Genomic DNA, 72,089 nt, shown 5'->3' with positions numbered 1-72,089 from the left:
CATGTTTGGAACAATTCATGTCAAAATTTTCATTTTCAGGTCAACTACACTATACGAAATTATTTAGAAAAAAAAGTTACCTGGTTGCCTTAAATTTTTGAGTTCATTGAAATTAAAATTTTGAGTTAATACAATGAACATTTTTTGAGATTCGACAACCTTTATTAAAATATTATTAAAACATTTTGTAAGCATATTGGGTAATTGTGTGTTTTATTTCTGATGACGCAGTGAAACATGCCAAATAGTGCTATTTTCATGATTTATCAAATTTTATATGTGGTTCGGATACAATAATATTTTGAGCTTCTATTTATTAACCAAATTTCCTTCATTGTATCAACTCAAATTTTTAATTTCAATAAACTCAAAATTTTAAGGCAACCAGGTTACTTACTTTTTTAAGTTAAACCACCAAAAAAACAAAAACAATTTTTACAGTGTATTAGCAGAAAGCTTGATGTATTCCTATATTAAAAAACATAAGACCTTGAGATGTTGCTTCACCATCGTAATCCTCTTTATTTCCTTTCTACGCAGCCAACTTTTCCCTTTGTTGCCAGACTAATCTAGTGCTAATAGTCTAGTTAGTCTGTTTCACTTCCACATTTTTAATCCCCGAACAGCAAGTCTGCTTCTATTGTTGAGGGCAGCAGAAATTGCATTGATCCTTTAACCCCGCTAACCCTGCAGATGACCCCCGGAAGGGATAGCATGACTCTCAGGTGATGAGTGGAGCGGTAGGAAGAAAAGGAGCCTTACAGTCATGGGGGAATCTCGTCCCCGAGAGGTCAAAGTCATGAGGGACCACTATTATCCAGATGAACTTTGTTGTTTGTGACTTCAAAAGCATTTAAATACAACAGTAGACTTTCTCAGAGAACCTTTTGTGACCCGGGCCCTTTGTGCCGAGGTCTGGAGGGTGACTGGTTTCACTCAGAGCCGTGACAGGTCTGGTGCTCAGAGACGTTTAAGCGTCTAATGTTACCCGAGCAGCTCCGGTATTAGGGCCTGATGACGAGCGAGAAAAACAGCGAGGCCGCTTCATTTACCTCTAACAAAAACACAAATAAGAATGAGCGGAGGGACACAACGGTTAAACAGTCTTCAATCTGGACTCCTGTTATTGGAAAATAATAGCTTTGTGAAAAGGAAGTAATCTAGAGGGCCTTTAATCAATTTCTGCTAGATGAGCGATCGGGATGAAAGCTCTGGGATGGGGTCGCCTACTCCAGACATTGTGGGTTGGTTGGTGTATAGGAAGGATGGGCTTTAATTTGTCTTTTCAGGGTGTCCAGGCATCTTTAAAGGCTTAATTGTTACCATAGACAGCCTTGATGCCATGTGTTTGCGGAAATGGTTTCAGGGCCGGCTGTGGTAAAATCCCTGACCACTGACTAAACGGTGAGCGATGTATAGGTTAAAAGCCCATTCCAGTAACATTAAGCAAATATTTTGCCAGGTTCCGGTTTCTGTGTAACATTTCCCATGTGGCAGAAGAATAAAGCATCAGTGAAATTGTGGATCGACGTGTTTAATTGCTAACTTAAACTTGAAACATTAACTTTGCCGCTTGGTGGTGCAGTGAAAAGGATTGTAATCGGTTTTGCTTTCTTCATTTGGTAATGCAACAATAAATGGCGCTACAAAAACGCATCTGATTCCTTATCCCCCGAGGATGATCATCCAATCGCTCAGTCCTCTCTTGTTGCATCCACAACTAATGAAAGTCTAAGAAGTCACTTTGTGCATGATCCCGCAAGGTCCAGGGTCAGATAAACACGCATTGTCTCGCATTGTTTGGTGAGACATCATTTCTTTCTTGTGGTTATGATGTAAACTCCCATTGTGGGATTTGGACTGAGAGGGGAAACTTGGCCTGGGTTTTGTTCAGAACACAGAAGAGCGGTAATCCCTGCACCTGAGGCCTTTTTCAGGGAGGTTCCTGTAAGCCGAGAGCGATCCCAGAACATCTCAGATGAGCTGCTACAATACAGACCTGCCATCCTGAGATCCATTACCAGAGCCGGCTCTGACAGGAATGTCAAGAATTCAGATGCTCTTTCACTTGAAGAAAAAAGGAAAAGCTGATAAGTCCATTGTTGCTTAAGTTTTATTTGCAATTCCAGTGGCGGGAACTGCTTATGTCTGCAGGCGTTTCTGATGACCTCCCTAAAATGACCTGATATTTCAGGTCAAAGCAGTGCTTTAGTGAATATTTCAACACATTTAAAATAAAAAGCTGATAATTATATTATAATTATTAGTGTTTAAAAAAATTAATAATTTTTTTTTTGCTGGTTTAACTGGTACGCAATATGATTTCAATGAGGAAAAAATTATTTGTGGTGTTTTTCCTGCTTAAAATAGGACACTTTAACAATAGCAATAAAAAAAAAATCATATTATTTTTTTATTTTTATTTTTTTAAGTTTGTTGCCTCAAGGCAACATTGTACCACAGCGGACAAATTTAAACATTTTACGTTTTCATGTAGAAAAAATAAATATATTTATTGAAAAAATCAATTTCTTTAACCAGAGAGCTGAACAAACACATTTATCCAGTTTATAATTTACTACAAATTTCATATTTAATAAAAAGTAACATTTCAAATTCAGCTGTTGCTCTCAGGCAACATAGTACCATCGTGGAACACAAGTACTACCAAACCATTACATAAAGCCATCACATCATGTTATTACTTCAAGTTATCACATCAAGTTATCATATCATATCATAACCATCTTCATCCTCATCTCTATCTTCGATCTCACCCTCACTCTCTCCCTGCCGGATTGTCACTATGGCCTCATCTTCCTCATCACACGACACCTCATCCTCACCCTCATCAGTTGTGTTTTATACCTTTTTTGAGTGCTATAGAAAATGTGCAGATCATAATATATGCAGTTATAATATGTGTATTACTATTTTTATACATGCATTACAATATTGTGCAAAAATGCATATATATTTAGATAATTCTAACTCTTTTCCTTACAAATATGCTGTATTTGTATCCAACCTAGTGTGTCTGCTAGGGCCTTATGCGATTCCATTATAGTACAATGTTGCCTTGAGGCAACACACATTTATTTTATTTTTTTTAATTCTAAAACATTTGATGATATATGATGTAAAGTTCTTGAAAATACTTCTTTACTAACCAGTGAAGGTGACTCATATTTTTGTGGGTGATTATCTGGACAGGAAATTAGTGAAAAATGTTTTCATTGGAGAAAATATGGAGCCATGTGACCTGTGCACATGACTGAAACAGGACACAAAATGGACCCCTGTGGGTCATGTGACCCATTTCTTTACACTTTCATTGATTTGTATTTGAGTTCTTCTTCCCGGGGATAGGTTTGAACAATAAATTGGGGTTTCATTTTATTAAAAATAATCTAAAATAGATTATGTTGCTTGGAGGCAACACCGTACCATAGAGGGTTAAAAAGGTAATTTTGAGGTTGCCTTACAATTTTGAGTGAATTTAAATAAAAAAAATTCAATACAATGAAGAAGGTTTAATCAACAGAAACTCAAAATATATGTTATCTGAATTACATTAATTAAGTTGATTTTGACAAAAGATATATATATATAATCCAGTGGCTGTAACTGAGATTGTCTACAAATGTTTCTGACAAACTTCATACTGCTGGGCACGTGTGTGTGTGTGTGTGTGTGTGTGTGTGTGTGTGTGTGTGTGTGTGTGTGTGTGTGTGTGTGTGTGTGTGTGTGTGTGCGTGTGCGTGTGCGTGTGTGTGTGCACGTTTTCCACTGTCAGGACCTACAAACATCTACAAATTCTATGATGTAATGTGGTAAATCACCATAATGGAGAAGCAAATATTATGTACTTTGTTTTATATTACAGTGGCAACATTTACATACGTTTCTGACAAACTGTATAACGTGATGCTGGAATTTAGGATTATTGAGATGCTTTTCAATAAGTAATTCAACATATATTTTTCATATTATTAATAATATTTCATATTATATTATTCATCATTTCTGCTATTCCAGTTGCGGAAACTGCAAATATCTGCAAACTCCAGGCAACTCAAAAGCGATGTGATAATTCATTGCGATTCAGAAGAAATAATTACTGTATGATTTGTAGTGAATATTTCAAGTAAAAACCTGATGATGTCATAATTTCTTATGTTTTGTTTTTTGTGTCCGCTGTCCGGAACTCATGTACAAATGGTAATGACGAAGATTGAGATGCAACACAGTAAGTACCCACATCTTATATTTCAGTTTTGGTAATTGCAGATTTTACATAAGTGCAAAAGACTTAGGGTTACTAAAAAGAAATTGCTAGCAATTTGTTTTTTGATGAGTAATATTTGAATTAAAATGCAGATGCTTCCAATTTTTTTTTAAATCTGCAACACCAAAATGCAACATAACTGTGTAATTGATAGGAAATCATTAGTAAATGATTTGTAGGGATTATTTCAACATATTTTAAGTGAAAAGCTGATAAATCCTGCATTACTAACATTTTTATTCCAGTGGCAGTAACTGCAAGTCTCTATAAATGTTTCTGACAAACTGCATTGAAAATGTAATTGAGAAGCAATCACTAGCAAATGCTTTGTAGTGAATATTTCAGCATATAACGAAGGGGGAAGATAAAATCATTTCCTCTCCGCCTGCCAAAGATAACATCACATCAACGGAATAAACCGTATCCATATTTCTTCTTAAAAGGACAGTGGAAGGGTTCGTGAATAATGAAGTGAAATTGCGCCAAGAGGTGCTAAATCGTTTGCGATAGGTTCAACTAGAGGACACCTGTGAGTTTTGTTCCTCGCGAGCGCACTTCAAAGTTCTCCAGGCGGGCTTTAGGCAGGCTGAATGTGTCTACCTGATGGACGTGCATTCAAGGAACAGATGAAAACAGTAGCTTCTCTGTGTATTTGAGCAGCATGTCATGATGATCCCTAATGCGACAGTAATTGCTCCTTGATGCCTGGCTTGCCAGCACAGAGCAGGACCTTTCTCCCATGAGTCAGAGAGAAAAGACTCCGAAATTGGAATGTCAACGGGATAATCCTCATGTTGCTGGTGATGGATCCTCTTGACCTTTGACTGCCAAATATAAGGTAGAGTGAATATTTTACAAACAGCTTATGTTAATGATGCTTGCCTTAAATGAGAAATGAAACCTTTTAACATGTTTCAGGGAGCGCATAAACACATAGGAGGTGTTGCCTGAGGCGTTCGGCTCTTTTGAAGATGACCGCAGATGAGTTCAGCATGCCATCCAACAGAAATATGTGAGGAGCCTTGCTACAGGGCGGCCTGAAGTATGTGGAGAACATTTATTTATTTATTTTATATATATATATATATATATATATATATATATATATATATATATATATATATATATATATATATATATATATATATATATATATATCTCAAAGTATTTAATCTCAAAACAGTGTGTGACGTGGATCTTTAAATGGTCTGAATTCCTTCTCCATGTGTGATAAATCTGCCCTCCACAACCTGCAGTTCAATACTAACAAATGTCTGTGGATTAGGCTGCAGCCATGGCTATAGGAACAGGAAGGAACTAACTCCAAAAGCACTAGGAACGTCTAAACTTACACGGGCACTGCAGACATTCAACCGACACTCGATAAAGTGTGCGAAACATTCAAATATTTACTTTTATTCCTAGCTCGGAAACAAATTCACCATAGAAGCGTAAATTACAATCCATAAATCTTATTTGCTGTCACTTCTTGCCTCAAGCATTGCATCAAACTTAAACAGTTTACTGTTGTTTTTCGAAATGTCAAAACCCTAGCACCAAGAAAAAATGGACAGTAAGCTATTAACTGGAAATCTTGGCCTCCAAATAAAATGACCATAAACATAATTAGTGGCGTTGCTAAGGCAAAGTGACTGAAAGTTGTGCATGTGCAAGTAAAGCCAATACAATTTTCTTCAAAATGTGTAGTTTTTAAAATAACTTATATACTAAGCAATGTGAACAAAAATGACGTGGAGCAGGATGTTAAGGTGGCGTCTAATAGCTATTATGAAAATCGTTTTTTATTAATTATTAATCAGACCAAATAACTTATTAAAATAAATACATTTACTTGAAATATTTTATAAAAATGTTATGTTTTATTTATGTTTATTAAATGTTATATTTTATTAGGTTTTTGGTAACACATTACAATAAGGTCCCATATGTTAGCATTAGTTAATGCATTAGCCAACATAAACTATCATGTTAGTAATATATTTTTTACAGCCTTTGATAATTTTATATAAAATGGTCACTGTGCATTAACTAATGCTAATCAATAGAACTTTTGAAATGTTGAAATAAACATAAAATAATAAATGCTCATTGTTAGTTCATGCTAACTAGTGTAGTTAACTAATGTTAATACAAATGAAACCTTATAAAGTGTTGATGTTGCAGCCCTAGGATTTAAAAAAAAAAAAAAAAAAACACTATTTACCACATTTCTTGAGTATCTCTGTGCTGAGAGGAGCCCTCCAAAGTGATCTATATTTCAGCATGCATGGAGGGCTCTGGAAAGGCATGCCAAAAAATGTCAGGAGCTTGTCAGCAATTCTTCTGATTTGTCATCAGCCTTATCAGATTTTGCAGTGCATCTCCTTCCTGAGTGTGAATGGAAAAATGGAATTCATTCATTCAGCATTGGAAACTGTATGGCCGCTTCGCTTCTGTGTGTCTTTGACTCTAGATAAACAAAAATGGATTTTGAAAAATGCCAGATCTCTTCCAGATGGTTTCACACAACACCTCGCTTTGCCGCTTCAACCCTGAGTCTAAGATCGCGACTCAATGTGGCACTCTGTGCGTGGCGTCCCTTGAGACATGTACAATAACAAATCATTTTTCACAGCGATCTTTTATTTAGCACTTACTTGCTACTGAGATATATGTGAGCTACTACAAACAATTACAAACCATCTGAACATTAACTCATTTGTCATGGTGTTTAAACAAGTCTGGTGGCTTATTTACTGTGCTACTATGAGTAGTTATCCAGAAGATTTGCATAATGTAATTTTTGGTTTGTTTGTTTGTTTGTGTCCTTAACTTTGTTCCATGAAATGTACTGTTTGCTTTTTTTCTACGAAATTGGTCTGAAAACTTCAAAAAGAATACAAAAGTGCCACAAAAACAAAACAAAAAAGATCCCTAAAAGTAGTTTAAGACTTTCTGACCATCTTCGGTGAATCAGTTGATGATTAAATGATTCATTCACAAATGAATCTGTTTCTCCAGTTCACTTCACTGATTAATGGATCCATTCGCAATGGTTCTCAAGTTAACAAACCACTGGAGGGAAAGATGATCAAATTCAGTCTCTCTTCCGTATTAATTAAAGGGATAGTTCACTCAAAAATGAAAATTATGATTTACTCACCTTCAAGCCATCCTAGGTGTGCAGGACTTTCTTCTTTCAGCTAAACACAATCTGAGTTATATATAAAAATATCATTGTTCTTCCAAGCTTTATAATGGTGGTGAATGGCGGTCCTGATTTTGAAGCACAAAAATCATCCATCATAAAATATACCTATACGGCTCTGGTGGGGTTAATTAAGGCCTTCTGACGGAAAGCAATGGGTTTTTGTAAGAAAAATATCCATATTTAAAACTTTGTTTCTGGCAAACGGCCTACACAGTTCGACTTAAGCCAAAAGAGTAACCCCTGACGCGAGAGTATAGCGTAATCTTTGATTGCCTATCGCAGTTTAACAAATAGGGCTGGGCAACAAACTCAAGCTCCTATTCTCTTATATTGAAATCCTCAGACATTTCTCTTTAAAAATTCTCATTTTAGACTTCTAATTTGTGACCAGTGTTTTGTTTTGCTCGCATCAGTCAGGCGTCAGGTCAGGGGTTACTCTTTCGCTGTAAATCGATGCATATACGACTGTCTGTTGGAAGTTAGTTATTTTTGTTTATAAAGTTTTAAATATGGATATTTTCCTTACACAAATGCATTGCTTAGTTTCAGAAGCCCTACTTAAGGGATTCAAGAAAAGACATTAAACAGCTCTTTTAATGAATTCAAATACAAAATATAAAGCTACATCAATTATTCTTATTAACTGACCAAAGTATAACAAATATGAGAAGGATAGATAATAATATATTTATTTTAAAGTTGGCATGTTAATTCCTAGTGTGTTATATATAATTGTGCTACAGTCTATACACACACTGTAAAAAATTATTTAGAAAAAAAGTTACCTGGTTGCCTTAAAATGTTGAGTTCATTGAAATTAAAATTTTGAGTTAATACAATGAACATTTTTTCAGATTCGACAACCTTTATTAAAATATTATTAAAAGATTTTGTAAGCATATTGGGTAATTATGTGTGTTTTATTTGTGATAACGCAGTGAAAAATGCCAAATAGTGCTATTTTCATGATTTATCACATTTATTATGTGGTTCAGATACAATAATATTTTGAGTTTCTATTTATAAAACAAATTTCCTTCATTGTATCAACCCAAATTTTTAATTTCAATAAACTCAAAATTTTAAGGCAACCAGGTTACTTACTTTTTTAAGTTAAACCAACAAAAACCAACACATTTTTTTACAGTGCAGTGTTTATTTCAATTATATGTGAACTAAATGTAATTAAATTACAAAATAAATAAATAAGAGTAATCCCTTACTTTACTTTTTCAAAGGAACAGTTATTTAATCTCTGTTATTAAATTACTTAGTAACTAGCTACACTTTACACTGACGGCTTGAGGGTGAGTAAATCATGAGGTAATTAAAAAATGTTGGTGAACTGGCCCTTTAAGAATATATATCGTATTTACATTCATGCATTTGGCAGAGGTTTTTTTATCCAAAGCATTGAAACTATACGTTTTATCAGTTCATGTATTTCCTGAGAATCAGATCCATGACCTTTGCATTGCTTTACTATTTGAGCTTTAGGAATGCTTGCATGTGGAATGGACTAGCCTAGAAATCTAGACGCACCCTAGCGGCAGCAAATTTAATTTGCCCGCAAGTGTGGTCTAGCAACTCTCAATTCCTATCTGAGCTGTATTCCTCAGAATCTGGACGGCCCAATCACATCGTGTAGGCTATAGAGTCGGCGGGCGGGGCCATAATGACGACGGCCGAGTTGCGTTTGCGTGCTTCTAGTAACACAGTCTTCTAGTAAACACAGAAACTGGCGAACGGCGGTCTTTCGAATCAGCTCTGCCCGCGCCTCCGGAAGACTTGGAGTTAAGCTTTCCTCTGAGAAAAGAACAAAGAACGGCACTGAAGTCATTCTTAAAAAGGGAAGATGTGTTCGGAGTTTAGCCGACCGGATACGGCGAATGTTTAATCAGTCAGCGAGCTCTGCTTCACCTTCGTTGCTCTGGTTGGTGTAGCGCTATCCTATCACGTGCAGAGGGAGTTTGAAAGACAACCGTTTATCCCGCCCCTCAGATTGAGCTGTCAATGGTGAGTTTCCAGACCAAACATCTTGATGTGGGTCTGGCTTGTCAGGCTAGGAATGGACCGCTTTTGTGGTGCTTTGAAGCTCTTTAGTTCTCATCCATTGCATTGTGATTGCATGATCATTCTTCAAAACATCTCCTTTTGTGTTCTACAGACTAACATCATATGGGTTTGGAAAGGCATGAGGGTGAGTAAATGATGACAGAATTCTCTTTAAACCGTCACCTTTTGTTTTGCGCTTTTTTTTTTATCTGTGCCAATAAATAATTTTTGCAAGTTGCTCTTGTACTTTTTGTCTCTGTATAAAGTCTGAAAGGTTTGCTGCGGTCACCACAGAGCTCTGCTAAAGCTGCGGTTTGAGCCAGACTGCTCTGGGACAGGAAATGTCTGAGCATCACTGGATGAGGGTTCGAACCTGCTGGTCTAAGCAGTCCAGAATTATGAACTGTCTTCACTGCCTTTCCTCACTTTAGGAGCAAGTTAAAAAGGCTCTGGATTTATGATTTAGCAGCGTAAGAATGTGAACATGTGTAAAAACAGGAATATTTATGTTCGCGTATAGCCGTGAAGTGATGTGTGACTGAAATATAAAGGCTTTGTTCGTGCACAACTGTAGCCGTGTCAAGATAACATCACTAGCCTGGTCTTTTTTTCAACACAGTTTCACTGCTGCACCAAGGTTTTAGTGTAAACCATGCAACTGGCAACAGAACAGAAACACTGCAGCACGTTTAAATCAATGCAAGCGGTAAAGTCTTGTTTGCATGTATCCCACATGTAGTGCAACATGGGATATGGGAAACGTGTGCCACCAGAGTTGCGCTCACATGCACAGACGGCATTACACAAATTCCTTCCTAATTGTACATTTGACATCTTTCAAAGCCGACGAAGTGGCAGTCCAGCAACAAGGAATCTGGGGATAAGGCGATATACGGACCACATCCGTCCCGCTTCTCCCGTGGGCTATTTAAAAGTACAGTAGGCTGTATTTTCCGCTGCAAAGCCAAGCACCCACCCTTCCGTCCTTGCACCATATTGGAAACAGATGCCGTTGGATGCAAGGCCCGGCTAATTTAAGTGGACAGGCCAGATGGAGGAGAATGATTGCACACTACCCCCTGTTGGCTTTCATTTCGTAAGGTTTCAGAAACATGGCAGAGGTCTGCAGAGAGGCAGTGAAGAATTGTTTTACTATTGAACGTTTAAGGCCCGTGTAGCTCTGGATCCAGCGTGGGTAGACCATTTCCTAAATTAGACTGTCACACATACAGGAGGCTTTTATTGCCTTAAGCATTTAGAGACTAGTATGTAGATATGGAGAGAAAAGTTCCTGTTTTTCTATTGGAAATAGATCTAAGTATAACCCACTGGCTAGTGTGTATGCTATCACAGTTGTCGCTGCCAAATTTTTAGTTTGTAGGAATGTAAAAAAAGAAAAAAAATAGATTTAGTTACTAAAACTTTCAACAACAATTAGGATGACAAAATTCTACAAAGCTGTGTACTTATGGTTTTACAGACTTGGGCTTACATTAAGTGAGGTTTATGCCTTTCAATTAGGATGCTTTTATAAACATGCCTTAGAAAAAAAATGACTGGTGTGCATCTTGAGACAAAAATGGGGAAAAAACTGAAGATATGTCAGTGCAAGTTGCTTTCAGTTAAAACAGCTCAAATATGCATTTTAGTCTGGGACTAACTTAAGCATTGTCTGTGAAACCAGGGGTAAATGTTCTTATGTGACTTTGTTTCGCATATGAAGCCATATTGAAATAATCTGTCATCCAACTGTCCTTTCTCTTGCAGATGTGGTGTTGGCAATTCCATGTAGTGAAATTACTTATTTCAAAGAATAGGTACACTGTAAAAAAGTATTTAAAAAATAAGTTACCTGGTTACCTGAGTTCATTGAAATTAAAAATTTGAGTTAATACAATGAACATTTTTGAGAATGTACCTTTATTCAAATATTATTAAAATATGTTGTAGGCAAATTGGGTAATTGTGTATGTTTTATTTGTGATGATGCAGTGAATCGTCAAATTGTGCTTTTTCATGATTTATTACATTTTTTATGTGGTTCAGATATAGCTTCTATTTATTAAACCAATTTCCTTCATTGTATCAACTCAAATTTTTAATTTCAATAAACTCAACATTTTATAGCAACCAGGTTACTCACTTTTTTAAGTTAAACCAAAAAAGATTTTACAGTGTAAGAAAACATTCACTGATGCAACATTTGATGCTATTCTTTTACATAAATTAGCATGTGTTTCATTAGGTGTATTTATATACATTTATCAATTCTAGCTTCACCAGCACCTGTCTAAAAAACATCTTCAAAAGTGACACTAAGAGATTGTCTTGAGACTTGTTTATGAGACAACGGCTGCAATTAAATAAGCTGTGTGTATATATACTGCCATTCAAAAGTTTTTTTGTTTTTTTGATAATTTTATTCTGCATGGAAGCATTAAACTGATTAAAAGTGTTAGTAAAGACATTTATAATGTTACAAAATATTTCTATTTTTCAACTTGCTATTTATCAAAAACTTGCAAAAATGTATAATTTTCCATTAGCAGCACAACTGATTTCAACATTGATAATAATCAGAAATATTTCTTGAGCTGCAAATCAGCATGTCAGATCATTTCTGAAGGATCATGTGACACTGAATACAAGAGAGATGATGCTGAAAATTCAGCTTTGATCACAGGAATAAATTATATTTTAAAATCTATTAAAATAAAACAATTGCTATTTTAAATTGTAAAAAATTCACAATATTAAAGCATGTTTGATCAAATAAATGCCACCTTGGTGAACAGAAGAGAATTCAATCTTAGACATATCTAGACAGAATGTACAGAAATATAGTGGTATCGACTACTTTAATAGTACTTCCCCCCCCCTTTTTTGAGCTTGACAGCCTTAATCCCCATTTGCTTTTATGATATAAAAAAATAAAATATTTGTTTATATTCCACAGACAAAGTTTTCCTTTTGGGTTGAAAGATTGCTTCATGGGTTTTGTAATCTAAATATTAAACTCATCTAGCTGAAATTAAGTCCAATGACCGAGCATGTATCATCATACGCGTGGTTGTACTATGTAATTTGTGCTTGTGTGTGCGAGTCAGTTAGCTCACTCGGTGAGGTCTGTGAAATAATTGTACGGTGTACGCACATGCCAACGTCACTACAGCAAACATTTGCTCGTTTAATTCTATCGTAACCTGAGCAGGGCTTTATTTTCACTACAGGCCAGTAACATTTACTTAGCCAAGCTTGATCCATGCACACAAGTGATCTCAACTGTTTCCTAAGCCATGTTGACATGTTTGACTTGAATTAAATCTGTGGCTGTAAATAAGAAATCTAGAGGGGTTCGTTGCTAATCGAGAGCAGAGGCACATTGTAAAACTGAAGTTAGACACAAATAATGAGTGTGGGAACGTTGAGACGGCATAAATCAGTTTTAACTAGAAAGGACTGCACTGCTTAGAGCCGGTAACCAGTAATTCTCAGCGTCAGCCCTCCGTGCACTACATTTGCACAATGCCTTCTTTACACACTAAATATGTTTTAGCTTAAAGTCATTAATTAGGCTCATCTAAACTGCTAAATAAGAATTCCGGGTCACAAAACCAACTGGTTCAGTGCACTTTTTGTCCTGTCAATTTGCTCTCTCTGTCAATTTGTCCTGTCATTTTACTCTCTGTGGCTCTGTTCCTACTAGTGTTCTCACATTTTGACTCTTTTTCAAATAAAATATTTAATGTATCATAAATCGATGCAAAAAATCACCCCAGATAAAAAATTGGAACAACCAAAGGACAACTGTTATTGCTAAGTGGCAGTTCCTAGACCTGTTCAGGAGTTTCCAGAACTCTCTAGGTCTGTTGCAAACTTTCTAGAACTGTTTAGAACTTTTTGGAACATTTTAGGACTGTTAAGAGCTTTCTGGAACTTTCTAGGACTGTTTAGAACTTTCTGGAACATTTTAGGACTGTTGAGAATTTTCTGGAACTCTTTTTCTAGAACGATCCAAGTCTTGGTATCATGCTAGTGATGGAGTAAAACCAACCTTAATTTATTACAATAAGCATAATGAACATTAATGAACAGTACGCAGTATTAGACCATCTGTGAGCTCTTTTTTATCATAATGCATGCAATATGCATATTAAATATATAGTTCCAAATGCCTTTTTTTTCCGGAGTGACCTTTTTTAAAAAGATATTGAAATGACATGACATGTAGACGTTACCACGTGTACTTACTATAGTAATAGCAATAATGAATTATTACAAATAACTAACCCTAAATCAAACCCTAACCGCAACTCTGATGTAGAAAGTACATTATTACTTATCATAGTACTTACTTGAGTAAGTACAAGGTAACTACGTCACTTTTAAATAAAGTGTAACCGAAAGTTCATTTCTTAGTTCATTAAAGTACAGGAACATGAAGTTGTAAAAAAGTTATAACCGTAGTGCTCATGCTTCATCCTGCTGTGGAAACTTATTTAGGCATCAAAACTCAGGTTCATACGGAATGACCTCGCAGAGAGGCCCTCCCGGCGTTCGTAATTATTAAAATAACATTTTCAAAGAGTCATCCGCCGGGTTCGCAGGAAGAGCGTCTTTAAAGGCGAGAAGAGAAAATGAAAAGGCTGATGCGCAGATGGAGTGGCATCCATCACCCCTCTGAACTCTCAGGTTAAGAAGTTGTTTTGTTATCTCCCGCTCGCCCTTTGGGTGTGATTAAGCCTTGTTTTCCCTGCCCGCCTCGTGTACTTGCGCTTAAATGTCAAAACTATGGCAGGAATGCTGGAGCAGAAAGGTCAAATGAGGTCATACGGAGGATGTAAACAACAATGTTTTCTTTTCTTTTTTCTTAATGGACTGATCCACTTAGGGAAAGAGCGCACCGCGAGCGTAGCTTGATCCCACCGGCCTCCGTGTGTGGATTCCGAGCAGGGATTTAGGCTTTAGATCGCAATCGGACCCGACCTGAGTTTTAACACTGGCTAGGGAAGGATCTAATCGTCTGCACAATAGATTCTCTATTTGACACGCAGATGCCGCTGAGTGCCTGATCAAACTATAATAAACAGAGTAGGCTAATTGGTTGAGTTCAGAGAAACAGTTCAGGTCATCTGCGTGATATACTGCCCTTTTCTTCATGATGAAATAGTGTTCCTGTAGGAATTTGAACACAAGTGTTAACGTTGTGCTTTTCAAACAGAAAACAAAAGTTCATAAGCGTTGGACATGGTTTGAATTAGCATAAATGTAAGAGGACACTTCTCCCACGGGAGTCTGCTTTAACGGCGCATATTTAGGGTCTTTAGGCTGAGCCTTGACATTTGATATTTTGGTCAAGTCCACATTCCCTGTAAGGTTTACCAAACCATAAAATAATGTCCATAGGGAGACAGAAACTATGTGAGTGTTTAGTCGAAATTGTGGCTAAACTCTGGCAGAACACCAGCTGTACAGCAACACCTACTGTTGTGCTGGAGAAACACAGCTTGGAAACATTTTAGGGTATTTCTGTATCGATTAAAGGGACAGTTCAACCCAAAATGAAAAACAGCCCATGTTTCACTCACCCTCAAGCCATCCTAGGTGTATATGACATTCTTCTTTCATGAATTCAATCTGAGTTATATTAAAAAACGTCCTCTTCTAAGCTGGAGATTTTGAAGACCAAAAAAGTGCATCCATCTATCCATCACAAAAGTACTCCACACGGTCCCAGGGGGTCACTTTCTGAAGTGAATCAGTGCGTTTCTGTAAGAAAAATATCCATATTTAAAACTATAAACTTAAATAAATAGCTTCTGTATATGTAGGAGTAGTGTAAGCTTTAACGCCTCTTGCAGTTCAACAAATAGGGCTGGGCAACATACTAAAGCTCCTCTTCTCTTATATTGAAATCCTCAGATTCATTATTCATGCAGTTTCTCTCTAATTTATTACTGGCAGTTTGTTTTGCTCTAAAGGGGTTACTCTTTCACCGTAAATCGATGCATCCGGCCGTCTGTCGGAAGTTAGCTATTTTAGTTTATAAAGTTTTAAGTATGGATATTTTTCTTACACAAGCGCATTGCTTCGCTTCAGAAGGCCTTTATTAACCCCCGGAGTCATGTGGAGCACTTTTTTGGCCTTCAAAATATTGTCCCCCATACACTGCCACTATAAAGTTTGGAAGACCCAGGTCATTTTTTTATTCTCGTTTGTATTCGTCTGAAAGAATAATGTCCTATAGGATGGCTTGCAGATGAGTAAATCATAATTTAGATTTTTTTTTTGAACTATCCCTTTAAAATGTTGCATCATTAAGTTTGTTTAGGAAAAAAAGATTTATATATGAATCTTGTTAAACAGTCTGCACAAAATGTGTCAGTGTATGTCTCATCAATGTATGGTATTCTATTAATACCATTCATATACCATGGTATTTGCCTGGGACAAGATACTTCAAAGAATGCCATTGCAACAAAAAAAAAAACAAAGCAAAAAAAAAACAAATCATGGCAAGTCCATGATAGCATATTAGTATACCAAGTCTGACCTCTGCTGGACATATCAACTCCAAATAAGAGAGCAAAGAATGATTAGGATATATATATATATATATATATATATATATATATATATATATATATATATATATATATATATATATATATATATATATATTATATATTAGTTTTATGGTATTTATATTTATTATATAACATTTCTGTATCGAAATATCACAAATTATTTTTTTAAATTAAGCTCAATGTTCATTTAATTTGTCAAATACAATAATTGGGACCAAATAAACTGGCTTGTGCTAAACTTATTATGTAGGCTATATTTAAAACTATGTTTAACAAAGCAAACAAAACCATTCATATATCGCATTAAATAACAAAATATTAGAAGTGTAGCCTAAATTTACCAAACAAACATTTTACAAAACAGAGGTGTGGTATCCAAGTTAGGCTGTAATATATTCTATTCTATATATTCTATATAATTCTGTTCAAATTTAAATGAAAAAGTGCGACTAATTGTAACCATATAGCTAAACTTTGGTTGTTTAATCCGGTTTAAAGCTTTAGCTTTGTTGGCTGGAACTGTTGCAAAAATCTCTAAGATTAGTCATATGTGGTCATGGCTTGGGGAACAATACAATAGGCTAGTTAATGTTCAGGTATTTGGGTTGGGGCTTGTTTAGTCACTTCCGTTACGGGCCCTTCCTGTACACACGCGCTATTCTGCTACTATGATGAAGACTGTGTTGCTAATCTTTATAAACCAATATCAATATGCATCATAAAACAAGCCTTGGCTGTTGAAATCAAACACCGTAACGTCACCGACACGCAACAACGTACACGAGTTAAGCCTTCACCATTGGAGAGTTTGCGAGATGTGCTGCACGAGCTAATTAATATTCATGATCCCGGCCTTTGTCGTAGTAGAATACTGGGCGGGGTTTTCTCCAACTTGCCCACCTGGACAGGAGATCTGTTTCACTTTCCAAAAGGAAAATCCTCGGGAACGCGTTCAGGTGAGTGAAATAATTCATATTTAAATAATCAAATACCCTAGCTGTGTCCTGTTTTGTTTGCTCTACGGCTACTGGATACAATTAATTAAATTGCTTGATAAAGTAGATATGAAATAGGCTGCCTAAGAAATAGACTATTTTTTTATATCCTGTCATTAGTGAAAAACGAGGCATCATATGCATTTCAATACATTCTGTACTCATTCCTCATGGTAAAAGTAAAGCATTCAGGTCTTTCTGGGGATATTTGTGATAGTATATTCTTTCATGTGGTTTTAATTGACATTTGTTTTGCAGCATCTTAGTCACAGTATAGGGTTATTCAGTTACTTTATGGTTTTTTGTAGATTAAAAAGTTCTTGATGTCACAGTCTCGATCCTTCAGATCAGCATATTGTAAATCTCTCTTAAGTGCATAATTTTAGTAGGATCTTCAAATGCAATTATATGAAGTTTTTTTAATGAATTAAATGCCATACTTGTTTATATCTGAGTGTCTGTTACACTAGGGAGGTGTAAATTCTTGTTTTCTATGCCTACGGACATTTTAACCTGCTGACTTACCAGATTTGCCCTGGGGCTGCAAAATAGTTGTCTTAGTTCAGAGAGTGTGTTTTATCTCTAATCTAGCCAAACATCTCACCCTCCCCCATCCTCAGTGAATATGGACAGACCTGATCTTTCCAAATAGCAATATTGAGAGCTCATGAACTTGTAAAAACATTAATGCTTTCCCATCTTGAGTCAGACAAAAAGATCCTGAAAGTCTTGGATTGTGTAGTTTACACAGCAGATCTTGACTCTGTGTTTTTGTGTGTAAGACCTGGGCTTTGTTGTTTATTAATGTGCAACCCAACAGACAGCAGGATGGCGGGTCTGTGTGATTCGTTCTGTTGTTTCTGCCCGTCGTCTTGCCTCAGCTTGTCAGGAATTTTAAGCTGAAGTCTCCCTTGTTCTGTAATCACATCCCTCCTCCACCCTAGTTCTCTGTCTGTCACTCCCTCTGATGGGCACTCATTAGAGACATTAAAGGAATATTTCACCTAAAAATAAACTTGTCATCAAGTATGTTCAGAGGTTTTCATTTCAAAGTTCATTAAAACTCTAAAAGAAAGACAAAAACGCCATCAAACAATCCGTCCGTTATATGCGCTCATATTCCAAATCTTAAGAAGCCATACAACCAAAGTTGTATATTTGTGATTACCAAAAAAACAACATATTGGTAGGAATGGATGTAAATTAATGTAGAAATACTGATTTTTTTGGAGCCTATATATGTAAACCTAGACTTAAATCAAAAATGGAATGTTTACCCCGTTGTTTTATTTATTCTGTATATCTCAGGGCTCGACATTAAGCATGTTCATCTGCTTGTCCTTTGGACAAGTAAATCGGTCATTCACTTGTCCGAGTAAAACATTTGCTTGTCCGGAAAAAAGTTAGATTTGTGTGTGTGTCTGTGTGTGTGTGTTGTAAATATAACTTATTCAGAAGCAATATTCTCACCAGTGTTCAGTCAGCTTTGACATATTTTAAATCTGCATATTTGTGATATTTTACCTTTTATAAAGGGCATTTTTTCCCCTAATCTTATTAAATATAAGCTATGCTTCAGGTCTCATAATGTATTCTTAAATTTGATCTATACATTACATTAAAATAAGACACTATAGGGCTGTTACCAATCAAATAAAATTTACTCAGAAAAATAACAACTGCAATAAATAATGTTATGAGATTTGTATTTTTGAATAAACAAAATAAATGTTAAATAAACTACCAGTAGGTGGCAGCAGGTGAGTCTCAATGAGTGAGTCATTGAGTTATTAATTCAAACAGTTCATTTAAATGACTGATTCATTCAAGAATGAGGCTGTCGTTTATAAAGAAGTCATTGAATCTTTGATTCAACAAATTGATTGAAACACTGAATCATTCAGTAACACGTGAGAGTTAGATTTGATATGGTTCTCCTGTTTGGAACTTTGTTGCTTGGAATCTTTGTTTGGAACAATTTTCGCAGCTGAAATAGAACAAAAACACATAATATTGCATCTAAAATATAAGTAACTAAATGTTAATTAATTGTTTATGGAACTGTCATATAAAATCAGTGTCATTTTCAATCGTGATGTTATTCAGGAAAACAGCACATTTGGTTGTGTGATGTTGTCTAACTGTATCCTATGGTATAAATATAAAAACATCACATTTTGAATGTTTACCGCAATTTCTTTGTATGAGCAGCGCTCATTTGTTTTGATTTCTCATCGAGATGTGCAAGCGTCAACAGCGAGTTCATTACATTACATATTATCCATATCCATTATCAATCAGAAGCATTCTTACATTTTGGTGATTTGTTAGTAATTTTTTTGTTATTGGCCCTATAAATCAGTCTCTTGTCCGACAGGCAAGTCAAATTCTTGTCCCAGACAAGCCACTTGACCCGGACAAGCATTACTGTCAAGCCCTGATCTGTAATTCTATATAAACATTTTCTTGACTAATCGATAACAAAAAAAAAAAAATGGTGGTCAAATTTTACAATAAGGTCTCATTTGTTGGTAATACATTAGCAAACGTCAACTGACAATGCATGAGCAATATATATTTTTAAGTATTTATTAATCTTTATTAATGTTAGTTATGATAATACTTTATGGTCACATCAGGCAATGCATTAATAAATAGTTTTGTTACAGTATTTAATAGTCTTGGTAACACAGTTAATGGTTCAATTCTCACTATTAACTAATTTCTTATTAGCATCCATATTACAAGGATATTGTCTGTTTATTACTTATAAAGCACATATTAATGCCTTATTTTGCATGACTATATTCTACAACCCTTATTCTACCCAATACTTAAACTTAACAGCTACCTTACAAACTATTAATAAGCAGTAATTATGAGTTTACTGAGGCAAAAATCATAGTTAATAGGGGAAATTGGACCCTAATTTAAGTGTTATTTAAGTAAATAAGCATACAAGCTGTTTATTGTTAGTTTATGTTAGCTGACATTTATAGTTTATTAACTAATATGTACATCTATTAACAACTTTTGATTTTAATAATGTTTTGAAATTGAAAATGGGGGAAACAAAGTATTGTGCCTGTGGTGGATAGTAACTGTTTGTGTTTGTCTGTGATTTGATTGCAGGCAAAATCATGGCCACTTCCATGGCACACTCCTGGGAGCTCACCATTCAGGTGGACCAACGTGAGGGAGATGAGGGCATGAAGTTTAAACTGCGGGTCAAGGGGGATCTCCATGTCGGTGGTCTCATGCTCAAACTTGTTGAAAAGATCAGTGAGTAATTCTGTTGAAGAACCAGTACAAGAGTAGGAACACGAATTGGCCATGGCACAAAGAATGTTGAATTGTGGATGTGAATTGAATGTGAATGACAGGAAGAGAAATTTACTATTTTACATCAGATTCATTTTATTTACAGTTTTGTGACAAAAAAAAGCATTTATATTATTATTTATACTTTGAAATGTACAATAATTTTTTTCAACTGATGAAGATATTTCAGTACTGCCAAAACAATTTGACCAACATAAAGAAATTAATCTGTTATAGCATAAAGGTTTTTGTTTAAATAATATGTGTGTGTATACTATATATAAATATGCACACACTGTATATTATTATATTTATATACTAGACTTTTTAGTTATATATAGTGATGAAAATGAGTATTTGCATCTAATGCAAGTTCTCACACTTTGAAATCATGGAGGGGGCTGAAATTGTCATCATAGGTGCGTGTCCACTGTGAGAGACATAATCTAAAAAAAAATCCAGAAATCGCAATATATGATTTTTTAAACTATTTATTTGTATGATACAGCTGCAAATAAGTATTTGAGCACCTGTCTATCAGCTAGAATTCGGACCCTCAGAGACCTGTTAGTCTGCCTTTAAAATGTCCACCTTCACTCCATTTATTATCCTAAATTAGATGCCCCGGTTTGAGGTCGTTAGCTGCATAAAGACACCTGTCCACCCCATACAATCAGTAAGAATCCAACTACTAACATGGCCAAGACCAAAGAGCTGTCCAAAGACACTAGAGACGGAAAAAAAGGTCCACTGTTGGAGCATTCATTAGAAAATGGAAGACGCTAAACATGACTGTCAGTCTCCCTCGGACTGGGGCTCCATGCAAGATCTCACCTCGTGGGGTCTCAATGATCCTAAGAAAGGTGAGAAATCAGCCCAGAACTACACGGGAGGAGCTGGCCAATGACCTGAAAAGAGCTGGGACCACCGTTTCCAAGGTTACTGTTGGTAAAACACTAAGATGTCATGGTTTGAAATCATGCATGGCACGGAAGGTTCCCCTGTTTAAACCAGCACATGTCCAGGCCTGTCTTAAGTTTGCCAATGACCATTTGGATGATCCAGAGGAGTCATGGGAGAAAGTCATGTGGTCAGATTGATGAGTACCATCCCAAGATCACATCATGCTTTGGGGGTGTTTTTCTGCACATGGGACAGGGCGACTGCATTGCATTAAGGAGAGGATGACCGGGGCCATGTATTGCGAGATTTTGGGGAACAACCTCCTTCCCTCAGTTAGAGCATTGAAGATGGGTCCAGGCTGGGTCTTCCAACATGATAATGACCCGAAGCACACAGCCAGGATAACCAAGGAGTGGCTCTGTATGAAGCACATCAAGGTTCTGGTGTGGCCTAGCCAGTCTCCAGAACTAAACCCAATAGAGAATCTTTGGAGGGAGCTCAAACTCCGTGTTTGGCCCTCTACTGTGGAGTAGTGGGCCAAAATCCCTCCTGCAGTGTGTGCAAACCTAGTAAAAAACTACAGGAAACGTTTGACCTCTGTAATTGCAAACAAAGGCTACTGTACCATATATTAACCTTGATTTTCTCAAGTGTTCAAATACGTGTTCGCAGCTGTATCATACAAATAAATAGTTAAAAAATCATACATTGTGATTTCTGGATTTCTGTGATTTTTGTTTTTTGTCTCTCACAGTGGACATGCACCTACGATGACAATTTCAGACCCCTCCATGATTTCTAAGTGGGAGAACTTAAAAATAGTAGGGTGTTCAAATACTCATTTTCCTCACTGTATATATATATATATATATATATATATATATATATATATATATATATATATATATATATATATATATATATATATATATATATATATATATATATATTACATTTAAATAATCTGGGAAATCATTGAAATAATTTAATACTTTTATATAAATGGAAATACTTCATATGTTGTGTGCATGATAAAATGTTATGGGTAATTCATACTAAAACATTAATCATACAACACACGCATCAGTAATGTCTTAAAATTTCATTTAATTTTAACTGCTTTTTTGTTGCAGCCTGTTTCCTATTTTAATAGCAAATTCAGGATCGGTGCAATTCTGAAAAGCTCAAAGCTTTTTAAGAACATTTCCAAAGTTCTTTAAAGTTTTGTAAAGTTCTAATGGGTTGAAAAATCAGTCGGAATTAAAGGGAAACCCCTGTTAAAAAGAAACAAAGGAACAAAAAAAACTAAGCGATCTCGATCCCATTCAAGTACAGTTCTAGAGTCCTAAATACTGGTTGAAATGCGCTGGTACGCCCATGTTTGCCTAGCATATCTTTGTATAGCCTCGTGCTCAGAGCTATTGTTCTTTGACTCAGGTGTTGTTTGCCGACGCAGGGTCTGAAGTTCACTGTGTGAGTGTGTCAGCCATCATGCTTTCCATCAGGCGACCCAGTAATTACTATGCTTTTCCATGTAGGTAATTTATTGGAAATGGTCATTCATGAATCTGTTTATAGTCAACGTAATAGGTGTATAGTACAGGCACCCCAGGATTTCTCTAGTAGGTAATTACAGGGTTGAGTCAGAGGATGATCACTGTGAAGGATGAAGGAAATGTGAGTAAAAGAAGAATCATCAAGGTGAATTTGTCGTGTCATCAAACAAGCCTCATGCTTGTATTACTCAGTGGCAACTGGTCTGGTTTATGTGATGTTTGTGGTTTATGTCTCCACATAAATACGTTCCTGTTCAGCTCTTTAATAATCATTTCCTTAAAGTCCTATACTTACGTGTGCAAAGTAAAATTACAAATAAAAATGCAAATAACAGTATTATTTTAGTATTATTTAAAAAGCTATAATATTTTGTAAATATCTTTTTTTTTCAATTGATGTTTTAGTAATTTTGTTGAGTGCTTTTTGTTATAATTTTTTTTTTAAATTAATTATAGCTTTAATTTATTTTTAAGTTAATTAATCTTATGTATTTTTACTTTTTTTTTTACTTTGTTAACTTTACTTTGTTATTTTTTTGGGTGTTTTAGGGCATTACCCTAACTTTTCCGCATAAACTCAATAAGTACTAAAATGAATCCAGTGTTTTCCGATAACACTTTATTTTTTAAGTGTCCTAGTTACAGTGTAATTATACACTTATGTACTGAGTAATATTAATTAACTACATGCACTTACTATAGGCTTATGGTTTGGTTTAGGGTTAGTCGCATTTAATTATGCATCATTTATAGTTATTACTATTATAACTGTATGTAACGTATAACAAGGGCACTGTAAAATAAAGTGTTACCCTTTAGTTTAAGGTGACGTTGTTACACTTGTCACATGTACTTAGTGTAGTAATAATAGCAAATTATGCATAATTACAAGTAACTAACCCTAAATCAAACCATAACCCTATAGTAGGTGCATGTATTTAATTTATATTACTTGTACTTGTTTGTGTACACAATGTCACCTTAAAATAAAGTGTAACCTGTTTTCCTTTTCAGCCTTTTCATTAAAATAAATACATGTAATAGAACATTTTTTTTAAATATAGATACTGTAATACATTAATAAGATATGTTTTGCAACAGTGACTGTCTGCTGCTTCAAAAACTTTTCATACACAATGACGGTGCACTCATATTACTATAGCTGTGTCCCAATTCAGAGGCCATGTCCTTTGAAGGATGCAGCCTCTGAATTGGGACACAGCTTATTAATGGGAGAATGTGCAATGCATAATATGGTGAAATGAGTCCCGCCTTCTAAATAAAATAGAGCCAATCGCTGATTGGGAAAGTCGCTGTGTCACTGCAGCTGCTGTGAGAAGCTCCCGAAGCTATAGAAATAAAGTTCTGATATTTGTGTGATAAAATAAACAGATTATGGCTGCACTGCTTATGACTGCAGGGCGTTAGGAAACACATTGTATGAGACAGTTGTCAGATTTCATTGGTGATTTCAAATATGAAATTTTATCGTAAGCTTTGTGAACAGCTTTGGAGAATTTGATGTTTTCACATTCAAAGAAATAGCAATAGCTGCCTGAGCGGTGAGAGTATGTTGCCTCTTTTTAGGTATCAAAGGGTTTATATTATAACACAAATCTGTTTCACTATGGAATTCCTTGTGGGATTTTTACTTTTGGAGCCCTGCTTTTGTACTCTATATATGTGTGTGTTCGTGCGTGCGTGCGTGCGTGCGTGCGTGCGTGCGTGCGTGCGTGTGTGTGTGTGGAGATAAATGCCATCAGAGCGTTGTCTCAGACTCATGTGCTCACAGAATGATGTTCTCTGTGTCAGGGGCTCCTCAGGACTGGTCCGATCACGGCATCTGGTGGGAGCAGAAGAGCTGCTGGCTGCTGAAGACACACTGGACTCTGGATAAGTATGGAGTCCAGGCAGACGCTGACCTGCGCTACACTCCACAACACAAACCCCTCTGTATCCAGCTGCCCAACATGAAGACCATCAAGCTCCCTGTTAGCTTCTCCGGTGTGGTCTTCAGAGCCGTAGCTGAGATCTGCAAAGCACTCAGTAAGTTCTATTATAAAATATTATTTATATCATATTGCATTGCAATCCTTTTGCATATCCAATAAATGCTTACATGAAAAAGAAATAGGATTAATTGGGTATAATTGGGACATTTATTTCCAGTCATCTCAATAGCAAAAGGGTCACAATTTACCCGAATTCACCTATTTTTAAATGCTATGTGAAATGTATAAATATACTGAAATATTAATACAGATTGTATTATTGTATTATTTAGATACCACATCAATTCCCTCAGACACTTATTAAAAACAAACATTTATGATTAACACTTTTGATTGAACCTGATACTAGAACTGGGTTTTTAAAAACGATGCCAAATTTTCACGGCAAAGGTGGCACAGGAGCACTTCTGAAGTGGCAGTTATGTCTTCACGCCGGCTGATTAATGTTGCACAGAGGTGGCATGAAAGCGTTTACACAACTATTTTAACTGCCTATTTTCTATTAGGGGCCGAGGTGGGTCAGATCAGGCATAATTTAGTCAGGCTTTTATGCTGCATTGCATCTTTACACTGAACTTTGGCCTTAACGCAGCTCTGTAAAGATGGCTCTATACAACTATATTATTTCTGAAAGATCATGTGATACAGAATACTTGAGTAATGGCTAATGAAAATTCTGCTTTGCATTACATCAAGTAAATAAATTATATTTTAATGTATTTGTTTTTAAGGTATTTAAATAGAAAACCATTATTTTAAATTCTAAATATATTCCATAATATTTTAGTTTTTTTATTCCTGTATTTTTTTTATCAAATAAATGCAGGATTGATGAACGTAAGAGACTTATTAAAAAAACATTAAAAATAGTAATGTTTCCAAACTTTTGGCTGGTACTGATAATTACAAATATGTATTGTTTTTTTGTTTTTTTTGTTTTTACAATTCCAGTTAATTAATTTTTACATGAAAAAAAGCTGTCTAATTTGTTTTTCCATGATTTATTTCTGCACCTTAGTTGATTTTATACTAAACTACTGTCAAACCAATATTTATTCAGACACCTTTAACATTTTCTCACATTATCACAGTTTATTCGCTATAGTTTAGAAAATGCTAATAAAATATGAGACAAGAACTAGAACAAATTCATCTTGATAATGTCTGATAACTTTGATAGAAAGGGATGTAATGGAATACAATTAACCAATCAGCTGTCAGCTCTTCAATTTAAGTACACAATAAGATAATACCAATTTAGATCAACCAATGACCAAGCAATGCTTCATTAAGTTCAGTCTGTGGTGTCAAAGGTCGCATTAGCAATTAAAGAAAAAACACTGAAGCAAAACATCTTCAGGTCAAAGTGTCTGAATCATTTTGGTCCAAATAATTTTTACTGGTAATTCACTGTATGAAGAATTTTTGGGTATAATATGTCCCAGTTTATTTTGCTATCCTCACTTACATAAATGAACTATAGTGTCCTGGACCCACTAGTAAAAAATTATATGCTGTCTGAATCATTTTTGGTTTGACTGTATGTATGTTTTTCTTTGTTCACAGACATTAGAAGATCCGAAGAACTTTCTCTTCTGAAACCACTAGATGAACCAAAGAAGAAAAAGAAAAAAGACAAGGGTGCAGAATCAGCCATTGATGAGATATTAAACATGGACATCGCCAGCGGAATGGCAGGAGGTATTTATTTGCTGCAAATGGCCATGAGGATACTTCTTTTTTGTGTGTTTTTTTATTTTTTTATTATTACAATGAAAAAACAAATATCAACAAAACACTTAATCATAGCCAGTATCATATAAATATACAAAACGATAAAAAATACATTCATATAAATATACATTCTTAGACTGTTAACCATATATATTTTTTCTTTCGAAAATAAATAAATAAATACCAACTAAAGATTAAACTAAAATAAATATGTAAATAAAGTTTACATTTCAGACTAAATGCACAGTGATTACGAAAGCATCATGTATTTGCGCTTCCAGATAAAAAAGTATTATTTAAAAAAACATGTTTTTATGAATGAATATTTCCTTTTATACAAGTTTAAACACTTTAATATGCATTTTTGTTTTTAGAAAATACTATAGATTGCATCTAGATAATTAGCAACAGCTGTGTTTAAATAAATAAATGTGTACGTTTTAAACTAATAATGATTGGCATGTTTACATTTATACTTTCTACAGGAGGACTTGGTCTGTACAGTAAAACTATGACTCCGACCTATGACCCGGAGAGCGGCTCTCCTGCATCGTCCACCAGTCTGTGGTTTGGAGATAGTCCCCTGACGACCAGCCAGCCCAATCTTCCACCGGAGGAACTGGCCAAACTGTACAAGCCTCTTACTATGGATGATAAAGCAGCCATTAATGCTGGGTAAGACATAGACATACACATTTACTTACCATTTAAAAGAAGTGTCTTATGTTCACAAAGGCTGCATTTATTTGATAAAAAATACTGTAAACCAGTATTATTGTGAAATATTTTTACAATTTAAAATTAAATATAAAATATCTATTTTAGAATGTATTTTAATTTCTGTGGTCAAATCTGAATTTTCAGCATCATTACTCCAGTCTTCAGTGTCACATGATCCTTCAGAAATCACTCTAATATGATGATTTGCTGGCCAAGAAAATATATGATTATCATCAATATCGAAAACTGTTGTGCTGCTTCATATTTTTGTGGAAACCGATACATTTTGTCTAGCCTGACGTGGTCATACTCAATTCTAGTCAGAATATGAGTCTGAAACTGCTCCATTGGGCTGTGATTATGGAGCGTGTTTCAACCGAACCAGGAAAGACCTCAATTGGACAGACCTACAACCAATCAGAGCAACGAAGCGACGCATTACGCAAGTTGTCAAATGTCAACAGAGTTCAACTGCACTGTGTTGCCAAGTCCACGTTTTCCCCGCGGGTTGTTTTCCATGTCCGCGGGTTGAAACGACTATTATGTGATATATAGACCCATGAGTGCGAATTTTAGCAGGCAACCTTGCCAAAATAACGCACGGTTTACCCCCCAAACGCCATTTTTCCCCCGGAGAACCCCCCGAGAAGCTATTGTTTAGGGCTAGTAGTTGGCGGGTTTTGTTGTAAAAAATTGTTGTTGTGGCAACCCTGTCTGCACAGCGTGCTGGAATAAACAATCTTTGCCGGTGTTGTAAAAAAATAAAATGATACACAGAGTACTTACCCAAGATGATCATAATTTTTGAGAGAAATTGTGAAGGTGATGCATATACAAACAAGCTCTCCGTTTAGTATTCGAGCAAATATAATCCAAGCCCCTTTGATGACGTGATGATTACGTTACTCTTGATCATCTGTCCGTCATCGTCTAAAGCCCGCCCTGATGATTTCATTGGTCTGAATAGCTTTTGTTTGGGGATAATTACTCCTCTATGGAGCGAGGCCAGACCGAACTGCCCGACCTAAAAAAAAATGTGGGCGGGGCTAAGTTCGGCTGGCATCCAGGTTACATTTTGTCAGAAATTAAATGTTCAAAAGAACAGTATTTACTTGAAGCAGAAATATTTTGTAACATCATAAATGTCTTTACTGTCACTTTTGATTAAATTAAATTAAAATATTAATTTCTTTCAGCTTTTGAATGATAGTGTTGTACCAGAAATAGAGACCTTCAGTGTCTTTATTAATAGATCTTCATATTTCAATTTATAACATGTAGTTTTGTTTCTAAAATCTGATTGGACATTCATTCAACATGAACACGTGTTCAGTGCCGTAACAATAGTCACACACCTTGATACATAGTTTACAACTATTTACTATTTTTAAATGTATACATTATTTTTTGCAAATGTATTGAACATTTATTTTAGCATATTGCACTTTCAACTGTTTTTTACAAGCTCTATTTTATTTAATTCCCAAAAACATTCATTTACTATGGTAAAATCACAGTAACACATGCCTTGACCTTGACTAACTAATTGCTTTAAAGTTGGCATGAAACAGATGTTGTGATTATCTTTTCTACACTCTTGTAACATTTATCTAAGCGAAACGGCTTCTCGAATGAGTAAAAATGTAGGCCGGCTTGATTTTGTCCATCAGGAGTTGATTGGATGGTTGAATGGCTGTGGTTTGCTATTGGTTGATCTCGTGTGAGTGACAGGTTGTCCTGCCCTGTCATCAGAGAAATGAAGAGATGTCACTCCAAGAGGGAAGGGAGTTTTTTTTTAGAAAGATTATGCGGCACATGAATAAAAATAAAAAAAGCATGATTAAATCATTAATAAATACTGCATTATTCCATAAAAAAATAAGAATTGTCATGTAGACTTTAATATATTGCTGTATTTATTGATCTTCACTGAATGTGTGTATTTTAACTGAGATGTTGGTCTGCAGGTGGCTGGATTCCTCTCGCTCGCTGATGGAACAGGGAATTCAGGAAAACGACAGACTCCTGCTGCGATTCAAGTACCACTGCTTCTTTGACCTCAACCCAAAGGTGAGAGACCTTTCCTTTCAGTTATACCACATTATATATTAGAGGACTTATGCTGTTTTACATTTTCATCTTACTTTAGTGTGTAATGTGGTTGTTTGAGCATGAAAAAGGTCTGTAAAATTACAAAGCACAAAGTCAGTCTAAAGGGAGTTATTCTCTAAGGGCCAGATTTACTAAACTGGGCAAATTAGTATGAGAGCACAATCCCATAAAAGTGCTGATGGGAGTGTAAAGTTCTTGGCATGATCCACGGACGATGCGCAAATGAAAGAACACAGACACAGCTAGATTTCCATTTCAACAATCTACCAAGAGTAGCGCAAATTAGTGTATGGTTTAAAGGTGCACTACGCAACTTTTCGTCCCCTGGAGGGCGCCTATTCTAAACGGCTCGTGAGTACCGGGACTTTTATTATGACGGGACGGGACCCGCACTTCCGCTATTTCCGGTCAGGTAAAGCAGCTATTTTTATCATATCAGATACATTTAAGGGGCCAAGGGCTTCGGCCATCCGTCCACTCTCTTCCCTGAACTGAAATGAAGTAGTGGGCTGTACTTTCCACACGATTGACATCAGGTTTAAGTACGCCAGGTTGGCTGGTGGTTATGTTGCCGCATACCGCCTCCCATGGCCGAGACTGGTATTACGATACCTGTCAGGCCGGGGCAAGTAATGCTACTCCTAATTAAGGTTGATATCTCTGCAGCACTATAACTTGACATTTTTTTAATGACATCATCGCCCTTATTTCTTCTCATTCTTTTGATGCGTGTAGGTCATTTTTTTGGATATTGTAACGAGTTCGATGAGGTAAGGAAGGAAGAGGACACGGGGGTCGGCAGGACTGTTGATGCTTATTTATTATTCACTCAAACACAAACGTGCACACTTCCTCGTGTGTCTTTTTCTCATATATCGCTCAGTCTCTGTATCACTTCCGGGTCACGCACTTCCGGCTTCCGGTATACTCAGGGTCTCTGTGCATCAACAGTCCGACTCTCTCTCTCCTCGGTCTCCGGTTCCGCTGGTGTTTTATCCCGTCTCCGCGCTCATTACTAGAACAAGAGACAGGTGTTATTAATCTGCGTCCAACCCACTCACTTACCGCTCGTCCCGTGGCCCTCTCTCCCGCTGCAGACCTCGCTGAACCACGCCCCCCTTGCCACATACCCCCACCGCCCGACTCAGGCCGGGGAGCCGTCCGGCCTGCAGCCCCCCCCCCCCCCATTTCTGGAGAGGAAATCGGCCACAGCCATCTGAGCACCCGGCCTGTGGACCACCTTGAACTTAAACGGCTGAAGAGCCAGATACCAACGGGTGATCCGCGCGTTGGTATCCTTCATGCGGTGGAGCCATTGGAGAGGAGCGTGGTCCGAACAGAGAGTGAACTCCCGCCCCAGGAGGTAGTAGCGGAGGGTGAGAACGGCCCATCTGATGGCCAAACACTCCTTTTCTATGGTGCTGTACTTAGCTTCTCTCTTGGAGAGCTTGCGGCTAATGTACAGCACCGGCCGCTCTCCCCCCTCCACCTCCTGGGCCAGGACTGCGCCCAGCCCCCTGTCCGACGCGTCAGTCTGCAACAAGAAAGGGAGAGAAAAGTCAGGGGAGTGTAACAGCGGCCCGCCACATAGGGCAGCCTTTACTTGGGTAAAAGCCTGTTGACACGGCTCCGTCCACTGGACCGTATCTGGGAGCCCCTTTCTAGTAAGATCAGTCAAAGGGCTGGTGAGGTCCGAATAATTTGGTATAAACCGTCTATAATATCCCGCCAGCCCCAAGAACTGTCTTACCTCCTTTTTGGTCTTGGGCCTCGGACAGGTTGCAATTGCGGCAGTCTTATCAATTTGGGGACGCACCTGCCCATGACCCAAGTGGAAGCCCAGATACCTTACTTCCACCCGCCCAATCGCACACTTCTTCGGATTGGCCGTGAGCCCCGCTCTCCTCAGCGACCTCAGGACCGCCCTCACATGCTGCATATGCCGCTGCCAATCGTGACTATAAATCACTATGTCATCTAGGTACGCAGCAGCATATGCAGCATGGGGACGCAAAATCCTATCCATGAGTCGCTGGAAGGTTGCGGGTGCCCCGAACAAGCCGAAAGGAAGCGTGACGAATTGGTGTAATCCGAACGGCGTGGTGAAAGCTGTTTTTTCTTTGGACAATGGAGACAAGGGGATCTGCCAATAGCCCTTTGTTAAGTCCAGTGTCGAATAAAATCGAGCCGAGCCTAACCGATCAAGCAATTCGTCAACCCGTGGCATTGGATACGCGTCGAACTTCGACACAGCGTTCACCTTGCGGTAGTCCACACAGAACCTGACCGAGCCGTCCGTTTTGGGGACCAAAACTATCGGGCTCGCCCAGTCACTGTTGGACTCCTCGATTACTCCCATGTCGAGCATTGCGCCTAATTCGTCCTGAACTACTTTTTTCTTGTGTTCAGGCAAGCGATACGGCCGGCTGCGAACTACCACGCCCGGCTCGGTCTCGATATGGTGCTGAATCAAGTCGGTACGTCCCGGTAGGGGCGAGAACACGTCGGCGAACTCCGCCTGCAATTTCGATAAATCAGCGAGTTGTAACGGTGAGAGGTGATCTCCCCCAGGGGCCAGCGCGACTGATTGCGCTTTAATGCTCGCCTCTGGCCCGAGATCATCCTCTCCCCCGATCACCGTTGCCAACAACACCGATTCCACCTCATTCCATTTTTTCAGCAGATTGAGGTGGTATATTTGACGTGCCCCGTTCCTATCGGATCGTATCACTTCATAATCGAGCTCTCCTATCTGCCGTGCGACCTCAAACGGCCCCTGCCACTTCGACATTAATTTTGAGCTCGAGGTTGGGAGTAGAACGAGCACCTTCTCTCCCGGTGTGAATTTGCGCAGTTTAGTACCCCTGTTATATGACCGGCTCTGGCGGTCCTGGGCTTGCAACAAATTCTCCCTAGATAGCCGCCCCAATGTGTGGAGTTTTGTTCGCAAGTCCATGACGTACTGAATTTCGTTTTTGGCCAACGAAGGCCCCTCCTCCCAAGTTTCTCGTAGGACGTCCAGCACCCCCCGTGGCTGACGCCCGTAGAGAAGCTCGAAGGGGGAAAACCCCGTGGAGGCTTGCGGGACCTCGCGCACAGCAAATAAGAGGGGTTCTAACCACCGATCCCAATTTTTGGCGTCTTCTTGTACGAATTTACGGATCATGGATTTAAGAGTGCGATTAAATCGTTCGACCAAGCCGTCTGTTAGTGGGTGATAGACGCTGGTTCGAATGGATTTAATGCCCAGTAATCCGTACAATTCGCTTAACGTGCGTGACATAAACGCCGTGCCTTGATCAGTGAGGATTTCTTTCGGAATCCCCACCCGGGAGATTAAACGAAACAGTGCGTCCGCAACACTCTTCGCCGAGATATTGCGGAGAGCCACTGCTTCCGGGTATCGTGTTGCGTAGTCCACGATAACTAGCGCAAAACGATGCCCGCGTGCGGATCGTTCTAATGGCCCGATGAGGTCCATCGCAATTCTCTCGAAGGGGACCTGCATTAATGGTAGAGGGCGCAATGGCGCTTTTGGGGCGGCCAGTGGGTTCACCAACTGACATTCAGGACAAGACGCGCACCACCTGCGCACATTGTCATAAATGCCTGGCCAAAAGAATCGGGTCATTAAACGATTCAGCGTGGCCGCCTGTCCCAGGTGGCCCGCCATCGGGTTCGAATGAGCCGCCTGGAAAAGCATTTCCCGGCGGCTCTTTGGTACTAACAATTGGGTTGTATCCATTTTTGACTGAGCGTCTTGGGTCACTCGATACAACCTATCCTTAATTATGGCAAAATAAGGATACGTGACGGGCAATGCGGGTTGAAGGGGCTGACCGTCGATGGTGCGGACCTGTTGAAACGCATGTTTTAGCGTCTCGTCTTGAGACTGCTCCAGAGGGAAGTCATCGCGGTCCGAGAGAATCAGTCTCTCAACCCCGCTCGGTTCCTCTGAAGCTGTTCCCAAGGGCCCCGTATCAGCCTCGCCAACCTGCACTCGCACCGCCCCGTTCCTAGCCTTGTTTCCCCAAGCGGCATCCGCGCACAACGACCCCAATAACGCCGAAAAGGCGGGCCAATTCGTCCCCAGAATTAGCGGATGCCGGAGGTGGGGACTAACCGCCACCTCAACACTATGCTTTTTCCCCCTAAACTGTATCGTGACTGGGACAACCGGATATTCCACCACATCCCCGTGCACACACCGCACCTTAACCACGCGGCTTGTATCCAACGCCCCAGGCTGAATCAGGCTTTGATGGATCGAGGTTTGGTTACATCCTGAATCCACCAAGGCCTGATATGTACCCCCCTTGATACTTACAGGAATTTGGTACTCTCCTGCTTGATCGGGGGTGGTCCGCTGGACGTCCGGGATCCGGATCATTGTTCCGATGTCCATCATCGGACATCGGTCCACAAAATGATCCGGATCACCGCACCGCCAGCAGGCCAGCCCAGGCCTACCCGCCGCCCCGGCGGCGGGGAGTGGGTTGGAGGCTGAGCGCGGATAGGGGGCGGAACCGGATCCATAGTCACTACCCGTCCCCAGCGGCCCCGCCCCCCTGGGCGGGACCCGCGAACTCCCAGACGGTCCAGGGCCCATCCCACCCCGGCCTCTGGGGGAAACGCGAGGAGGGCCTGGAGGGCGGGACCTGGGGAGAGGGACAGGTCGAGAGAGAGAGAGAGAAGGGGGAGAGAGAGAGGGAGAAGTTAGTGGGGGTGCGCCGACCCCCGGGCACGCCACCAGGTGGTCCTCCGCCAAATTGATGGCCGTCTCCAGCGACGTGGGCCGGTGGCACTGGACCCACTCGGCGGTCTTCCTGGGGAGCCGAGTGATGAACTGCTCCAGCACCACCAGATCGACGACATGGTCCACGTCGCTGCCGCCGGCCAGCAGCCATCTGCGGCACTCGTCCCGGAGCTGTTGGGCCAAGGCGAAGGGTCGACCGGACTCGCCCCACTCCAGGGAGCGGAAACGCTGGCGGTGTTGTTCTGGGGTCCGGCCGACCCGCTGAAGAATGGCCCGCTTCAGATCATCGTAGTCCAGGAGGTTCGCAACCGGTAGATGTTGCGCGGCCGCCTGGGCTTCGCCGGATAGCAGTGGAATGAGGCGCACCGGCCACTGTGCCCGGGGCCACCCGCAGGCCTCCGCGGCTTTTTGGAAGAGGTCCACGAAGGCCTCGGGATCGTCCTCCGGCCCCATCTTTTGTAGGGGCACGTGCACCGGTGCGCTGGCCCGCCCAGCGGCCTCGGCGCGAACCTCCCGGTCCATCCAGCTCCGGAACTGCTCGCGGTCCTCTTGCTGGCCTTGGACAATGGCCTCGAAGCGGCGCTCCTGCTCGGTCCGAAGGTCCAGCAATGCCTTGTGATGTTCCTGGTGGAGGACCGCGAGGGAGGTGATGATCTCCGCAAATGGCGAGGCGGAGGGCGTTGTCATGGCGGCGGCTCTGTCCTGCTTCCTTCCCGGGTTTTCGGCACCAGTGTAACGAGTTCGATGAGGTAAGGAAGGAAGAGGACACGGGGGTCGGCAGGACTGTTGATGCTTATTTATTATTCACTCAAACACAAACGTGCACACTTCCTCGTGTGTCTTTTTCTCATATATCGCTCAGTCTCTGTATCACTTCCGGGTCACGCACTTCCGGCTTCCGGTATACTCAGGGTCTCTGTGCATCAACAGTCCGACTCTCTCTCTCCTCGGTCTCCGGTTCCGCTGGTGTTTTATCCCGTCTCCGCGCTCATTACTAGAACAAGAGACAGGTGTTATTAATCTGCGTCCAACCCACTCACTTACCGCTCGTCCCGTGGCCCTCTCTCCCGCTGCAGACCTCGCTGAACCACGCCCCCCTTGCCACAGATATTTTTACCTCAAGTTTTAGACATGGCACCTTTAAAACATGCTGTATTTGGTGGTAAATAATGTCACAAACGTCAGTAAATTGACTAGCACAAACCTTAGTAAATCACCTCCTGTGATTAATTTACAAACTCTCCTCACATAAATTTTGCTTCTGAAAGGTAAACTCCTACTAATGTATATGCAATAAGGTCAGCCACAATAATGACTGTGTCCACACCTTTTCAGCGCTAATTTTTCACTGCATGTCTTCCTGGCAGTAGTTTTTAATGTCAAATGAGGGTTTGTAAATCGGTTAGTAAATCTGGCCCTTGTAGTCACTCAAAACAGTTAGCCAATCACAACACACTGGTCCAGCTGACCAATCAGAGCACATTGCACTTTTCGGAAGGAGGGGCTGGGACTAAACAGAGCGTTACAGACAGACTGGGAAGAGAAGAGCTGCACCAATGTAAATTTTGTAAAAAGTGATGTGTGTGTTTTTGAACATTCAAGCATGAAACATACTCTGGTCGACTCCCCAAACAAAATCAAGACTTTGCCAAAGGCATAATATAGTAAGATGTTTATGGATGACAATGTTAAATGGCCTGATATGTCTAAATCAGCAATGGTCTTTTTCTTCTTGTAGTATGATGCAGTGAGAATCACACAGTTGTATGAACAGGCCAGATGGGCGATACTGCTGGAGGAGATCGACTGCACTGAAGAAGAGATGTTCATGTTTGCATCTCTGCAGGTACAGGACACCTGTTCTCAGCTCCCCAGCTAACAGGGGGCGTTTTGCAAAGCTCTCTCATAATTTTGAGCAAACAATCTTCCAGTAATGTTAATAAAACGTCCATTCAGAGTTAGTTATCTGGTCTTTAAAGGAAATGTATGTAAGATTGTGGCCAAAACTGGTACTGCAATCACTTTAAAATGACTGTAGAGCGGTGTCTCCCTCTCCCCCTCCCCCCTGACTCGATGTTGCCAGATTGGCTGCAGGATCCAGCAGGAACGTTTGTAGCTGCAGCTGTGGTAACTAGAGCAGATCTGGCAACCCGGATGCCCAAACACTACTGACTTCGTGATTGGTAGATAGGTGGAGGGCGGAGCTTCAGGCCAAAACACAACATGTCAACATCAACATCAGTTGAGGGCTGCAACAACAACTTTTAGATGACAATATCTTGGCCGGACTACTGTTGCCATTGATATAAGTATTTGAAATGAGCATGATTTCTTAATGTCTAGTGACATATCAGGGCCATTTTATGATTAATTGAAATACATTTCTTACATACAGTTCCTTTAAAAATGCTCTCAGAATGTTCAGAACGGTATTTATACAAAATTCATTGAACATTTTTTCTGAAACGTTATAGATGTTCATTTAACATTTTTTAAAAGTTACTTTTTGTATCAGAATGTTCATTCAAAAGTAACGTTCCCATAATGTTTGTAAAATGTTAAAATGGAACGCTCCCTTAATGTTTGCATAACCAAAAAAATGTTTTTAAACTAGATTTTTTGAACTTTCTGGGGGAAGTTCAGATATAATGTCTCCATAACTAAATGGGAATGTTAGAAAAAAAAAATCTTAGAACATATTTTGTAAGCTTTGTTTATTATTCATTATTTATTTCAGAGTTACAGAAAGCAAAAAAAGTTATGCAGACAGGCATTGGCTCCACTATCATAGTTTTTTAATATTTTGCATTAGTTTTTATTTTTTCCATTTTCATTTTAGATAGTTTTAGTCTTTTTTCTTTTAGTATATCAAGTTAAGATGCATTTAAAAAAAAAAAATATATATATATATATATATATATATATATATATATATATATATATATATATATATACAATTTTATTTCAGATAGAGACAAAAACATTTTTTCATGGTTTTAGTTTTTATTTACTATGATAAAACAGACTGGCTCATCTGACAAGTATGCTCTAATATATAGTATTAGCGTCATGACATGTATCTTGAATGGTGTAGAGTAACGGTCAATTCTTTAGTGCCACCCTTTCTCACCTGAAGCTTTAAGATTACTTACTTTGAGGACAAAGGATGTGAAATTCCTCATTCCACAACACAAGACAGCGTTCAGTTACGCAGTGAGGTAAAGTATAGGTGAACATGGCACTAATAAACCAAACTGAAGTATCTGTATCTGCAGATAGTCAGACATACACTGAGGTTTTGTGCTGTAATCAGTGTGTGAAGGGAAATCGGAGGGAAAATCTGTTTTGAATGCAGGATGATGAGATACATGCCTGGGGGGGGGGTCATCTGTCAATATCAGATGACAGAATAATGCTTGCACAGATTTTTTCCCACATTATTTGTTTCTAAAAGGATTGATTCAAACTCCTACCTCATGCATTATGTAAACTGAATGTAGTAAAGTTTAATTAGTTCTTTACTAAGAAGTCTTCATTATAGTGCTATTTGTATTTAACCATATTTAAAGGATAAGTGTAGAATTTTTCAGTGTTTTGAACTGTTATTGACTTACCAACATTGATTAATTAATTAATTAATTATGGGTGCTATTTTTTGCAATGCATCTTAAGTGGGGTTTCAGATGTAAAATACTTTTGTAAAATCTTTTCCAGTATCACATCTGTAAACTGACCTTGTCAACGGAGCCACTGACCAATTCCAATGAACCAGAGATTGATGAAGTCGAGGCTGCGCTCTCAAACTTAGAATCCACCCTGGAAGGACGAAACGCTGATAAGATCCTGGTATCTGGGATTTTTATGACATTATGATTAGGAAGATGTTGTCTTTATGACTGATATTAGGTTACCTGGTATAGTAGACAGTTTATTATATCTGGAATGAATCTGGCTGATATTTAAGCTTGTTTATATATAACTATTCATAATTTTGGGGTCAGTAAAATAAATAAAATAAAATAATAATCTTTTATCCAGCAAGGATGCATTAAATTGATCAAAAGTGACAGTAAATACATTTATGGTATATTAAAAATGCTTTCTATTCATCACAGAAAAATGTATCACACCTTCCAAAAAAAATATTAGCATTGATTAAAAAAATTCATTATATTCGAAGGATCGTGTTACACTGAAGACTGGAGTAATGATGCTGAAAATTCCCCTTTGATCACAGGAAGAAATTACATTTTACAATATATTCCACTAGAAAACATCTGTTTTAAATTGTAAAAATATTTCATATTTTTGGATCAAATAAATGCAGCCTTCTTTTAAGTGAATAATTTATGGATATGAACTTGTGCTTTTCTTTCCAGGAAGATATCACTGATATTCCAAAGCTGGAAGATACACTTAAACTGTTTAGGTGAGTTTAAGGTTATTCCAATTTTCTTTGAAAGCAAAGCAAATAATTAACAAATAATCTTTTGAAAAATTGTTTATTTGAGGTGTAAAAAGGTCATGTAATTCAAGAAAATCTTAGGACTATGATACAGATGATAATACAATAATGTCAATTAGATGCATACCATAGTACTGAACGATAGCATATTTATAGACCATGGTCTTATGTACAAAACAGTACTTTATCTACCTTTCAAGATCTGCAATAACTATACAGTGCATATTTACTTACCTCTTAATTTTTTTGCTCTACAGGCCCAAACGGTTGACGTTAAAGCCGTATAAGGAGTACTGGTTTGTTTTTAGGGACACCACCATTTCCTATTTCAAAAACAAAGACTCTGCCAATAAAGAGCCCATTGAGCAACTCCATCTACGAGGTGAGCGTCCAATCAGAGAGAAGATCATTCATTTTAATATGACCAGTGCATCAGCGGGATAATGCATATCAATAATCGTACAGGGTGTGAAGTGATTCCTGACGTCAACGTCACCGAGAGGAAGTTCGGTCTTAAGCTGTTATTGCCAGCAGCTGACGGAATGAACGAGGTTTATATTCGCTGTGACAATGTGAGTTTTATATTTGTGTTTTATATGCAGATTGTGGCACATGTGTTTTTATTTAATTTTCTTCATAAAGTAAAACGTAAGAAAAACTGTTATATTGTTATAACTATTTCATGATAAACATTTACAGAACTGAGGAAACTTTTTAGAAAGGTGTTAAATTGTGAAATATAATGCATCAGGCCTTCGAGGAACATTTATTTGATCATCACTCAATCATCATTTTATTTCATTGCATTATATGTTTACTCCCTACTATGTTAAAACTATGCTTTTAGTATCATATTATTAAGATATTATTAAGACGTATTATTGTGAGAAACAGAGTGACAGCTGGATTTTAAATGCATTTTTGTAATTATATATATATATATATTTTTTTTTTATTAAATGTATATTCTCACTATAAAAGCCTGATATATCAAATATGATACAAAACATAAAACATATGCAAACTGTTTTCAGATTTAAAAAAAAAAATTTCATTAAGGTTCAATAAACTACTCTTTACCTTAAGTCAATTTAAAATAGTTTATACATGCTCAAAAAGTTCAAAAGTTTGGGATCAGTAAGTTTAAGAAAAAAAAATTGTAACTTATTCAGCAAGGATTTATTAAATTGATCATAAGTTAAACAGTAAAGACATTTATGGTACAAAAGGTTTTGCCATCAAATATAAGCTGTTTTTAAACTTTCTACTAATCAAAGAATCCTAAAAAGAAATATAAAAAGTGTATGCCTTCCAAGAAAATATGAAGCAGCACAACATCGATAATAATAGTAATAATAATAATAATAATAATAATAATAAATGTTTCTTGAGCAGTAAATCGTCATATTAGAGTGATTTCTGAAGGATCATGTGACACTGAAGACTTGATAAATGATTGTGAAAATGTAGCTTTGCATTGCAGAAATAAATTATAAATAGAAAATAGTTATTTTACATTGTCATAATATATATGCATACATAAGTTCAATGAACCACCTAGAAATAGATTTTTCTGACTTTTATTTCATATTTTTAGTCATAGTCTTTACAGGGTTAAATTACAATCAGCAGCTTTATGAGCATTTAAATTGGGGTTTGCATTTATTAATTTTTTTCTGCTAAAATAAATGCAAACAGGAAACGCAGTACGCCAAGTGGAAAGCTGCCTGTATCTTGGCCTCTAAAGGAAAGACGATGGCTTACAGCTCGTACCGCACCGAGGTGAAGAACATCCAGTCGTTCCTGCAGATGAAGAGTCTAGCGCCCCCTCCTGGCCAGGCAGCGCCTGACGTAGAGTCCATGGAGATGAATGCCGAGTGCTTCGTTTCTCCCCGATATGCAAAGAAGTACAAGACCAAACAGGTGAAATTACAGTCTCGACACAGAATGGACAGAATATGGCTCGTTTTCATTATGCCATGACATCATTGGTTATCTGAGATCTGTCACAGTAATAGCAAAGTGTATATTTCCTCTTCTTATTTTAGCTGACCACACGGCTCTTGGAGGCCCATCACAATATTTCCCAGCTTTCCCTCATGGAGGCTAAAATGCGTTTTATCCAAGCTTGGCAGTCCCTGCCCGAATTTGGCATCAAGTACTATATCGTCAGGTAATTTTGCTGAACAACAGATTGATTTGTGCTATGCATTTTTAGGGACATACTAAGGCTAAGTATGGATTTGAGGCCTCCAACCTTGAATTATAATTAAGTTGTGTACTAATAAAGTCCATAAAGTTTTTTAAATGACATCAAAATGTCTAGGCTTATTTTCTGAAAAATGTATTGAGTTGTTTTTCTATTTAAAATTGAAATATTTTATGATGTAATTTTGTTTCATTGAGTATGTTGACTGAAAAATCAGAAAATAGCCTACATGATTACCATCAGTTTCATTGTGCAGTACATTTTTGACTTTCTGTCAATAATCAAATATGATTCAGGTATATGATTAGGTTTCTTTGAAGTTGTGTACTAAGTGCTTTTTACAGTTTTTCATATAATAAGTGTGTTTACATTTACACATCATCAAAATGTCCAAGTGCATTTGGCTTGTTTTAAAAATTAAATTAGATTGGGATTAGATAGCGTTGTCCTGCCGATTTCAATTGTTATTTTGTTCTCATTGATTATGTCCACCTTCATTATGAGGTCCAACTTGGTCAATTTTTTCCAATCTGTCAATTTCATAATCAAGTACTGACCATTTTTGGTGCTTGAAATGTAATATACAGATACTTTAAACAAACTATATAGTCACTGAATTATTCAAACACATGCTGAATATTATTATATATATTCTGGTCATTTTGCTGATCTACAGATGAGTTGTGCCTGGTATTACTCAAGTCTGACTATGGTTTTTGAGCCCTTTCAACATGAAATAAAATTAAAATAATTTCACTTTGTCGTTTGTGTGCCACAGATTCAGAGGGAGCAAGAAAGATGAGCTCCTGGGAGTTTCCTACAACAGGCTGATCCGCATTGACATATCAACTGGTTTGCCTGTGACCACCTGGAGGTTCTCCAGCATTAAACAATGGAACGTCAACTGGGAGATTAAACAGGTGAATAAAATGCTTCAAACTACCTTTGTAACCCACGTGGCTGGTGCAAAGATTACTTTTTTGAGTGTTTATTTGTGTTACAGGTGGCCATTGAGTTTGACCAGAGCGTGTCCATTGCGTTCTCCTGCCAGAGCTGCGACTGCAAAGTGGTTCACGAGTATATCGGAGGATACATTTTCCTTTCAACACGCTCAAAAGACCAGAATGAAACATTAGATGAAGAACTCTTCCACAAACTCACGGGAGGACAAGACTGACCTCATGTCAGCGCGTCAGGACTCTGACATGGCCCTTAGTGGTGCAGGAAAACAAGTTGTATAGTGTTTTTTTTTTTTTTTTACATTTGCCAAAGTTGTTTTATATTTGTATTAAGACATACACAAGCCTTGTGCTCAAAAAATAAAATGAATCGGATTATTCAATCCATATTTTGGAGCGGAAGCAATACATTTGCTGACTCTTCACATCTTTATGAGTTGTTGTTTTGCATCTGAACAATATGCATAATTTACAGTGCACATTTCCATACATGAATTTGTGTAATAGATAAAGAGTATACGGTTATGGTGGAGTTTGGATTTAAATGAGTTGCCAGTTTACCATTATACATAATTACATTTTCTTTGAAGTTATGTACTATTAAAGTGTTTTTACAGTTCACTTTTTGGATGTTAAATGAGTTTACATTAAACTCATCACCAAAATATATAGGGACTTTTGGCTTGTTTTCTGGAGAAAAAAAGTTCCTTTTCAATAGTTTTTTTTTTTCATTGTGTTGGCTTGGAAATCTTAAAATAGTCTAAATAAATCTTTACTTCCAATTTTGACTTTTGTCTTAATTTCATAATTAATACTGATAATTTAGCATACTTGAAATGGAATACTTAATGGCTGTTTTATTTATGATTGTACAAACTATATCAACGTGTGCTGAAGGTATTTTTTATAAATGAGCGATAAGTTTTGAATAATAGAACCAAATATGATCAAATATGTTGGAAGTATTGATATTTTAGTAGCCTAATGATAAATAGACTTATAAAGAGGTAATTCCATGAAATAATCATTCATCATTGTACATGTCAGACAACCATGGTAGCTTACGTTTAGGTAGTTTTTATTAGTATAAGCCCAATGGGAGGTTTGTTCACTTAAAAATAGGAATATATATTAAATGTACACGTTTATTTTTACCTGACTAAAATCACTTTGATCTGTGATTTACTAGTCTTCCTGACTGTGGCTCTCGAAATCAGCACAATTGTTCATAAAAAAAAAAAAAAAAAAAATGTGTTTCTTCATTGTGTTGGCTTGGAAATCTTAAAATAGCCTAAATAAATATTTACTTCCATTATGAGGTCCGATTTTGACTTTTGTCTTAATTTCATAATTAATACTGATAATTTAGCATACTTGAAATAGAATACTTAATGGCTGTTTTATTTATGATTGTACAAACCATATAGTCAACGAGTGCTGAATATGAGGTATTTTTATAAATAAAATATAAAATGAGCTATAAGTTTTGAATAATAGAACCAAACATGATCCAACTGTATATTTTACATACTGTGCACAGAGCTTGCAATACATGTACTGTTATGTTGGAAGTATTGATATTTTAGTAATGATAAATAAATAATTAAATATGTTAAATATTTTTTATAAATGAGCGATAAGTTTTGAATAATAGAACCAAATATGATCCAACTGTATATTTTATGCAATTAATGCACTGTTATGTTGGAAGTATTGATATTTTAGTAGCCTAATGATAAATAGACTTATAAAGAGATAATTCCATGAAATAGTCATTCATCATTGTACATGTCAGACAACCATGGTAGCTTACGTTTAGGTAGTTTTTATTAGTATAAACCCAATGTGAGGTTTGTTCACTTAAAAATAGGAATATATTAAATGTAGGCTAGACGTTTATTTTTACCTGACTAAAATCGCTTTGATCTGTGATTTACTAGTCTTCCTGACTGTGGCTCTCGAAATCAGCACTCGATTAACTGGCCTCTCCGAAGTACGAACAGGAAGTGACAGAACACAACACACGTGCGGAAACATAGCTAGTGTAAAATTACTGTTTTGTTTGCTTAATTTGCCACTTTTGCTTTTGGGTTTGTTAAAGTGTGAACTAGTAGGTTTTAAACGATTTTTATCCACGTTGATTACAGTAAATGGCGGAGTGTGTAAATGACAGTGATGCTGAGAGCCCAATAATTTACGGAGATTATGTAGTGCTGAAGAGAGGAGATGTCTTCAAATCAGTGCAGGTGGAGAATAAAAAGTGAGTTGAACAACTTTGTATTAAATGTGTATTATTATTTATATGGTTAGTCTTGCAGGTTCAATGGCTTGAGGCTTTGTGTACACCTAAAAATGATGGGAAAACGAATTAAACCTGCACATAAAATGGCTACATTAAACATTTTAATCAAAGAAACGTTAACATAGGAAAATAATTAGATATGTATTGCTTTCGTTGTCATTAATCTGCGAAAGGAGGACATGACACAAACTTTTAGACTTCATATAATTTTTTTTAATTCATCTTTTACTATTCTGAAATAAAGGGGACCTGTCACTGACATCAACCAATAGCAAACCATAACCATTCAAACAATGCCCCATGGACAAAATCAAGTCCAGTGGTTCAACCCCTAATTTTATGAAGCGACAAGGATACTTTTTGTGCACAATATCTCTATGTCTGTGTGAGTCTCCTATGCTGTTGAAGTAGTAAATACAGTCTAGTTGCTTCTAAGTTAAAGGATTAGTTCACCCAAAAATGTAATTTATGTCATTAATGACTCACCCTAATGTCTTTCCACATCCGTAGGACCTCCGTTCATCTTCAGACACAGTTTAAGATATTTTAAAATTTAGTCCGATAGCGTATCCAAGTGTATGCATTGCACACTATACTGTATGTCCAGAAAGGGAATAAAAACATCATCAGAGTTGTCCATATGTGACATCAGTGGGTTAATTAGAATCTCTTGAAGCATCGAAAATACATTTTGGTCCGAAAATAACAAAAACTACGACTTTATTCAGCATTGTCTTCTCTTCCTTGTTTGTGTTCAAACCTCAAATAAAGATTCAAATGGTTGTGAATCAGTGAATCAATCAATGATTCGGATCGCATATCAAACTGCTGAAATCACGTGACACTGGCGATCCGAATCATTGACCGATTCACTCATTCATAACCGTTTGAATCTTTATTTGAGGATTGAACGATGTCTTTACTACCTTTCTTGACCTTGAAAGTGTTAATTAAATTGCTGTCTATGGAGGGGTCAGAGATCTCTTGGATTACATCAAAAATGTCTTCATTTGAGTCAGTCTTACGGGTTTGGAACGACATGAGGGTTTTTCATTTTTGGGTAAACAATCCCTCTAAGTGCTCATGTTCATCTCTGTTTCTTAAGTTTGACATTCTGTGTATTGTGTGTTTTAGGAAAGTGATCTTTGAGAAGCAGTGGTTCTTCTTGGACAATGTGGTTGGGCAGCTGTACGGGACCATGTTCGAAATCGAAGCTGGCGGTTCACTCAAACCCAAGGCAGTCAAACGTGCAGGAGACTCTTTAGGTAATCATAATACAGATTTGTGTTTATCTTTGTATTCATTTCGTTTTTCACTGACATTTCTCCTTTTTCGCCTGTCATAGATTCTAAGGAAGCAGGCCAGGATAACAGACATATAGTGGATGATGGCAGATCTCAAAAACTGACCAGAGATGATATTGAAACACTGAAAGAGCAAGGGTTAAAGGGACAGGTATGTACCCACGTAAAGGACTACGATTGTCACTCCTGTATATAACTGAACTGTACGTGAATGTAGCCACACATAGAGCTGTTGCTGTAAGAACATAGCAACATTTTCTAAGGATGAATGTAGTCCAAATATAAATCTGGTCCTTCAGTGTAAGCCTTTGGGATTTTTGCCGTTTAATCATTCGCTGGTGAAATGTTTTGAACTGGTGAAGTCCAGTTGCTTAGAAAAGTATCAGCACACTTGACAGCAAGCTAAACAATTTGTGATGTTATTCACACCCGTATAGAAGGTATTTAGGTGAGACGTTTTTCTCACGTGTCCTTTCATGTGCGTTTAAGGAGATTGTTCAGCAGCTCATAGACAACAGTACAACATTCAAGGACAAAACTGAATTTGCTCAAGCAAAATACATAAAGAAGAAAAAGAAAAAGTGAGTTGCAACAGTTGATAAAAAAATGTATTTCATATTTTATCAATCACTCAGAAAATCAAACTGTTAACGAGTATTTTTCCTTGATGTGCACAGGTACGAGAGTGACATAACAGTCCTGAAACCCTCCACTCGACTCCTTGCCATGATGTATCACGGCCGAGAACCAGGGAAAATATGGTATGGGATTTTAAAAAACTACTGTCATCATTTACTCACCCTCATGCCATTTTCAAACCCACATGTTGCCTGAAATGGTTCCTGTTTCTTATTTACCGGTAGTACTCCTTTAGGTATACTTGATGTACACCAATCAAGCATAACATTATGATATTGTGTATATTGTGTTGGTCCCCCTTTTGCTGCCAAAACAGCCCTGACCCGTCGAGGCATGGACTCCACTAGACCCCTGAAGGTTTGCTGTGGTATCTGGCACCAAGATGTTAGCAGCAGATCATTTAAGTCCTGTAAGTTGCTAGGTGGGGCCTCCATGGATCAGACTTGTTTGTTCAGTACATCCTACAGATGCTCGAATGGATTGAGATCTGGGGAATTTGTGGTGTTGGCCAAGTCAACACCTCAAACTTATTGTGCTCCTCGAATCATTCCTTGCTTTGTGGCAGGAGCATTATCCTGCTAAAAGAGCCACAGCCACCAGGGAATACCGTTTCCATGAAAGGGTGGACATGGTCTGAAACAATGCTTAGGTAGGTGGTACGTGTCAAAGTAACATCCACATGGGTGGCAGGACTCCAGGTTTCCCAGCAAAACATTGCCCAATGCTTCACACTGCCTCCACAGGCTTTCCTTCTTTCCATAGTGCATCCTGGTGCATGTGTTCCCCAGGTAAGCGAACCACATCCACGTGATGTAAAAGAAAACGTGATTCATCAGACCAGGCCACCTCCTTCCATTGCTTCGTGGTCCAGCTCTGATGCTCATTGTTGGCGCTTCGTGCAGTGCACAGGGGTCAGCATGGGCACCCTGACTGGTCTGCAGCTATTCAGCCCCATACACAACAAACTGCAACACACTGTGTATTCTGACACCTCTCTATCAGAACCTGCATTAACTTCTTAAGCAATATGAGCTACAGTAGCTCGTCTGTTTGATCGGATCTCACAGGCCAGTCTTCGCTGTGCATCAATGAGCCTTGGCCGCCCATGACCCTGTCTCCAGTTCTCCACTGTTCCTTCCTTGGAGCACTTTTGATAGATACTGACCACTGCAGACCGGGAACACCCCACAAGAGCTGCAGTTTTGGAGATGCTCTGACCCAGTCGTCTAACCATCACAATTTGGCTCTTGTCAAACTCACTCAAATCCTTACACTCGCCCATTTTTCCATGATAAGTTTTGTCATCTGAACCCCTTTGACCTAAAAACATTTACTTGAATATATGTATATGTTTATTTTAAATATGTATAAATATAAAAAAAACATTAAAAACCTTTTACATAGCATTTTTTTATGATTTAATTCATGTTTAGCTTGAACCCTGTACTAGAACATGTCGTCATTTGAATGTTTCACAAGCATTTATAGTGTATTGTATGTTTTGCACTCTTTTAGTCACCTGCGGTACGACACGTTGGCTCAGATATTAACTCTGGGTAACATCCACGCTGGCAGTAAAATCATTGTTTTTGAGACCTGTGCTGGTCTTGTGTTGGGCTCAGTGATGGAGAGAATGGGAGGTAATCTCTAACTTTACTTCTCACTGTTTTATCTTCATATACTATTAATTTCAAACAATGCCTTGAAAATCCTATATCAGCTGACTACTGTTACACTGTGCTGATGATCTAAATGTTTCCTTTCTCAGGTTTTGGCTCAGTGGTTCAGATGTATCCCGGTGGAGGGCCTACAAGAGCCGGCATGGAGAGCTTCGGTTTTCCGTCACACTTCCACGAGACACTACATGAGTTCCCTTTATGCAAAGTTAACGCTCTGCTTGCGGGAAACCTGGATTTGTCTGAGAAGGAAACAGATTCTCAGGCCAATGGCAGCAGGATCGGTGGGCCTGACTCCTCTCAGGAAAGCTCAGGTGTGTTTGAGGAGAAGAAATCAGAATCTCAGAGTATGGAGGTCAGCGTCGACCCGCAAGAAGAAATTAGAAGAGTGGAGAGAGAGAAACTGCGAGAACAGAGGGTGAGAGTTTACATCATGTCATGTTTGGGTGTTTCTGCAACTACTGTTATGTTCCAGGGATTTGTGCGTGCCTGCGTGTTAAATAAAACTTTTTTTAAAAACTTGAGGATTTTGGAAACATTTCCATGCCTTCATTTAATATTAGCTCTTTTTGCTTTGTATAGATTGTATTGTTGTCAGACCAATTTTAAAACATGAGTATATTTTAATTATGAAAATGAATCATGTATCTAGATTGGACACGGAGTGAGCTGATGCGGGAAAAGGATATGATCCAAGGGCCCAAAACATGCAAATGCATTAGGGTTTAGCATAACTTTTTTCACATAATGTATAGCACAAACATACCCTTAAAAAAATTAACCATGTTCTACCACTTTTTTATCTGATAATTTTAATTGAAAAAAGTATTTACCAACTAATCAATTTATTAAAATAATCATTAGTTGCAGCCCTAAATATATCTATTAAATACATTTATTATTTTTTTCAACAACAAAAAAATCCATCTCAACCCAACATTTCCTTCTTAAAATAGGGAACCATTTTCATTTTATAAATATTAATGATTACTTTTAAAACTGAACTCATATGTGGGCATGTTTTTGTGAAATATGAGGACACAAATGTGTATATTGACATGGGTATGACATAGGTATTACAAGGAGAGGGTGAAATATGAGGACATTACCCATGTCCCCACTTTTCAAAATGCTTATAAATCTTACAGGATGAGGTTTTGAGGTTTTTTTTTAATGCAGTAAAAATGCAGAATGTTTTCTGTGATTTAGGTTTAGGGGTAGGGGCAGTGTAAGGGAATAGAAAATACGGTTTGTACAGTATAAAAATAATTACACCTATGGAATGACCCCACATTTCACAAAACAAACGTGTGTATGTATATATGTATGTGTGTATATATATATATATATATATATATATATATATATATATATATATATATATAATATATACATACATATATAATATATATATATATATATTGTTGTTTTGCCCTCAGTAAAGTATTTTCAAAATTTTAATTGGTTACCAAGGAGACAAACATTTAAATGAAGAACAGCTTGAGGTGAAATGTGTGAATTGAGATGTGAAGAAAAGCGCACACACAAACAGTTAAACATATATAGTTGGCAAATTAAACTACTCAGGGTAGTAAAAATGTCTTAAGTTTTTCTTTCATTTCACACTTAATTGTATTTACCGTTCTAACCTTACAGGCTCAAGAGAAGAAGGTGAAGTTGGAGGAGAAGAGGAAGAAGTTGGCCTCAGCTGCTGCTCTGTTGGAGGGGAGAAATGCAGATGGGTATGTTTCTGTGTCGTTAGCAGCTAAAAAAAATCCACCTCTTGATACGTCACTAAAATGTTATTTTTAAGTCTATTGTCCAGCCCTTTATTATCTCCTGGTAGTTTATAACATGAAGAAGTGCACATTTTGTGTATGATTTCAAAATGTAATGCATATGGCTGAATGTGCATGTAAATGATGTATTGTAATATTGAAGAGTCGAATGCCATATTTTGTATTGATCTTAAGCTGACTTGCGGTCTTCCAGTGATCCTCCTGATTAATAATGGCTGACGCTGAATGAATGTTTGTTTCAGGTTGGTGATTGCTAGTCGGTTCCACCCTTGTCCCGTGTTAATGTCTCTGCTGAAGTTCGTAGCACCATCACGGCCGTTCGTTGTGTACTGCCAGTACAGAGAGGTAAAGTGATTGATTTAACAAGAGGCAGTTCGCTCAAAAATTAAGATTTTATAATCGTCATGCTGTAGAACACAAAAGTGGTTATTTAGCAGAATTGGTTTCTGGTTATTGTCAAGCTCTCCAAATGCCTAAAAAATACCATATGACCAGGGTATAGCATCGCTTTAAAATGATTTGCATATTCAGCTAGAGTCAAGTGTTGTGATTAATGCTTCCAGCTATCTTACTATCTGATCTCTTTTGGCCAGCCTCTGATTGAGTGCTACACAAAGCTCAGGGAAGAAGGAGGAGCGATCAGTCTCAGATTAACAGATTCCTGGCTCAGGCATTACCAGGTAACTCTTCATCTCAATGAACAATATTCATTTTGCACAGGTGGGTTTGCTCTCTAATGCCAAGCTTAGAATTATTTTAAAATATTTTTTTTTTACACTACTTTCTCAGATCAGTATGTTTTTTTTGGTAACATTTTACAATAACCTTTCATTAGGTAACATCAGTTTTTAATTGGCATGAACTAATAATTAACAATACTTTTACAATATTTATTAATCTTGGGTAATGTTAATTTCAACATTTACTAATACATTTTTAAAATCAAAGAAAGAAATTAGTACTTTTTATTCATCAAGGATGAAATCACTTGATTTTAAAAAAAGACATTAAAGAACGTTACAACACTACAAAGTTTCTTTTTCAAATAAATGTCTTAAACTTTCTATTAATCCTCAACACAATGCATTAGTAAAAAATATATATATATATATATATATATATATATATATATATATATATATATATATATATATATATATATATATATATATATATATATATATATATATAAATAAATATATGTGTGGGTGTGGGTGTGGGTGTGTGGTAATGATGCTGGAAATTCAGCTTTTGAATCACAGGAATAAATGTGTAATGATATTTCACGTTATTACTGTATTTTTTGACAAAAACATAAACAAACCCCAAACATTTGAATGGCAGTGAAATTAAATTTCATATAAAAATAAACATTTGTGATGCATTTAATTCTCTGGGGTTTCCAAACATTGGCATATTGATTTATGTATAAAAATGTTTTGTTGCACTTCCAGCAGCTAAATTGCTATACAATTACTATTATATAAGACTGCGAAATAAGATTTGGGTCATACCGCCCACCCCTAGAAGGACTTTGATGACTTCTGCATCATTGTTCCAGGTGTTGCCGAACCGGACCCATCCAGTGCTGCTCATGAGTGGAGGTGGAGGGTATCTGCTGTCCGGAACCACAGTCGCTACAGACGCTGCCAGAGCTAGGAATCAGCACAAATCAGAGGAGCCTGCCGCCAAGAGGCTGAAACTGGATCACATTAGTTCATCTTGTGACAGCTCGGGCCAAGGCAATTAGTTTAGTTTAACTTGTTTGAGTGAGAAGAAACCAAATCAGCGTGACTCACACATTCAAGCAGTGCTTTATTCTCCGTATGGTTGCACGACTTTATTATTGAAAGTCTACTTTTTATTGTTAGTTTATTTTATTTTATTTTTGTCAAGATTTGCATTTAAGAACTACAGAATGTTCCCATCATAGTTATTTATACATTTTTTTTGCAAGATGTGGGGGAAGTAAACATGCATTTACTTTTTTCGCCATCCTCTGCACTTGGCAAATAACCAAACTTTGCTCACAATAAAGTTAAGTCAATCATTACTAAGGTAAACTGTGTATTCATTGGTTTTTAATAATGTTCAAAAGGCTTCCAGCATCAAACCACAAATGATAACTGCATACATCAGCTTTGGTCCCATAATTACACATTTTATTAAATGCAGGGGTTCTATTAAAGGGCATAAAGGACAACAGCAATTTTTAAACACATACTGCATCTTTCACATAGCATGCTCTTAAAGGCAGTCAACAGTACATGGGCATTTGTCATTTTAGATTATGTAATAAAGAGAGAAATAATTCACATGACATTACCAAGCTTCTTTTGCTTTTTCTCAGACACTTACATTAAACTTACACTGACTTACACCAATATCGAAAGACTAATGCAGTTGTAATTGGGCACAACATATAATAATGCATTCATATGAAGCAGCCCAAGTGATGCAAAGTCAAATCAGACAGCACGGGAAGATGTTTCTGCTGGTTCTTAAAATGGTTAAGTTGTCTCTTTCATCTGCTGATCCACAGAGCCCAGTTTCTCAAGTTCGTTCATCTGATGAAAGAAAACAGGAATTGAATGAAATACTTAAGTGATACTTAAAAGCCATTGCACAGTCCACAGGGGGTTTTGTGTTTGAAATCTGTTTACAGTCGTTTTGTTTTTTGCAGTCTACCATGGTTTCTTTATTAGTTATAGACAATGCATTGCTCTAATCCAGGGGTGATGAATCTTTGTCCTGGAGCGAGTTTAGCTACAACATGCCTCAACACACCTGCAAAGTTTCTAGTATGCATAGTAACTGGTTCAGTGTAAACCCTTACGCCTGTTTCACACCGCAAGCGTGAGCAGCGCGTGAGCTGCACTTACTACACCGTGACTGCAGCTTCAGACGCGCGAGTGTATTCACACTGGAAGCGTTGGTGCAGCGTCACAGCAGCGGCTCCCACAATGATAGAGCCTATACCTGTCTGAGTATTAAATACTAAACTAAAATAAATTATTATATTTTCTGCCTAGTTTACTTTACTTTTTATAATACTTTCACCCAAACTGAATAATTAAAGCAAGTTTAAATGGGTAAATCTTCCACAGATGATTTTTATTCTTCGTTTTCTTTTTCTGCATTTTGAGCGCTTTTGTGATATTATATTTATTTTGTCCATCAAAAGTGTGCTTTCGCTTTGCACCGTGACTGCAGCTGCAGACCGAGAGCCTTTACCTGTCTGAGTATTAAATACTAAACTAAACGAAAGTTTGTTATATTTTCTGGCTAGTTTACTTTATTTTTTATAATCATAACCATACTTTCACCCAAACTCAATAATCAAAACAAGTTTAAATTGCTAAAATCTTCCACAGATATTTTTATTCTTCGTTTTCTTCTCTGACATACTCCAGTTATTGTTCAAATACACTACACGTGCTTCCTGTGTGCATTTTAGGCACTTTTTGCGTGAAATCACATTTATTTTGTCCTTTAAAAGTGTGCTTTCACTTTAATTGAGCGTCAGAAGCGTCAGCAGCGCAGCAAAAATAGGCTCGCAGCCGAAACCCCCGCTTCACTGCTGCTCACGCGACGCTCCTGCTTGACGCTCACGTGCTGCTCCTGCTCCCGGTGTGAATGCACTCATTGATTAACATGGGCGCCGAAAAAAATACGCGCTGCTCACGCGCCGCTCACGCTTGCGGTGTGAAACGGCCGTTACACTCAGAATAATTCATTCAAACTCCACTCAAAATAAACGAATTAGTTCAAACGTTTATGAGAACTAGGAACTTTTTTTTTGAGAGAGAGAGAGTTCAAAAAACGGACACATTTTAAGTAATCTGAATTGTTTAATTGTTTTGAGTTTTATGAACTTGTTTTTTCTTTTAAGTTAGACGAAGTAAAATTGAACTTCTATTTCCCAGCAAGCTTTGCTGTGACACTTAAAAAGGTTAAGTAAATGGTAAAAAATTCAAAATTAATTTTAGGTTGTATTTTTAGTATTGTTTAATGTTTCGCTAAACTAGTTCAGGAGAGTTTCTGTTATGTTGGGTTTTTAGGGGTTTCCATCATGGTGACGAGTGGATCACGAGCTTAGTTTGAGAACAGATATACAGTGTGTTAATGTTTTATATTGCCGTACTCATTCAGCAAGTGCTATGCTAATGCTATCAAAGCATTGTGTTACCAACTAGCAAGGTAGCATTTATTAAATTTGCTAGTTAAAGCTAGTCAAGTTTACACTAGTAAAAATAACTGTTTTAAGTGAAATGTACAAATTAGCTTACTTAAATATTTATGCGCATATTTAAATTCAGTTTACCTAAACTTTACATTTCTTAACTTACATAATTTGATGTAACTGACTGCCTCAAATTTTTTGAGTTTTGCCAACTTATTCGGGTTAACGGTGTGGGGTTGTAGCTAAACTGCATGACAGTCGCCCTCCAGCAGGATTGGACGCCCCTGCTCTAGTCGATGAAGTTTCCTATTTCCACAGTCCCAGTAGAAGAGTTAAAAGAATACATTTAGTTATACAATATCCCTGTCGTGATGAGGAATGATGCTCTTAGCACACTTTGTCTCTGTCTCTGAATGGAGTCTATCCCTCTACACCCTCAACTAAAAGTAATTTTACTGCATAGTTTCCAAGCATATCATATAACTCAAATGTCCTTGTAATAGGAGAACATTTGACATGAGTAGTCACTGGAGATTCATTTTTGCTGGGAGGTAATTACCACTTTTTGGTGCAGTTAGAGTTGCATGTAATAAAAAACGGAGAAAAGGTTTACAGTCTACCCACGTCCTCTCTTAGTCACTCAAGTCCAGCGAGCAGAGATACAGATAAGTTACTTCAGGCAGAAAATCTGGCCTTGTTTTTCAAGAGCTCCATGAAGCAACACTTGATTGCATTAATGTCAATCTTTGCTTGCAGTCCGTCCTTGTCCAGTCAAAAGCTTTTCAATCCATTTTTTTGGCCGATATGTCCGAATTCACAGTACTCATATAAAAGAGTAAGCATAAAGTACCCGGATGACCTACTTTCTTATGAGATTCGGGAAGTGTGCACACTTTACTATCCCATGAGGCCGCGTGAGAGGATTTCTGAATGGCAGTGACGAGACACAACTGACACTGATAGGTCACATGATAATGACCGTGGCCAGTGTAGTACATCCAGATTACATTCATACTTCACCTATTCATACTATATAGAACATACTTTTTTAGTGAGTGTGAAGTAACACCCAAGGAATGATGTGATTTCAAACGCAGCCGTTGAATCAAAGTAGGAAGACATGCAAAATGAGAACATTGACAAAAGTTGCTCACAGGCGCAGTGACCTTAAAGGGACAACTTTGTACTTTGATCTACTCCTAAAAGGAGAAATGTCTTAAAGACCCCCTGTGGTGCATTTTTTTGTTTGTATGTCTATGTGATGTTTTTAATATATGCTAAGGGTGGATAAGAAATTCTGAGCTGGAGTGAGTGAGTGGAGGGCTAATCTGCATATTATAGAATTATATTCAAGCTATTTTAAGGCATGAAGATTTTTTTTCACAGGAACTAAATGTTATTTTGGTGGGATACAAATGATTGACTGCAGGTGGATTTTAACAATAATACTTTCATGTTTAATAGGTTATTTTAATTTTTTCTAATGATAAAGTATGTTTATGAGCTGATTAATTCTTAAAATGTAATAAGTTTATCTGTGAAAGATGAATTAAAGCTAAATTAATTCATAAAATGATCCTATGATGGGATCCCCTAAAAGTGCTATAATATGAAGCCCCTGATAGAACCCTTTAAGGTTCTATATAGAACCTTTTATTCTTAGAGTGTACTGTAAACCTTTTTTGGGGGAAATAAGGTACGATGATGTTACTTTGAGGGTACTGCCTCTTCACTGTATGCACTTTTTTCTAAGAGCATACTAAGAGTTGGGAACCGTTGGCCTAGCAGTTAAAGGTCAAGTGGTAATCCATTAACTATCAACCTTGAGCAAGACACAAAACCTCTGAGAACTCTCAGGGGGCTTGAAACTTTTCTGGAATGAAACTACCATACTATACCTCCTCTGTTGTGAACAGCTTCTGTTGGGAGACACCCTTTTCCTCCCCAGGTGAGTCCTCCTCCAGGCCCCTTTTGTACCGGAGGGTCTCTGCGAGCTCTTCTAGTTTGCTGATGGGGAGCTGGTCAGTGCTTTCACCCAGCTTTTGGCTTCTTTTGTACCAGGCTGGATGGTAGTATCCTCTGTAAATCCATGGGGAGCGTTTTTCATAGACGTCTCCTTTGTTAAGTAGACGTTCCTCTAACTCATTCTTCTTCTTTGTTAGGTACCTCAACGCTGCCTCCCTGTCCTGCTTCTCCTCTGCCAAACTCTGGTGTCCTTCCTTCAGCTCGTTTTCATTAAGCTCATGGACAATTTCCTTTTCTTTCTCTTCAGGTGAACGGAGTTTGATGGCCTTGTCTATGGACTCCTGGAGACTGTGAGTCTTCTCTGAGATGGGTTTATCTTCATCTTCAAGCTCTATGGAGTCGCCGCGCTTGTGGTGATGCTTCTTATGGTGGTATCTATGAGTGGGTTTCCAATATCGTTTTGCAATATCCTCGTCTACCTCTTCAGATTCCTCAGACCTCTTTTCCTGAAAGTTCATGTCCTCAGACTGCTCGTTCTGTTTGCGATGCCCACCATCCCCATGGCTCCTTTTGCGGGTGTAGCTTGGGAAGTCTTCTTGACTTCTGTCATAGTCTGGTTCTTCAAAACCCTCGTTCTCACTGCGTTTGTGGAGCTTTTTCTTGTGGTGGTATCTATGCGATGGCTTCCAGATCCGCTTTTCCCTCTCCTCACTCTCCTCGTCCTCTTCTTCTCCATTCCCGTAGTTTCTTTTGCGGGTGTAGCTTGGGAAGTCTTCTTGGCTTCTATCATAGTCAGGTTCTTCAAAACCCTCGTTCTCACTGCGTTTGTGGAGCTTTTTCTTGTGATGGTATCTATGCGATGGCTTCCAGATCCGCTTTTCCATCTCCTCACTCTCCTCGTCCTCTTCCTCTCCATCCCCGTAGTTTCTTTTGTGGGTGTAGCTTGGGAAGTCTTCTTGGCTTCTATCATAGTCTGGTTCTTCACGTTTTTCTCTGCTGGCCAGAAGACGGCTCCTTTTATACTCATATAGAGGGAACTCCTCCTGGCTGCGCTCCTCATCGGCGTTATCACGCTTGTAAAGGATGGAAAAATGTCTTTTCTGAGGAAACTCCTCTTGGCTTCTCTCATCATCATAATCTTCTCTTTTATGCTTGTTGCCTCTTTTATAGAAACTTGGGAACTCTTCCTGACTTCGTTCATCATCCAGTTCATCACGTTTTTCTTTGATTCTTCTCTTCATAAAACTTGGGAACTCTTCCTGGCTCCGTTCGTCATCCAGTTCATCGCGTTTTTCTTTGATTCTTCTCTTCATAAAACTTGGGAACTCTTCCTGGCTCCGTTCGTCATCCAGTTCATCGCGTTTTTCTTTGATTCTTCTTTTCATATAACTTGGGAATTCTTCCTGACTCCGTTCATCGCCCATTTCCTCACGCCTGTCTTTTATTCTCCTTTTCATAAAATTTGGGAACTCTTCCTGGCTCCGTTCGTCATCCAGGTCTTCACGCTTGTCAGCTTTGAGAAGATCCTCAATGAGTTCCTCCTCCTTGACTTTAGACTCTCCCCTTGGTTTTTTCAGCTCCCCTTCAGCCAGTTGTGAAACATATTCCTGGTTTTTCTCAACTGTGGAATGACCTGATCATGGATTGCATGAATACATCTAATTATTAGTCCACAGTCTTAGAACGAAACCACTGAGCCATAACTGTCTCCTCCGCCAAACCCAATGTACTGAGATTAGACATTATGACGATAATGTAGTCTGACTGTGTTCACGTTATATGTCCAAATGATATTTTTACCGAATGTATACGTACGATCACTCTGCAAACAGTGTTGTGAGAATAACCTTTTAAAAGAAGTTCATCCACTAATAAATCAATGTTATTTGACCTCAAAAGCACATTGAAGCAACACAATGCGAACAGTGCAAAGTAACAACGTACCTGGTGTAAGGATGTTTTTGCATTCTGGATGCACTGGATTATCTTCGGTCTTGTAGAGCACTTTTGAAAGGACCTGAACTAAACACTGGGTAAGCTGAAATGAAAGTGCGTACATAAATAAAACAAGCAGAAAAATAAATACATTGGGGGTTTTTTTCTCATAAACATTGAAGCTACAGCATACCAGATCCTCTCTTCGGCTGTCCTGCTCAACTGGTGAGGACTCTCCATCTGGGATAGTAAAAGCCTCGTGTTATATTTATGCAAATCGTAATGCAAAATGTTTTAGAGCCTGTTCATCTCCTTATCCTTAATACGTTTTAGTTGTGCAAAACCCGAAAATGTCCATCCTGATGTACTATTTGTTCTGCAGCAAAACTGTCGTGTCGCTGACCGTGGTGCTGAAATGATTTATGGAATGATTTTTTTGTGTACATTATAAGAATTTCACTTACCCGCGGAGAGGAAAACCACCAAGCAGACTAAAGACGCAAACTTCATGGTGCGCACAGATGTTTTCTCCGGGTAAAGGTTTTTGTCTTCTTTTGCAGACTCGAGAGGCACAGAGACGCTCCGTTCCGCGTGCTGCAGCTCGGAGTGCGCGCTGCGTCTGTTTTGAGCGCTCGGTGGGACACGCAGGGTCTGAGCTCGTGAGTTCGTGATTGCTTACGTCACGCCTAATGTGAAACCTTAATGAGACCCCCTCCACCCCCGTTTAAATGAAATGTTCTAATCTTCGACTCCAGCATGTGTCGCGTCATATCGGTGCATTTTATATATATATATATATATATATATATATATATATATATATATATATATATATATATATATATATATATATATATATATATATATATATATATATATATTCCTAATTTATATTCATTAATTCTGTGCTGTGACATTTATCTCTTTCCAGTCCAGGAGTTGTATGTGTTGAGTTACATTAAGCAGGATATCAGAATATGTCACATTGGCTTTAAGGTTTTCAATCAAATTTTTAACTACAAATGCATGTTTTCATAAAAGTTTTTTATTTTATTTTGAATGTAATTTATTATATACATGTGTGTGTATTTGCATGTGTATATGGATATGTATATACACCGATCAGGTATAACATTATGACCACCTTCCAATATTGTGTTGGTCCCCCTTTTTTCTCCGGTTCTCCACTGTTCCTTCCTTGGGGCACTTTTGATAGATACTGACGACTGCAGACCGGGAACACCCCACAAGAGCTGCAGTTTTGGAGATGCTCTGACCCAGTCGTCTAGCCATCACAATTTGGCCCTTGTCAAACTCACTCAAATCCTTACACTTGCCCATTTTTTTCTAATCTTTTTTCTGTCTAATACATCAACTTTGAGGACGAAATGTTCACTTGCGGCCTAATATAGCCCACCCACTAAGGTGATGAAGAGATAATCAGTATTATTCACTTCAACATGCCTAATTGATGGTGTGCCTGCGTGCTTGCGTGCGGGCGTGTGTGTGTGTGTATGTGTGTGTGTGTGTGTGTGTGTGTGTGTGTGTGTGTGTGTGTGTGTGTGTGTGTGTGTGTGTGTGTGTGTGTGTGTGTGTGTGTGTGTGTGTGTGTGTGTGTGTGGTGTGTCAGAGGGACTATGGGGAAGAGACGGAGATGGCAATATCCAAAATCCTTGTCCTTGACATTTTTCTGTCCCCATCAGTAAAACAGCTTATAAATCATACTAAGTGATGTTTTCTGAGAATGTAAAATTGCAGAAAGCTTTCTATGATGTGTAGGGTTCGTGTACAGGGATAGCAGATTGTAAAGTAGCCTATAAAATCATTATGTTTATGGAAAGTCCCCATAAAACATGAAAACAACGTGTGTGCGTGATTGTGTGTGGTCTTCCAGTCATATAGGAAATCTTTTAGTCCAGTATAGCTACAAGAAACGGTATAATGCCAAATCAACAAGTTAAAGCCATTCAATATCTTGCAGTGCAATATTATTCATTGAATGTATTGTTAACAATCTCTCTGAATAATGCTTATTATCATACAAAATTGAATAAATAATAATGTCATTTCTCTCGAAATCAGACAGAAGGTCGTGCGACTCTCAGACACCCACTTCAGTCATGGATAGTATGTGTCATGAGGGATTTGTGAAACTGCAAACTAATGTTTGGTACAGGTGCTGTGAGTTTCAGCAGAAGGATTGCACCTGGGATGCTGTAGTTGCTGTGGTAACGGGGCCGTCATGGGGCGTTTGGAGTTTATCATAGCTGCAGAATGTTAAAAGAGAGGCTTTGATTTAACATCCACTCAAGCAGAACAAGGAACAGGCCACATTTTAGCCTGTCAAAGCAGGCAGAAGAAGCAGCGGCTTGAACGATCAGTAACGTGGCTTTAATTTTTCATGCGAGACCGACAACAGGTATAATTGTAACACTTACAATTTAGCATTTCTACGGAAGCCCGTTTCCGCCACTAAATAAAAAATAAATAAAATAAATTGCGACTTTATATCTCAGAATTCTTACTTTATATCACGCAATTGCGACTTTATATCTCAGAATTCTGACTTTATAACTCGCAACTGTGAGATAAAAAGTCAGAATTGTGAGATAAAAATTTATTTATTTATTTATTATCTATTTTTTAGTGGCGGAAACGGGCTTTCATACATTTCAGTCCCCACCCAAACTAATAGAGATTCAGTAATGATTGACATTGGTTTTAAAACAAAATCTAATTTTTACATGTTTTGGAATTGATTTAGTATTAACAAAACATCTGCTTTATGATCAATGTAACAGTTATACAAGATTCAACTCTTTTGTTTAAGTCAGTTTAATGTAATTCAAGTTTAAATTAAGTTGATTGTACTGAAAAATGTAGGGCAGTGATGTTTTTTTGTTTGTTTTTTTTACAGTGTACATGCATACATCACTATTCAAGTCTCTAATTTTCCTACGTTTCTAGTGTTTAGGGATGTTTTGTATTAAATAACATTAGTTTATACACTTAACCACATTATGGTCTGGTTTCACAGACAGGGCTTCTGAGACGCATGTTTAAGCTGTTTTAACTTAAAGCACATGTCATTGTTTTGTCTCAAGATGCACACCTAATGTTTTGGCATGTCTATAAAATCTACTTAAATATCCTAATTAAACTAAGGTCTAATCCTGGTTTAATGTAGCCTATGACCTGTCTGTGAAACCAGGCCTAGAGTTTAGCCGTTATATACCGTAATCTACCGTTGCTTTCTGCACGATTGATTGCACATCAGTAGGCCTACATCTGCAATTATAGGTGTGAGTGTTACGAATTTCAAAACAAATTTCAATTATTTGTAAAGTAATTAAGTTGACACTGAAAGTGACAGCTAATACAATAAATAATTTCTGAGTTTCAAGCAACAACAACAACAACAACAACAACAAAAACGGAATACATAAGCAATAACTCAAAAGTGTTGCATAGTGTTTGAGTGCTAAACTTCCTGTTTGGCAATTGCACTTGACATATGAGATATTTGACTGAGCTATGATACTGTCAGACTGGCTCTGAGAATCATTGATAGATGCATTTTAATTAAAGACAGCATAATGACTCTCATGAATAAATAAGTGATAATTGCCTAGCTCTGTCTGAATATTCTCACCAAACACTAATGGATTCCAACATGCACTGTTGTTTTATGGTTTAAACCGCAACACGAACCAAGTAATATCCGAGGATTTATCATGTTTATTGTCATCTCCCCCCCTCCCCTGGGAAATCCAGACCTTTGGCACGCTTAGGAAAAATTCCACATCCCTATCCATCATGCTTGTATTCAGCTGTGAAGCTCGAATGCAATGAATTATACAGCCATCTTGTCTCTAAAGCCGAAATCCCTGTTCATAATTTATTCAGTCAAAAGTGAAGCTGTTCGAGTCATCGCTGCGCATATGTAGACACGATAAACAAGGAGATAAGATGCAGGGTGGGAAGTATCTTGCACATACTTGCTGATTTACTAATTGAATAGAGCTCGTATGATTTGTTGGCTTTAATCAAGGGCATTTGCATACAGAAACAAAAGACTGAGGCTACGGTACGCGAGGACGCGCTCCTCTGAGAGGGTTCGTTACTTTGATCTTTTTTTTTTTTTTTTAATCCACGGCATCATAAAACGAGCTATATCTGGATTTGTATTCAATATTGCTGGTGTTTCGAGACTGGGCGGTAGTATTGTTGTGAATAGCTATATTGTGTGACAGCTTCCCAATGAAACGCCAAAGTGCTTTGTCAGCACACAGCAAGATATTACATGTCACAATATGAAACTCCTGGCACAGAAATAGATCACGTGTTAAATGATTGAGGAGTAGCCCTAGCCTACTACAAAGAGTTCATTTCTGTACTTGTTTTAATGAAAGATTATATTCAGATAATATAAGAACATTATTATCTATAAACTCAAAAGACCTTCATTTAACAGCCCTTCTTTGGTCGTTCATGGACACTTTTGGGAACGAGGGTCTGATGTGTGATTCCCCCCCCCCCCCCCCCCCAATATATATATATATATATATATATATATATATATATATATATATATATATATATATATATATATATATATATATATATATATATATATATATATATATATAACATTTTTTATATTTAATATTAATTTAACTTCAGTAAAAACAAAAAAAAACAATTCCAGTATTTTCAGCGAGCCACAACCTAACCAATGTGATGACTTTGGTGACATCTGGTGTACCTATGTTGGCACAAAATTTAAATAAATAAAAAATCAGTAGCCACTAGATGGCAATAATAGTACCCAGTGGATGCATAGCTGCAAAACTCTATAAACCTATGTTTTAACACAAATTTACAAATTTAACCTCTTAAGTTATACATAAAAAAGTTAAAATTGTAAAAAAAAAAAAAAAAAAAAAAAAAAAAAAAAAAAAAGCTCTGAAATCTATTAAATTCCCATTAATTCCTATGGGTGCCCATTTTTGTCCACGAAGGCCCAATTAAGGAGGGTTTTTTTTTTCAACCACTTAACATTTTAAAATCGAATCAATGTATTATTATTTTTGTGTGTGTGTGTGTGTGTGTGTGTTCAGGTGGCAAACTTAGAAAAAGTAGCCAAGCCTTGTATTGCTCAGATTAAGGGAAGGATATTTTTAAAAATAATCCTCCGTTCGTTGCATGCGATTTGACTTTTTTAACTTTAGTTAGTGTGTAATGTTGCTGCTCGAGCATAACCAGTATCTGCAAAGTTACAGCGCTGAAAGTTCAATGCAAACGGAGATATTGTCTTTTATAGTTATGGCAGTTTATTGCCTACAAAAATGGCCGGTTTGGACTACAACGAGCTTCTTTTCAGGGTTAGTGACATCATAAAATGTGACATCTACCCGTAATAGTAGGCTTAGGGGCGTGGCATTTCCAGAAAACCTGTGCCCCATAAACACTGATGCGGAGATGGAGTTTTTATTATTTAGATATTTTATTGAACAGATAAACGCAACTCGATCACACATAAATGCGTATATATAGTACGAGTGTGCAATGTCGTGGAATGTATACGCCAAAACTCATTTTGGCGTGCATATGATACGCTGTTTTTCGCGTGCATATGATACGCAATTTATGGCGTATATATGACAAGCGCTTGGGTAGGTTTAGGGTAGTGGGGCGTATATATGACACGCTCTTGGGTAGGTTTAGGGTGGTGGGGCGTATATATGACACGCTCTTGGGTAGGTTTAGGGTGGTGGGGCGTATATATGACACGCGCTTGGGTAGGTTTAGGGTGGTGGGGCGTATATATGACACGCGCTTGGGTAGGTTTAGGGTAGTGGGGCGTATATATGACACGCGCTTGGGTAGGTTTAGGGTGGTGGGGCGTATATATGACACGCGCTTGGGTAGGTTTAGGGTGGTGGGGCGTATATATGACACGCGCTTGGGTAGGTTTAGGGTAGTGGGGCGTATATATGACACGCTCTTGGGTAGGTTTAGGGTAGTGGGGCGTATATATGACACGCTCTTGGGTAGGTTTAGGGTGGTGGGGCGTATATATGACACGCGCTTGGGTAGGTTTAGGGTAGTGGGGCGTATATATGACACGCTCTTGGGTAGGTTTAGGGTAGTGGGGCGTATATATGACACGCGCTTGGGTAGGTTTAGGGTGGTGGGGCGTATATATGACACGCGCTTGGGTAGGTTTAGGGTAGTGGGGCGTATATATGACACGCGCTTGGGTAGGTTTAGGGTGGTGGGGCGTATATATGACACGCGCTTGGGTAGGTTTAGGGTAGTGGGGCGTATATATGACAAGCGCTTGGGTAGGTTTAGGGTGGTGGGGCGTATATGACAAGCGCTTGGGTAGGTTTAGGGTAGTGGGGCGTATATATGACACGCTCTTGGGTAGGTTTAGGGTGGTGGGGCGTATATGACAAGCGCTTGGGTAGGTTTAGGGTAGTGGGGCGTATATATGACAAGCGCTTGGGTAGGTTTAGGGTAGTGGGGCGTATATATGACACGCTCTTGGGTAGGTTTAGGGTGGTGGGGCGTATATATGACACGCGCTTGGGTAGGTTTAGGGTAGCGGGGCGTATATATGACACGCTCTTGGGTAGGTTTAGGGTGGTGGGGCGTATATATGACACGCTCTTGGGTAGGTTTAGGGTAGCGGGGCGTATATATGACACGCGCTTGGGTAGGTTTAGGGTAGTGGGGCGTATATATGACAAGCGCTTGGGTAGGTTTAGGGTAGTGGGGCGTATATATGACACGCGCTTGGGTAGGTTTAGGGTGGTGGGGCGTATATATGACACACTCTTGGGTAGGTTTAGGGTAGTGGGGCATATATATGACACGCTCTTGGGTAGGTTTAGGGTAGTGGGGCGTATATATGACGCGCTTGGGTAGGTTTAGGGTAGTGGGGCGTATATATGACACGCGCTTGGGTAGGTTTAGGGTAGTGGGGCATATATATGACAAGCGCTTGGGTAGGTTTAGGGTAGTGGGGCGTATATATGACACGCGCTTGGGTAGGTTTAGGGTAGTGGGGCGTATATATGACACGCTCTTGGGTAGGTTTAGGGTAGTGGGGTGTATATATGACACACTCTTGGGTAGGTTTAGGGTAGTGGGGCGTATATATGACACGCGCTTGGGTAGGTTTAGGGTAGTGGGGCGTATATATGACACGCTCTTGGGTAGGTTTAGGGTGGTGGGGCGTATATATGACACGCGCTTGGGTAGGTTTAGGGTAGTGGGGCGTATATATGACACGCGCTTGGGTAGGTTTAGGGTGGTGGGGCGTATATATGACACGCGCTTGGGTAGGTTTAGGGTAGTGGGGCGTATATATGACAAGCGCTTGGGTAGGTTTAGGGTAGCGGGGCGTATATATGACACGCGCTTGGGTAGGTTTAGGGTAGTGGGGCGTATATATGACACGCGCTTGGGTAGGTTTAGGGTAGTGGGGCGTATATATGACACGCTCTTGGGTAGGTTTAGGGTAGTGGGGCGTATATATGACACGCTCTTGGGTAGGTTTAGGGTAGTGGGGCGTATATATGACACGCTCTTGGGTAAGTTTAGGGTAGTGGGGCGTATATATGACAAGCGCTTGGGTAGGTTTAGGGTAGTGGGGCGTATATATGACACGCTCTTGGGTAGGTTTAGGGTGGTGGGGCGTATATATGACACGCGCTTGGGTAGGTTTAGGGTAGTGGGGCGTATATATGACACGTGCTTGGGTAGGTTTAGGGTGGTGGGGCGTATATATGACACGCGCTTGGGTAGGTTTAGGGTAGTGGGGCGTATATATGACAAGCGCTTGGGTAGGTTTAGGGTAGCGGGGCGTATATATGACACGCGCTTGGGTAGGTTTAGGGTAGTGGGGCGTATATATGACACGCGCTTGGGTAGGTTTAGGGTAGTGGGGCGTATATATGACACGCTCTTGGGTAGGTTTAGGGTAGTGGGGCGTATATATGACACGCTCTTGGGTAGGTTTAGGGTAGTGGGGCGTATATATGACACGCTCTTGGGTAAGTTTAGGGTAGTGGGGCGTATATATGACAAGCGATTGGGTAGGTTTAGGGTAGTGGGGCGTATATATGACACGCTCTTGGGTAGGTTTAGGGTGGTGGGGCGTATATGACAAGTGCTTGGGTAGGTTTAGGGTAGTGGGGCGTATATATGACACGCTCTTGGGTAGGTTTAGGGTGGTGGGTTCGTATGTATAATACGCCATAAAATGCGTATCATATGCACGCGAAAAACAGCGTGCCATAGACACGCCAAAATGAGTTTTGGTGTATACATGTGAAGGGTCATATTCCGTACATCCAAAACAATTAGCAGAAGGCCAAAACTTACATATAGCAGGACAGTACAGTTGCCATAACAGCCCTTAACATAGATAAAATAATATTTGAATCATGCTCGTTTTTAACTTCATTAAATGTAAGAACAAGTAAAACCACATATTTAAGTATGTCTGTGATGCGAACATGGAACAAAATGGGAAATGCACCCTCAGGCTTTGAATATATCAGACACATAGATCATATTGTTGTTGTGATCATTGAATCAAGTATCTCATAAACAACGGAAACTGGTCAGTTTGGGGGAGTTAGGTCTTTTTAAAGGCTGTATATTTAAAACACACACACACACACACACAAAAGAAAAACACGGGCAGCCTATTATAGTCCAAGCACTCCTGCAGGTGTGCAGTGAAAGCGCGCTGCTCTTTTATGTATTCAGCGATGTGAAGCTACTGCACACTGCTCTTTGTGTTGATCTCTCTTGTCCCATAAAACACAAACACAGCATAGCATCATTTTTAACATAGATCAGGACCTCATCATATTATCTCCTGCCAGATCCATCATTTAAATTCAACCCTGATATATTTTGTTCAGCACATCTAAGATGCAAACAACAATCAATCACTATCACTACACTGATAAGCTACTTACACTGTAAAACAAATCCATTTGAATGATTGAAAATGTTCTAGAGACTGATCACATCTACATTTTTTAGTTGGTCAAATTGAATTTCTGTGAATTGATGTAATTTCATTCACAGAAATTCAATTTGACTAACTGAAAAAATCGCTCCAGAAAATGTTTAATCGGAGACCTGATTTATTTTTATTTTTCAATGTATGTTGATATGTCTGTTGGTAAGATTGTAATGTTTTAAAAGTCTCAAATACTGACTCACACTGTATTCATGTGATCTAAAATGCAGTTAAAACAGTAATATTGTGAAATATTATTATTAATTAAAAATGTTATTCTTAATAAAAATATTATTATTAATTTAAATATTTTAATTAAATTTAAAATAACTGTTTTCTATTTGAATATATTTAAAATGTAATTTATTCCTGTGATCCAAAGCTGAATTTTCAGCAACATTATATTTTAAAATTTCATATGATTTGTTGCTCAATAAACATTTCTTATTATTATCAATGTTGAAACAGTTGTGAAATTTTTTCCTGGAAACCGTGATATTTTTCTTTGATTAATAGAAAGTTTTAAAATAACACCATTTATTTGAAATATAATCTTTAATGTCATGATTAATTAAATGCATTAGTGCCAAATAAAAGTATTTCATTTAAATGTATTAATTTAGCAGATGATTTCATCAAATGCGACTTACAACTGGGGACTACAGGAAGCGATCAGATCTGTTAGTAAGAGGTGAAAAATCACAAAATGTTCCTGAAATACTACGTTTTGGACATTGATTAGAGTAGCATAAGCTAGAATAGGGAGGGAATAGAGGAAAAATGAAGGGAATTTTTTTCTCTCTCAAAAAATCGTGACAGGCAAATGCTGAGAAAGACTGCGAACATCTGCACTTTTCCAGCCTTGAGTCCTGTTCTCATTATGAAATCCTCTGAGTGGAATATGTGTGAGTCCTGGAGCGTTCAGACAGACTAGATAATGTTGACTACAATAGAGAAACTAAAGTCGACAGCAGGAGGTCTCAGCAGAGGAGTTATTCTCCCTTTACCCACTGAAATCGCTTTATAATTCATCCGAGACACAGGCACCAGTTCGGTTTCAGGCCAGCACAGCAAACACATTTTGGTGCAGTACTTGAGCATCCAGAGAGAAACACTCAAGCTGACTGTAATGGGGCATGGAGGCTTTATTGAATAGAAAATTTGACACATGGGAACAAACAGGTCTGTTTACTGGGAACATCACGATATGAACAGTTTTTCATTCTCAAGAAACTAGTTCTCTCTCTATACACAGAAAAAGATGCAGTTATGGAGTTTTCTAATTATTATAAATAGAGCTTGAGTGATCGAAACCCCGAAAGGAAGGAGGTGGGAACCGGCGAACGTTCAGCAACTTTAATTGAATAAATAAAACAAAAGTAAAAGGTGGACGGCCCCTCACGGACGACTGCCCGCACACACATAACAAAACATAAACAAAACTCTCGTCCTTGACTCGTGTCGCTCGTCCTTAAATGCCTCCGAGTTCCCTCATGAGAGGACTTGATAACATAAAAAAGAACATATTGGCCAATACTGATATGTTGGCCAATATATTGTGCATCTCTAAAATGAAGAACTTTTTCATATACAGCCGTGATGACTAAGTGAAAATCCATCATTTAAAATTTAATCCGTAACAATTTTATCCAGGTATCATGCACAGCATGACTACCTTTTAGTCAATTTCTTATTGACTTTGTCAAACGGTAATGAATCAGTGAATCGATCAATGATTCGGATAGCATGCCAAACTGCTAAAAAAAACACGTGACATTGACGATCCGAATCATTGATCGATTCACTGATTCAAAACCGTTTGAATCTTTATTTGAGGTTTGAACACAAACTAGGAAGAGAAGACAATGCTGAATAAAGTCACAGTTTTTGTTGTTTTTGGACCAAAATGTATTTTCGATGCTTCAAGAGATTCTAATGAATTAACTGGTGTCTCATATGGACTACTGTGATGATGTTTTTATTCCCTTTCTGGACATGGACAGGAAAGTGTGCATTCACTTGGATACGCTCTTGGACTAAATATAAAATATCTTAAACTGTGTTCTGAAGATGAACGGCGTTCTTACGGGTGTGGAACGACATTAGGGTGAATCATTAATGACATCAATTTCATTTTTGGGTGAACTAACCCTTTAAGAAGAGTGATATTCTGCAAAACCATGTGAGAATGGATAACTAAACAGTCTCTGTATTTCACAGATAAACTGATAGTTGTGATGATCTCAGCCTTCAGTCTTTAAGATAATCAAATGAGCGAGTGATGAAATGAGAGTTGCTGATAAGCGCTGACTGCCTTTAAAGACAATACCAGCCAATTTAGTGACTTAATCCAATCCTTCCAAAAGTTTCCACATCAGTGATGACCTGCTGATCGCTTTTAATTCATCAATTACCCTCCGAGGTCACACATGTCAGCTGATAGCACCCCGGTGCCCTATCTGAAATCGATCAGACATCACACATTAGCTCTGCAGTCCTGATCCAGACGAGAACTCGCAGCGGCAGAAGTGTTTAACTGAGATCTGACATTTGAACACTGTGCACCAGACTGATCCCTCATGCCTCAGGCTATGACGTGAGCTCCAATTTGGATAATATGATCTGAGGAGGCGGTATAAACATCGGCCTGGTGTTCCAGCGTGACCTGCGGCATCCACTGCGCTGTGAAACCAAATGAAGAGAGAAGTAAATGGTAGACCGCAGCGCACCGTTCAGTCCTGGAGTGATGATGGGCAAAGATCTTTCAAAGATGATCATCAGTAAGGTTGACCAAAAGCATGGTGGCTCTTTTCAGATCAACTCTGACAGAATAAGATTTCAGATTCACAAATGCAATGTGATGGACTGTTTTCATCAGGTAAGCATCATACATTTGCAAGTTTACAAAAAGTCTATAGTGCTTTATACAGTATTGTTTTGAAGAATCAATTATGTAAACAATTCAATTCTGCAGCAAAACAGCTCTAAAAAAGACAATGGCATTATGCAGCTGAAAGAGAATGATCAGCTGTTCAAGACGATGAATGGATTCACATTTATGAGTAATATAATATACTACTGTTCAAAAGTTTTGACAGTTAAAAACAATGAATGCTTTATTCTATGGAGGACCAAATTACTCAAAACGAAATAATTAAATAAATAATGAATTCAAGAAAACAAAAATTAAATGTACCAGTTTATTCAGATATATTTAAATAATTAATTAATAATTAATTAATTAAAAAAATATTTATTAATTTAATAATTTATTTAATTAAATATTAATAAATAAATAAATGTATCTATTTATTTTATAAAATGACATGAAAACACAACATTTATTGTTTAATATATTTCACAATTAACTTTTCCACACATACTATGTTTAAAAATAATTTTTTTCATTATTATATGTGCTTTTTCAAAAAGCCGTTTTTCATAATAATTATGCTGCATTTACGAATGATGCCTATTTGCCGAATCATGCATTTCCAAAGTAGATTTTCCCAAAGATTTTTTTTTAATAATAATAGAGGACATTTCACAAATGCCAATCGGGCATTAGGCATTAGTGAGCGGTGCTTGGCGCTGATTGGATAATCCTTTCAGATTGATTACTTTTTTTATTTAAATAATAATTTAATTAATAATTTAATTATTTCAGACTAAACTGGTACATTTAATTGTTGTTTTATTAAATTTATTATTTATTTAATTATTTCATTTTGAGTAATTTGGTCCTCCATATCATTCAGCAAGGTTGCATTTAAAGGTGCACTATGCAACTTTCCGTCCACTGGAGTTCGCCTATTCAAAATAAATGCGTAGTTTGATGACGCCAAGTTTGAGCGCAGTATCTTGGGACATGTGGTCTTCACATCACAGCCGGTGGAAAATAGGACTCGGGCAGAAATCATGTTGATGGATGCGGTTATTAATGTTACTGTAGTGTAAAGCAGAGTAGGATCGAGTGTTGTGGAGCTGAGCATGGCAGCTGGAGTGATTTTTCCACACACACACGGCTCGCGAGCATCGGGACTTTTATTATGACGCGATGGCGCGCACACTATTTCCGCTTTTCCGGTCATGAGTATAAGGTAAAGCAGCTCTGTTTTTCATATACATTTAGTATACATATACATTTTAATGTGTTTAAAATGATGTTATGACGTTACTCTGTGCGTTCGCTCTGCGCTAGCAGCTGCTGTGACATGTTTACACCGCTAAGAGAAAAGAGCTTCTGCAGAATAAAACCGAGGGTTATGCAGATATGACGCAATTGACAGGCGACTCGCTCAAACGCTATGCTGAAACGTCCCGGTTCATTGGTTAAAATAGACATTTTCTCACAATTTACAAAGTTGAAACATTTGGGATATTGTAAGTAGGCTACTCAACTGAACAAAATATATAACACCGGCCTGGTGTCTTTTGGATATTTTACTGCAAAAATACTACATAGTGCTTTAATCAAACAACAATCAGCCTATCAACAAGACGAACTCTGCAACAATATGACAAAAATAGTTTCAGGCATTAGGCATATATTGAAGTCTTCTGAGGACTTTTTCACTGCAATAGAACTGAGACTCTAGATGGCGCCAATTGATTTTGTATTATACAGCAAGAAAGAGCACGAGTTTTTGGAAATATCTGTCTACTGAAATAATCAATCAGAATCAAGTAGGCTATTGAGTTTTTAGTACTTTTTGTACTAATAGCCCTACTATTCTAATACCATTCATTGGAAATAGCCTTTAAAGATTAAAAATAAAAGTGAAAACCCCAACAAAAACAACACTAGCCTAGATCACTAAACTATGCTAAATCACCCGACTGACTGTGGTCCTGTGTTTTACACAATCTGATGCACAGTCAGATCTGACAGTGAATGACTGAATTCACATGTCACAAGATAGGCTACATTAGCATTATAGCCTGCCATTAAAGGACCGAATCCTCTAAGAAGAGATGAGGACGAAAATGAGGATAAAGAGAGTTAATGTGATGAATGAACTGTGGAACTTTCCTAATTGGTTTGCTAGCTAGCTAGTTAGAGTTAAGGTCAGTTATTTATTTTTACCTTAAAGACGATCTACATTTCTATCTGTATCATTCATGGTGATAACATTAAAAATGTGCCCTATAAACTATTTGGAAGGTTGCTGCATCTATACTGGAAAACAAACACTTTTTAAAATTAATTTAGGAAATTAAACATGCAGTGCTCAGTGAATAGCCTAGTCTTGTGCATGATGCTGCAATTAGTCTTGAAATGGGTTTAGGCTATAATGTGTTTTAGATGCTAATTTTGTATAGTTTTATCAGCAAAAAAAAGTACACACACACACACA

At 38.0% G+C, this 72,089-nt stretch overlaps 3 protein-coding genes across 4 annotated transcripts; 2 read left to right on the top strand and 1 right to left on the bottom strand.

The window, feature by feature from the left end:
* The first annotated feature begins 14,177 nt into the window (after positions 1-14,177).
* Positions 14,178-42,658, top strand: fermt1 (FERM domain containing kindlin 1). 2 transcript variants are annotated; one of them, XM_067418706.1, is made up of 15 exons: positions 14,178-14,246; positions 20,269-20,418; positions 24,729-24,962; positions 26,495-26,629; positions 27,148-27,337; positions 29,350-29,452; positions 35,989-36,096; positions 37,965-38,096; positions 38,630-38,679; positions 38,973-39,097; positions 39,181-39,287; positions 40,414-40,638; positions 40,764-40,888; positions 41,703-41,844; positions 41,928-42,658. In XM_067418706.1, the coding sequence occupies exons 1-15, from the start codon at positions 14,192-14,194 to the stop codon at positions 42,099-42,101; spliced, it is 2,055 nt and encodes a 684-aa protein (XP_067274807.1). In that variant the 5' UTR covers positions 14,178-14,191; the 3' UTR covers positions 42,102-42,658. The 2 variants fall into 2 exon arrangements, with proteins under 2 accessions (XP_067274807.1, XP_067274809.1); XM_067418708.1 differs by lacking the exon at positions 14,178-14,246 and adding an exon at positions 17,001-17,097.
* Positions 42,659-43,848: 1,190 nt separating this feature from the next.
* trmt6 (tRNA methyltransferase 6 non-catalytic subunit) lies at positions 43,849-51,666 on the top strand. Its single transcript, XM_067418072.1, has 12 exons — positions 43,849-43,927; positions 44,031-44,143; positions 45,320-45,450; positions 45,531-45,640; positions 45,979-46,070; positions 46,167-46,250; positions 47,644-47,768; positions 47,897-48,222; positions 49,461-49,546; positions 49,846-49,948; positions 50,197-50,283; positions 51,165-51,666. Exons 2-12 carry the CDS (start codon positions 44,034-44,036, stop codon positions 51,351-51,353), a joined length of 1,443 nt encoding a protein of 480 aa, XP_067274173.1. The 5' UTR covers positions 43,849-43,927; positions 44,031-44,033; the 3' UTR covers positions 51,354-51,666.
* A 1-nt stretch (position 51,667) lies between these two features.
* Positions 51,668-58,325, bottom strand: chgb (chromogranin B). The gene is made up of 5 exons (XM_067418073.1): positions 58,151-58,325; positions 57,880-57,926; positions 57,696-57,789; positions 55,685-57,384; positions 51,668-52,170 (listed from the first exon to the last, which is right to left on the bottom strand). The coding sequence occupies exons 1-5, from the start codon at positions 58,194-58,196 to the stop codon at positions 52,114-52,116; spliced, it is 1,944 nt and encodes a 647-aa protein (XP_067274174.1). The 5' UTR covers positions 58,197-58,325; the 3' UTR covers positions 51,668-52,113.
* Positions 58,326-72,089: the final 13,764 nt, after the last annotated feature.

This window comes from Pseudorasbora parva, chromosome 15 (assembly GCF_024679245.1).
Source record: "Pseudorasbora parva isolate DD20220531a chromosome 15, ASM2467924v1, whole genome shotgun sequence".
Taxonomy (NCBI): Eukaryota; Metazoa; Chordata; class Actinopteri; order Cypriniformes; family Gobionidae; genus Pseudorasbora; species Pseudorasbora parva.
This window is presented reverse-complemented; position numbering and strand designations above follow the sequence as displayed.

Coding starts and splice junctions, on each gene's coding strand:
- trmt6 (XM_067418072.1), top strand. CDS start 44,034: ATGGCGGAGTGTGTAAATGACAGTGATGCTGAGAGCCCAATAATTTAC. Junction 46,071..46,166: donor ATAAAGAAGAAAAAGAAAAA/GTGAGTTGCAAC, acceptor TGATGTGCACAG/GTACGAGAGTGACATAACAG. Junction 50,284..51,164: donor CCTGGCTCAGGCATTACCAG/GTAACTCTTCAT, acceptor TCATTGTTCCAG/GTGTTGCCGAACCGGACCCA.
- chgb (XM_067418073.1), bottom strand. CDS start 58,196: ATGAAGTTTGCGTCTTTAGTCTGCTTGGTGGTTTTCCTCTCCGCGG. Junction 57,927..58,150: donor GGTGGTTTTCCTCTCCGCGG/GTAAGTGAAATT, acceptor TTACTATCCCAG/ATGGAGAGTCCTCACCAGTT. Junction 52,171..55,684: donor AGCTGTTCACAACAGAGGAG/GTATAGTATGGT, acceptor TTCTTTCATCAG/ATGAACGAACTTGAGAAACT.
- fermt1 (XM_067418706.1), top strand. CDS start 14,192: ATGAAAAGGCTGATGCGCAGATGGAGTGGCATCCATCACCCCTCTGAA. Junction 20,419..24,728: donor CAAACTTGTTGAAAAGATCA/GTGAGTAATTCT, acceptor TCTCTGTGTCAG/GGGCTCCTCAGGACTGGTCC. Junction 41,845..41,927: donor TCAACTGGGAGATTAAACAG/GTGAATAAAATG, acceptor TTTGTGTTACAG/GTGGCCATTGAGTTTGACCA.